The sequence below is a fragment of the Pelodiscus sinensis genome, chromosome 9 (assembly GCF_052426305.1).
Source record: "Pelodiscus sinensis isolate ZL-2025 chromosome 9, ASM5242630v1, whole genome shotgun sequence".
Lineage (NCBI taxonomy): Eukaryota > Metazoa > Chordata > Testudines > Trionychidae > Pelodiscus > Pelodiscus sinensis.
Genome location: NC_143060.1, coordinates 57,926,942 through 57,999,030, shown reverse-complemented (window position 1 = coordinate 57,999,030; position 72,089 = coordinate 57,926,942). Strand labels below are relative to the sequence as shown.

General features: G+C 41.9%; 2 protein-coding genes across 3 annotated transcripts in view; both read right to left on the bottom strand.

Moving 5' to 3' along the window:
- Positions 1-19,770: 19,770 nt before the first annotated feature.
- On the bottom strand, positions 19,771-65,711 carry EDEM3 (ER degradation enhancing alpha-mannosidase like protein 3). 2 transcript variants are annotated; one of them, XM_075936767.2, is made up of 20 exons: positions 65,398-65,710; positions 60,248-60,293; positions 50,653-50,753; positions 49,842-49,881; positions 47,933-48,045; positions 46,336-46,489; positions 45,082-45,216; positions 44,206-44,311; positions 43,516-43,613; positions 42,121-42,246; positions 41,346-41,429; positions 39,943-40,026; positions 38,652-38,776; positions 35,753-35,918; positions 30,684-30,838; positions 29,582-29,735; positions 27,277-27,471; positions 25,495-25,660; positions 24,023-24,208; positions 19,771-20,298 (listed from the first exon to the last, which is right to left on the bottom strand). In XM_075936767.2, the coding sequence occupies exons 1-20, from the start codon at positions 65,553-65,555 to the stop codon at positions 19,916-19,918; spliced, it is 2,775 nt and encodes a 924-aa protein (XP_075792882.1). In that variant the 5' UTR covers positions 65,556-65,710; the 3' UTR covers positions 19,771-19,915. The 2 variants fall into 2 exon arrangements, with proteins under 2 accessions (XP_075792882.1, XP_075792883.1); XM_075936768.2 differs by lacking the exon at positions 19,771-20,298 and adding an exon at positions 20,325-21,210 and having other exon boundaries at positions 65,398-65,711.
- Positions 65,712-70,653: 4,942 nt separating this feature from the next.
- NIBAN1 (niban apoptosis regulator 1) overlaps positions 70,654-72,089 on the bottom strand; it is a 101,678-nt gene continuing 100,242 nt past the window's right edge. The window contains exon 14 of the mRNA XM_006135801.5: positions 70,654-72,089. This exon is cut by the window's right edge and continues 3,444 nt beyond it. The gene's annotated coding sequence lies outside the window, so the exon portion shown is untranslated.

Genomic DNA, 72,089 nt, shown 5'->3' with positions numbered 1-72,089 from the left:
GCTGGGCTAGATTAGCATCAGCTGCCTCTCTGCTGAGAGTTTTGGGCCACTAGCTCTGGGTAACGTGACTCTTGAACCTATCCTCTGCCCTCAAATAGATCCTCTAGGCCAGGGGTGTCCAAACTTTTTTCAAAGAGGGCCAGATTTTATGAAGTGAACATGCGTGAGGGCCGACCATTTTGCCTGACATTCTTTGAACCATTAAAATTAAACGCAAATTAACTATTTTATGCAAAGTTTATTGCAAACGGCATACTTTTCATTTCGTCACGTGGATGACAAATCTAAACAGGTGTTAAATCACTCTGCCTTTCATATCTGAAGGCCAGATGAAAAAAAAATCCAGGAAGCTGAAATGTATGTCAGGAACATTGTAAAGTATATTAGATATTATTGGTAATAAAGGTTGTCTGTCAACTTTTAAGTTCAAAAAAATATGAACAGGAACATAACACCAAGTATACATGTTGTGTCCAAATATATTTATAACTGATTTAGACCAACTGACATTAACTGAGATTTTACAATGTATTCATCTCAATACATATGGATTCGTTGGGGGCCATAAAAGATAGATATTGCCAAATTACCTGTGGGGCCGTATTAAACTGGAACACGGGCCGCAATTGGCCCGCGGGCCGGACTTTGGACATGCCTGCTCTAGGCTACCTTGCTTGGGGTTCCTGCAAATTCTCCTCTTCCCCCAAGGGCACAGAAGAGCCTTGAATGGCTGTTCTGCTAGTGCTCCTCTCTGCAGGTAACTTGTTTAGTGTGAACATCCTTATGTAGCTCCTCTGTGGCAGTGAATGTCACCTCAAACTCTTCTCTCCTTGCTTAGGCTGAGTGTACTTGGTTAACAGCATTCATCCCCAATCACCTCCTCCTCCTCACCCCTCCCTCTCACTTTCCTTTGGGTAACTTTTAAACTCATTTTAATCCACCCTTTCTTTCTGAAAATCATAGATTTGTGTAGGAATCTTCCACAGGTTTCTTAATTTGAGGGCCTCAGAATAATTTTCTTCCTATCTTTGGCATGTTGCTTAATTTCCATTTCTGTCCAGCTGGTAAAACTCTAGGCCGTCAGCCTTTTGAAAAGGCTGTTTGTGTCATAGCAGCTTCACTATCTCCCCCACATTGGCATATTAACTCCATGATGACATTACTTTGAGCTATTCCTGATTGCCACTTTCTTTACATCATCTTTCTAGAACAGCAATCACGCTTTACTTACAGGTTATCCCCATGTGTGTGGTTTGCATTTCTCCCTAAGAATGTAAGAAGAGTCGTATAGGGTCAGACCAAAGCTCCATGTAGCCCAATATCCTGTCTTCCAACTATCAGAGGGGTAGCTGTGTTAGTCTGGATCTGCAAAAGCGACAAGGAGTCCTGTAGCACCTTATAGACTAACAGATGTATTGGACTAACAGATGGCTTTGCCCACGAAAGCTTATGCTCCAATACATCTGTTAGTCTATAAGGTGCTACAGGACTCCTTGTCGCTTTTGTCTTCCTACTGTGGCCAATGCCAGGTGCCCCAGAGGGAACGAACGGAACAGGTAATCATCACGTGATCCTCTTCTGCCACCCATTCCCCGCTTCTGACAAACAGAGGCTAGGGACCCCATTTCTACCCATCCTGGCTAATAGCCATGAATCTATCTAGTTCTTTCTGAACCTTTTTAAAGTCCTGGTCTTCATAACATCCTTTGGCAAGGAGTTCCACAGGTTGTGCATTGTGCGAAGAAATCTCTCTTCTTCCTTGTTTTAAACTTGCTACCTATTAATTTCATTTGGTGACTCCTACTTCTTGTGTTATGAGAACAAGTAAATAACTTTTCTTTATTTACTTTCTCTACACCACTCATGCTCTCGATCATATCCTCCCTTAGCCTTCTCTTTTTTAAGAAGAGAAGTCCCAGTGTCTTCTTAATCTTTCTTCATAAGGCAACCATTCCTAACCTCTAATAATTTTTGTTGCCCTTTTCTGAGCTTTTCTGGGCCCAGAATGTTGGGAGGAAGGGGGGCTCCTAGAGTGGGGCAGTGGACAAGGTACCCGCCTTGGGGGCCATCTCCTCCTTCCCTCAGTCCCTCCTCCCACCACCACCCCTTCCAGTGCCAAGATATTGGGTTGGTGTTTTTTTGGGGTAGGAGGGGTTTGTTTTTGGTTTGGGTTTGGGGTTTGTTTTTGGGTTTTTTTTTAGATGAGGTGACCACATCTGCATGCAGTATTCAAGATATGGGCATACCATGGATTTATATAGGGGCAATAAGTCTCTATCCCATTTTTAATGATTCCTAACATTCTGTTTGCTTTTTTGACTGCTGCTGCACATTTTGTGGATGTTTTCAGAGAACTATTCACAATGACTCCAAGACCTCTCTCTTGAGTGGTAGTAACTAATTTACTCCCCATCATTTTATACTTATAGTCAGGATTATGTTTTCCAATGTGTATTACTTGCATTTATCAATATTAAAATTCATCTGCCATTTTGTTGCCCCGTCACGTAGTTATGTGAGATTCTTTTGATGCTCTTTACAGTCTGCTTTGGTCTTCACTATCTTGAGCAGTTTAGTATCATTGGCAAATTTTGCCACCTTGCTGTTTACCCCTTTCTCTAGCTCATTTATGAATATATTGAATTAGATTGATCCCAATACAGATCTCTGTGGGACACCGCCAGTTATCTCTCTCCATTCTAAAAACTGATAATTTATTCCCACTCCTTGTTTCCTATCTTTTAACCATTTCTCAGTTCATGAGAGGACCTTTCTCTTTATCCCATAACAGCTTACTTTACTTAAGAGCCTTTGGTGAGGGACTTTTTCAAAGGCTTCCTGGAAATCTAAGTACACTATATCCACTGAATCCCCTGGCCACATGCTTGTTGACCTCCTGAAAGAATTCTAGTAGATTAGTGAGGCATGATTTTCCTTTACAGAAACCATGTTCACTTTCCCCCAACAAATTATGTTTGTGTCTGACAATTCTGTTCTTTACTATAGTTTCAACCAATTTGCCCAGTACTGAAGTTAGGCTTATCATAGGTCTGTAATTACCAGGATCAGCTCTAGATTTAACAATGTGGTACTTGCCACAGTTAGTAGTTCTGCAATTTCACATTTGAGTTCTTCCAGAACTCTTGGGTGAATGCCATCTGGTCCTGGCGACTTGTTACTGTTAAGTTTATCAGTTTGTTCCAAAACTTTGTCTAACAACACCTCAATCTGGGACAATTCCTCAGATTAGTCACCTAAAAAGAATGGCTCAGGTTTGGGAATCCCCCCAACATCTTCAGCCGTGAAGAGCAATAACCCTATTGGGTGAGCGCTGCTTTAGCATCTCAGTCATACAGGGGCCCCACTTCCTGCTTCTGACATAATAGCAATTTTTTAAAGTACTTTTTGAGTTTTTGGCTAGCTGTTCTTCAGATTTCTTTTTGGCTTTGTAATTATATTTTTACACTTCATTTGACAGAGTTTATGTTCCTTTCTATTTTCATCATTAGGATTAACTCCTACTCTTTAAATGATGCCTTTTTACTTCTCGCTGCTTCTTTTATTTGGTTGTTAAGCCTTGATGGCCCTTTTTTTGGTTCTCTTACTGCTTTTTGATTTAGGGCATACATTTAAGTTGAACCTCTGTTATGGTGTCTTTGAAAAGTTTTCATGCAGCTTGCAGGGATTTTATTTTGGCACTATAACTTTTAATTTCTGTTTAACTTACCACTTCATTTTTGTGTAGATTCTCTTTCTGAAATTAAATGCCATAATGTTGGGCTGCTGAGGTGTTTTTCCCACCACAGGGATGTTAAATTTAATACTATAGTCACTATTTCCACGCAGTCCAGATACAGTCACCTCTTGGACCAGATCCTACAGTCCACTTAGGACTAAATCAAGAATAGCCTCTCCTCTTGTGGGTTCCAGAACCAGCTGCCTGAAGAAGCAGTCTTTTAAGGTGTCAAAAAACTTTATCTCTGTATCCCGTCCTAAGGTGATGTGTACCCAGTCAATATGAGGATAGTTGAAATCCCCCACCATTATTGAGGTTTTTTTTTTTTTAAATTTTTATAGCCTAACATCCCTTAGCATTTCACAGTCACTATCACTATCCTGGTCAGGTGGTCGGTAATATATCCCTTCTGCTATATTCATATTAGAGCATGGAATTAGTATTCATAAAGATCCTATGGAACAGTTTGGTTCACTTATGATTTTTACTTCATTTGGTTCTACATTTTCTTTCACATATAATGCCACTCCCCCACCAGCATGACTTGCTCTGTCCTTCCAATATATTTTGTACCCTGATAATGCTGTGTCCTATTGATTTTCTTCATTCCACCAAGTTTCTGTGATGCCATTACCTGATGTGATTGATTCTGACTCTTTCATTTGTTTCTCATCTGGTCTTACCATATTTTATCATTTTCCATCTTCTTCTCTTTACTAGGAAGTAAAGAACTTCTATTAATAGATCCTCGCCTAGAAGATGTGTCTGTCCAATCCATATGCTCCTCCTCACCTGTCGGCTTTTCCCCGACCCTTAGTTTAAAAACTGCTCTACAACCTTTTTAATGTTAAGTGCCAGCAATCTGGTTCCATTTTGGTTTAGGTGGAGCCTGTCCTGCCTGTATAGGCTCCCCCGATCCCAAAAGTTTCCCTAGTACCTAATAAATCTAAACATCTCCTTCCTACACCATTGTCTCATCCACTCATTGAGACCTGGTAGTTCTGTTTGTCTACCTGGCCCTGCATGTAGAAGTGGAAGCATTTCAGAGAACTCTACCATTGACATCCTAGATTTCAATCTCTTTGCTAGCAGCCTAAATTTGGCCTCCAGGACTTCTCTCCGATCCTTCCCTATGTCATTGCCATTACTAACTGGGAGGCTTGTGGAATCCTTCCAATCAGTTTTCAATTCCAGGCAAAGAGCTTGCCGCATAAGTATAAAATCCATTTATATAAAGGCCCATTAGCCATCAGGTGTGAAATAACCAATCCTCCTGGTTAGTAATGGGCCACAAAGGAGAAACTACTAGTTCTCCTAGCCAGAGACCCCAGTGATATGCCTGGGCCTTACTCCTCCATTTATTGGCATATCTATGGAGTGGAGTTAAGGAACAGAATTTATTGGGGATGAATCTTCCCGTATTGATTCTTTGAGAAGTTCCTTTGTGGGGAGCCTGGGCCCCAGTGGTAGAGTTAATGATTTCTCACGCAGGTGGATGGAATCAGACCCATGTAACTCTTTCCAATAAGGTGGAGGATGGGTGAGGTGTTGCTGGCTCATAAGAAGTGCAGGAGCAGGGATTGTATTCGTTAGTGTTTCCTTTGTGGGAGCACCGTCCCCAGTAACATGAAGTCTTGTATTGGAGCAGGGTGAGGTAAGGGCAGGATCTCTGCCATAGCAGCCAAAATGTGCTGCTGAGAAGAAAAAAGGGAAGGATTGATTCTCCTCCAGCCCGTGTGAAACCCGTCTGCACAAAGCTTGTTTAACTCAGGCTTTGTGCAGGGGAGAGGATTTGAGCCTTTGTGCCTAGACTTCCTCACAAATTCTCCAGCAGAATCCAGGAGAATGCACCCCTTGTTTCTTTACAGGATGTTTGGTTTGTTAAACCCCATGCAAGACTGAACAGACTCTAGAATTTGGAGCAGATTATTAGCAAAATGCTTTCAGTGCAGCATCAAATATGGGGCTGCGAATTTCACCTAGCGCTGCGCTAGTGGCTGTTCCCTGGCAAGGAAAGCTATCACGTTGCCCGAGGTTTGTCTGCAGTAGTTGCAGGTGTTTCAGCCCATGTTGGAGCAATTAGCTACTGAAAAAAGCAACTGTAAGTCTCTCTGAGCAGCACTGTTTTGTGTCTGGAGTAGAAGAAACTATATTAAGCTGCACTCTTATACCATCCTCCTAGTATTCATATTCTAACATTAACCCACCTCTCCCTTCAGAGAAGAGTGGGTAAATCAGATCATGGGGAATTGGGAGGCCTGCCTCCCATTTCCAACACCACATGTTGCACGATATTTGTCTGTTACTCATCTCTGCCAGTTAAATAGTACGATAAAAGAGATCCCAACAGCCTGATTGTTCTAAAGCTAAAATGTGAAGAAAATGCATATTGAGGTTTCCTAGCCAGGCCTCAGAGGGGGGACCAGGAGGGCCATTTGGCCTGTGCCTCAGGAGACAGAGGCCTCAAATTTTGACATTTTTCTAGCAAGTCATTTCCATTTATTATACACCTTAAAATTATAACAGAGAAGCTAAATATACCTGCAAGACATTGATTTAAATCATTATGGAAACCCGGGCCTTTGCCAATTTTTTGGTCACATCCAAGTTTTCATCTGCATGACTAGAGACAGGAGTAGCTGTTTACAGTCTTTGCATAGTTTATAGGATTTGAAAGTTGTAATTAATTCTTCGAAGGGGTAGCCAAGTTAGTCTATACAGTATAAACGTAAAAAACAACAGATAGTCTGGTAGCACTTTAAAGACTAACAAAACATGTAGACGGTATCATGAGCTTTTGTGGGCACAGCCCACATCTGAAGAAGGTGGCTGTGTCCACAAAAGCTCATGATACCATCTACATGTTTTGTTAGTCTTTAAAGTGCTACCAAACTATTTGTGATTACGGTAACAGAAGTAATTAAAGCAAAATGCAGGACAATGTAGCACTTTAAAGTAACAAGATGGTTTATTAGATGATGAGCTTTCGTGGGTCAGACCCACTTCCTCAGATCAAATAGTAGAAGAAAGTAGTCACAACCATATAACAAAGGATACAATTAAAAAAAATGAACAAATATGAAAAGGACAAATCACATTGCAGAACAGAAGGGGGATGCGGGGGGGTGGGAAGGGGGAGGAAGGAAGGTAAGTGTCTGTGAATTGCTGATATTAAAGGTAGGGAGAGTGGGATGTTTGTGAGTTAATGGTATTACAGGTGATAATTGGGGAAACTGTCTTGGTAATGGGTGAGAAAGTTCAAAGTCTTGTTAAGTCCTTGTTGGCAAGTGTCGAATTTTAACATGAATGACAGTTCAGAGGATTCCCTTTCAAGTGCAGATGTAAAAGGTCTTTGTAGCAGAATGCAGGTGGCTAAGTCATTTAGAGAGTGTCCTTTCTGGTTAAAGTGGCAAGAAACTGTTTTCTCTTTGTGATCTTGTCTGATATCTGTTTTGTGGGCATTAATCCTTTGGCGAAGTGTCTGAGATGTTTGTCCAATGTACATAGCAGACGGACACTTTCGGCACATGATAGCATAGATTATATTTCTGGATGCGCAGGAATGTGTGTTCTTGATCTTATAACTCACTTGGTTAGGTCCAATAATGGTATCAGCAGAATGGATATGTGGACAAAGCTGGCAACGGGGTTTGTTGCAAGGGAAGGTACCAGGGTTGGTATTAGTGTGGTATGTCCTGTGGTGGTTGGTAAGAATCATCTTGAGGTTAGGTGGTTGTCTATAGGAGACTATGGGTCAGACTATGGGTCAGACATCCCCCTTCTGTTCTGCAATGTGATTTGTCCTTTTCATATTTGTTCATTTTTTTTAATTGTATCCTTTGGTATATATGGTTGTGACTACTTTCTTCCACTATTTGATCTGACGAAGTGGGTCTTTGCCCACGAAAGCTTATGCTCCTACACTTCAGTTAGTCTATAAGGTGCCACAGGACTCCTCGTCGCTTTTGCAGATTCAGACTAACACGGCTACCCCTCTGATACTTGAGAAGTAATTAAGTAATTTTGCTTGGTTTGAGGGTGAGTTTAACCACTAAATTAGATGTTTATCTGTGCATAGTTGATTTTTGTATTCCTGTTTTTTCTCGTATACAATAATCATATCAGGCTCAGCTGTAAGCTAGCTCTTTGTCCTGTTCTAGATTCACCTTTAAAGGATCTTTTGTGATAGTAAACTTTTAATTCTATTTGTTTAATAAACTTTATATCGAATCTGGCAATCACCCCATGTTCATGTTCATAATAACGCACCAGTTATTAGAGGAATTTAATAATGGGAACATGTTAGCAGATGAAATTTCAAGACTTTGAAATAAAGCTAGAAGGGATGTAGTAAATAACACCCCCAAACCATTATTATATAATATTCATTGTTAAGCATATACAATTACAATTTTGTATAACCAGTAATCTTTAGCAAATAAATTTGTGTGTTACTGTGTTTTAAAAGAACCTCTTTATAAAAATGAAGTGAGGATTTGAAAGTGGTGCAAGTAAGAGATGGTGAAAGCAACAGAGTGAAGCAGCAGTTCAGAGTTTAAAGCCAATAACATCATTTCTCATAGAAAAGAAACCTCAGCCATTAGACGATGACCATACTGACAGCCACACTTCCAGTTCTGATGATGAAAACTTTGTACCCACAAATGATGATTAAATGCCACTGCCTCAAAATGAGGAGGTCGTTAATCAAGACATGGGAATGCCAACAGTAGTGATAGATGCAGAATCTATGCTCAATTTAGACACTGCAGGCAGAAAATGAGGACCTTGGAGATGCTGTGCAGCAAGAGCAAGAACTTATGACTAGCACAGGACACAGTGTACACACAACAGTGGCATCAGAACCTGATACTGGACTTCTTGATAAGAACAATGTTGCTCAAATGCAGTCGTTTCTCAAAGTTAGTTGTTTTCAGATTCCAAGTAATATACTGAAAGATGCTGAAAATCATGCTTTTTCCACTCATCTGCTGACAAAAACTCTTCCAAAGCTTCATCTGCCTGTTTCCCTTCAAAGCACGAAGGGAAGAGATGGTCAGCACAAATTAATAGTGTTAAGCTCTGTGTGAGCCTTTGCTGTGAGAGTAAGAGATTCAAGCTCACTTAAAGCCTCTCTCATAGACTCCAAATGCTGTGCAACTGGTTTAAGTCAATTCAGAAGTATACATCCAAATTTGAATACATTTTAATATTGTCCATGTGGATGAAGCTGCTAAAAATGACCCAGAAAACTAATCTTGTAATTGAAGCACGCATTACATTGCTTCATTAGAATGTTACATTAGATGTTGAGAGGGATAACACTGAACGACGACTTAAAGATATTCAAAAGATTTGTGATCAGTGGGACACAATCCTTTCTGAATCCAAATCAATAACACAGAGTATTGAGGTTTCATCTGAGGTTTCACAGCCTAACATTTCAATCTGATGCAGAAAGACACGATCAAGTCAATGTTTTGGGGTTACAGGCAGTCCCTGGGTTACATGGATCCGACTTACATCGGATCCCTACTTACAAACAGGGTGAGGCAACCCCACACTAGCTGCTTCTCCCCAGCATACCAGGGAGACGCGAAGCTAGTGCCGCCCCCCCAGCAGACCAGGGAGACGTGTAGCGGCTTTTCTCAGTAGACACCTCAGCTTGAGAATAAAGGACTGAGGGAAGTGAAGTGTGGGAGAATAAAACTGAGCTCTGGAGAAATGTTTGGCTAGAGTTTCCCCTACAATATGTACCAGTTCCGACTTACATACAAATTCAACTTAAGAACAAACCTACAGCCCCTATCTTGTACATAACCCGGGGACTGCCTGTATTTTGTTTTGTTATTGACTCCATCAAATCTGGTCTTACACGTCGATTTGAGTCATTGTGACAAATATGTACCCTTTTTGGATTCCTTTGGGAGTTCAGGGAACTAAGTGATAAAGATCTATATTCAGCAGCTGAACAACTTCAGCAAAGGTATGATGACGAAATTTCAAGAGATTTCTGTGATGAGATCATCTTCCTGAAATGTATAAATTCCACCAACTTTAAATCAGACTGCAAGCCAAAAGAACTGCTTCAAGAAATATTCTATTTTGGCCTGTCAGCTGTATTTCCTAATATCATAGTTGCATTTTGTCAGTCTCTCTTCATCAGTGGCTACAGGTGAATGTACATTCAGCGTGTTAAAACAAGAACTATCATTGTTCTACAATGGGACAAGAGCATTTGAATGGGCTTGCAATGCTTAACATTAACAGTGATGTTGCATATAAATTCTTTTTTTCTTCAATTATAAACGAGTTTGCACATAACAAAGCAAGAAAAGCATTCCTAAAATGAAGAGTTTTGCTTGCAGTGGAAACTCATAATTAAAGTTACATTTTTAATATATATATGCTATTGGTATAATGATTTGTTAACACACAAATGTCTCAAGTTTTCATTTTCATATATTCTTTTGATTTTAGTATGACCCTGTGGTTGAGAAGTTAGATATGGCGGGAGGCTGGAGTTGGGCTGGGGCATCTAAACTCAAAGAGGCCTGGGCCTCTGTCATTCTCTGAGAGGACCTGCTCCTCTAGCATGTCCAAGGGGCTGGCCATACACTAAGTGCTAATGAAGTATGATTTTTGTAGATTTCATTTTATAAGAAATTTTAGTGTTAGTCCTTATTCTTGAGTTCAAATGTATGAAAGTTTAGTGCAAGCTAAAGGGTATATTCCAGATCAAACACAAAAAATTATTCCAAAATAATCTAAACATGTCACTTAAAATGATAAAAGCATAAACAGCTGGAATTCTGTCTGCCAGTCTATTAAGAGGTAAGCAATATGTATGGGACCCATTTCTACTGAAACCAACATGCCTGTAAATAGAGCCACTTAATATATTATGAAATCCTGGTTTCTGTCAATAGAGTACATGAGCTCATACAATCCTGCATTGGGTGAGAGGTCCCACGGAAGTCACTGATGGTTTCAGGGAATTATATGCTCAATAGCAAAAGCAGATTCATGAAAACAAGCCCTGTTCTGTGACTGTTTTCTTTAACTCTCTCCTCACTCTTGTCCGAATGAGATCTGTGCATTTTTGTTATTAATAAATATAGAAGACCTGACTATAACTTTCACTTCCTTTACTCACGGTCAGCACATGGAGCATTGGCAAAGAGGACTCAACTACATCTCGCTTTGGAATCAAACGACTGGCTTGGTTTGTGCAGAACACCTGCCCTCTACTGGCTGAAATGTCACAACTACTCACCTTGCTATTGCTTTCACTGGACTAGAGGGATTTGGGGTCTTGCTGTGGCAATGTGTTTTAGCAAAATTAGCCGGTTGTAGGAAGTTATGCAAAAGAATGACTAATTTAAAAGGTTACTCTTTCTTTAGTCGGTATTAATACTTACACAATGGGCAGTAATGTTATTACTCAGTGCATGTGTATAAAGAACTGCTTGCATCATGCAGTTTAAAAAAAAAAGCTAATGTACAAAAAAAAAATCCCAATCAAAGTCAAACTAAGGTATTCTATCTGATGAGACAGAAAGGACATCTTAGCTCAGTGGCTCTCAAACTCTACTGAGCCCCTTGCAGAAGTCTGGTTTGTCTTGATTTCCACCAAGTTTCATTTCACTTAAAAACCACTTGCTTATACAATAAGTCACAAAAATATGGACGTTCCGGGGCGCACACTGAAAAATTGCTATTTTCTCATTGTTACCATATAGTTACACAATAAATCAATTGGGATATAACTATTGTACTTGCATTTCAGTGTAGAAAACGTTGTCTATACTTACCTGGAAGGTTGAAAAGATATGCACCTCCAGCTGGAGTCGACGTAACTTAATTAGACCTTCAGCGCCGTTTCCACAGTGGGAATTGAGGAGTACTGATGTCAACGGGAGCACCCTCAGTGTTCAAACTCCAGAAGATCAATCACCACAGTGTCAATCTTCCCTGTAGTGAAGATGTGGCCTAAGTGTATAGAGCAGTATAAAGAAGTTCTTGAATGTATGAAATGTTAAGTTTGTACTGATGTTGCTAGTGGGTTTTTTTATGTAGCCTATTGTAAAACTCTGCAAATATCTAGATAAGTTGATGTACCCCCTAGAAGTCTTCTGCAAACCCTGAGGGCTACACACAAGGCTGGTTAGGGCACCCTCTTAGTTCATCTGACTTTCCTACACAACACTTGAGTGTTCTGTCCAATCTAAAATTAAATGTCTCTGGGAATAGGGATTTTTCACTATTTTCCTTGGATTATTGCTACTGGTAGAGGTTGGGCAACTTTTCCCTGATCTTTAAATTTTTCTTGTCTTCATATTCTGCTCCTCCCTATGGTGTCTACACATGTCAGATTCTTGGAGAATCAAGTTTTTCCCTCTGATTTTTTCTCATGAGTTAAATGCTCCCAGTCCCATAACAATGTATATTGCTCTCCTCTGACTTCTTCCTCCAGTCAGTCTGTCTTTCTGGCAACAAGGTGCCCAGAATGGAGTGCAGTATATAGTGTGGTAAGACCCAACCCATTATGTAAGAACTGTTACGTGCCAAAGTTTCATTAACTTTTCATTTGTTTTTTGTAGCACATTGCAAGACCAAAGCTCATTTACTTTATTATGTTCCCCTTTATGTCAGTTGGGCTACTCCTTACTGGGCTGGAAATTTATGCAACCCAGCTGGACACTGCTATTCAAGTCACTCGGCCTGAGCATCCAGCCAACTCAAAGAGCCACCATTTCTGTGGCAATTTACAATTAATTTTTGTTTTGATAAATTTGGGAAGTGTTGTGACAGTAACGCATCCTTACCCTTAAAGTGCTGTTTTCTTCTGACTCGTCCTACGTGAAGATGTTAAAAACTTTAAAAACAGCAAATAATCTAGTAGTACCTTAAAGACTAACAAAACATGTAGATGAAGACATTAGATAGGATTAACCTGCAGACTGATCTCTCAGAGCCCCAAAATGTATTTGGAGTGCCTGCATCATTTCATTTTAAATTGCACTTTTGCCAGTATTGGGAGTTTTTACAGGAATCCTGAAGAGCAGTAACAACAAGTCTGCTTTACATAGGAAGATTGACTGTTCTAGTCAATACAGTCCCTTAAACAGGTGTTTTGCTTCAAATTGGAAGATCAACAGGCTTAGCTGGAACTCCTGTGTGATCTTTGGCTGTGAGAACGATGGGTGTACAAATTCCTTGTGCACTGAATGTTCAAATCCAAAATTCTACAGGAGTTATGGGCGGATTGATTTTTAATTTGAACTCCATCACTTGGACTTAAAAGAAGTGGGGCTGGATCATGTGGAGCTGTACAGGGAATCAAATTAAAGAACTCATTACAACTGAGTAAATGGCTAACTTTGAGTATTGCCTTTACAGTCACATTCCTGAAAATTTGAGTAGCAGTTATCCTTGTCGAAGAGCTAATTAATTAAAGACAAACCACCACAATGAACATCAGATGCTGAGGCTATACCTAAGGAGAAATTGTATGTGAAAGAATGGATAGAATGGAAGAATGCTCTGTAGCAGCTGTGTATTTCAGTACAGGAGACAAGCAGTAGTGATTAGAGCCAGGTAATTTTTTTTCAATTAATAGTACAGTAGCTGGAAAATGCATTTTTTGGGGAAAGGGGCTGTGAAACTGAATTCAGAGACTTTTGGCCAAAAATATTTTTAGATATTCTGAGCTGCTTAGTTTAACCATTTAGCAATGACGTTTCAATTCTTCACTTTTCATTTGAAAATTAGCTATAGTTAAAACAAATGTAAACATTTCAGCAAAAAAGCAAACTGTTTTATGGCTGAAATGATTGTTTTCCCTCTTTTTCATTTCTGAAATGTTCAGAGGCTTTTTTTCTTCCCAAACAGATATTTTGAAAGGGATCTTTTGGTTGGCCCCCAGTCTAGAAAACCAATTATTTGCTCAGTTCTGATTGCTTTGGCTCAGTAGCTTGAGAACTGTGACAACCCTTACATTGTAAAAATTCTTGATGCAAGTGACACATGCCTGTGGGTTTATACCCACCAGCTACACATGAACAAGAGGACTTTTTAATTTAACAAAATATGCTAAGATAATAGTGAAGTGCTCTCTGGAAGTACAAGCTGCTTAGCTTAGGAAAAGTCTACACTTCAAATGCTGCATTGGGGCATCTGTTCTACTATAGCACTTAGGTGAAGATGCTCCTGTGCTGATGGAAGATCTTCTCCCATCAGCATAGTTGGTCCACCTCTATCGAAGGCAGTAACCACATTGACAGGAGATGTCCCCCATTGACCGCACGGAGGCTTAGCTTGGTAGGATTGTCACACCCCTGGGATATAGTTATACTGATATGTCAGTACTGTCGACCTGGGCAGGGACACTGTTAGCAATTCCTGTGGGTTTGCTTGGGAGGTTGAGTCTGTTAGATAAAAACTTCGTGTGGATGGAAGGTCACTTTATCTGTAGGAACATTGTGTAGGAAGGGACCCCCCCACTAATTTAAATATTCCCACTCACCCATGTCATCAAAACAGGAAGGGTGGAAAGCTACCTGAAAAGGGTTTGCTTAAGTTGTGAGTCTATGGCCAGATGGAAGGGCATGTTGGCCTCTGCAAAATGACTGAAAGGGAACCTGCAGCAGGGGACCCAAGCCCAGTGTGTTTGCAGACAGCCCCAGGACAGAATCTTTTCCATTTTGCAGCATGGAAGAAGCATCACAATTTCTTGGTAACTCTTGCACTTACAAACCTGACCTGTTATGACTTCAGTACCCCAAGGCTGTGTCTAGACTGGCCAGTTTTTCCAGAAAATCAGCTGCTTTTCTGGAAAAACTTGCCAGCTGTCTACACTGGCCGCTTGAATTTCCGCAAAAGCAATGACTTCCTACTGTAAGAAATCAGAGCTTTTTGCGGAAATACTATGCTGCTCCCATTCAGGCAATAGTCCCTTTTGCGCAAAATGGCCAGTGTAGATAGCTAAGATTTGTTTTGCGCAAAAAAGCCCCAATGGCGAAAATGGCGATCAGGGCTTTTTGGTGCAAAAGCGCGTCTAGATTGGCCACGGCCGCTTTTCTGCAAAAAGTGCTTTTGCAGAAAAGTGTCCTGCCAATCTAGACGCTCTTTTCCGAAAATGCTTTTAACAGAAAACTTTTCCATTAAAAGCATTTCTGGAAAATCATGCCCGTCAAGACGTAGCCCAACAGTATTTCAGGGATTTCTAGTCTTGTATATGAAGTGTAAGCCCGCTTATTAATAGTAGGACTAGATGCCCTGTTTTTAAAGGGACAGTCCTGTAGTTAAAGCCCTTGTGCAGGTGTCCCTACTTTGCCCATTTTTTAAGTGTTCCTTATTTATCTTCTTCCCCCCTCCATCATTATTAGTGGGTCCTACTACTGGGGCGTTCCTTGCTTGCCATCCACCAGCAGGGAGTTGGGGGGAGGTCTAATGGTTGATGGGGGGGGTGTGAAGCTGGAGGTCAGGCAAAGCCTCAACGTGTGGGTCTGGGTGCCTCCTTTTGGCTAGCAAGCCCCCCCATCCTGTCCCATTTCCATCCAGCACTTGCTGCAGTCTCTGGTGAGTGCAGGCAGGTGGTGGCTGGGTACATGTCATCGCTGCTGCCCATCCATTGGCTCTTTACATGCTCTCCGTGCTGTGTCCCTTCCCCCCCTTGCTCTTCCTTCATCACCCCATTGGCAAGATGAGTCCTGCTCCCAGCACCGTGCAGGGAACCAGTCCTTGCTCAGATCATTCAGCTCACCAAAGTCTGAGTATTCCCCTCCACTCAGACTGTGAAGGGCAGAAGGGACCATGATGATCATCTAGTCTGACCCCCTGCACAACACAGGCCACAGAATCTCACCCACTCACTCCTGGAATAATCCTCTCACCTGCAGGAAGGAAGAAACCTGGGGAAAGCTCAAGACCTTCTGGCCAGAAGGAGCCAAGCCCTGCATGTGCCAAAATCCCCCACAGCACTGACCCAGGGAAGCGTCTCTGACCCTCAGCTATGGAGTGGTGGGAAGGGAAGCTATTTCCAACTTATCTGTGCCCTGACTCTCTAGGACAGCAGCTCCCTGGGCAAGAACTTAGCACCCTCTTCCCCTGCTGAGCCACCTCTCTGGCTAGTTAAGAGGGGAGCCAGTAGCTGAGAAGGTCCCTGCATTCTGATAGAACAACTAGGTTCCTACATGCTTGAGGATTCAGAGTTAAGAAAAAAATGCAGAACTTATTACCGCTATTACAAGCCATTGGCTGCAGGGATGACCCTAGAGCTTACATCCACCCTTGAGTAAAAGACTTCATGTGATGAAGACCCTACCACACACAGGCTAAAGTCCAGCTAGATGTGAGGCTATTAATGCTTTCTGGAGCCTTGCAGGAGACCTGGATTTGAGAGGATGGGTGCTCTGCTCTTGTCTATGCCAACAAAGCACAGGGTCCTTTGCCAAGTACCACAAATAGAGCATCTGCCCGGCCCAACCAAAGCTCTGTATGTGTTCACCATGGATACCACATTAGCCATACCTGGTACGGAATGATAATTCCTCAGGAGTGGGACACAAGTAGTATTTAAATTGGAAGATTTATAGCTCAAATGCAGTGAACAGCTTAGAGGAGATTGACTAGATTCTTTGGCTGCCAGAAGGAAATGGCTCCTATAGCCTTTGGTACTGACACAGATGTGCATAGAGCCCTAATGGTAAGGCTTTCCAGAAAGTCAGGGAGACGATATGGATGATGCAGGCAATTTTCAAAGAAATATTGTTTGATTCTTTATGTGGGTTGACCAGAATATTTACATATTTATTAAATCTTTACAGTCTGCAATTATAATCCAGTACACAGGTATATACAAGGATTATATACATTTTAGCCCAGACTTTTACATCACAGTACACAGTTGCCCTTAGAAATATTGTATACACTTATCAGACAATAAAACCCAACAGTAGTGTACAGCACCTGTTAGATATTTCATAAGTTACATCATAAGAAAATATACAGATGTAAATTGGGCTGGTAAAAAAATCCTATAAAATCTGAACATACAATATTTCATTCACAGAATGTTTTTTCTATGTTCTGACTGAAGCCTTTGCATAAGATGTCCTTTTAACATTTACTATGATCAATACTGTATTTCACTAACACGAAGTCTTCAGCTAAAACCATGGCGGGCAGAGGGGCTTACCTTATTTTAAAACTTCATTACGAAAGAGTAAATATAAATAGAGAATACTCCTCTAACCTCAAATTGGCTACTTTGAATTGTGAGGGAATAAGATCTATTTCTAAATAAGAATCCTAAACTCTTCAGTGTTCTAGTTAACCAAATATCACAATAAGAGCAAGGAAATATAGCTATGATATTGACTTAGTGATGCAAGAGCAATATTCTCTAAACACAATGAGAGTTTTTAAAAATTTGCAAAGTATACCTTATTCCCTGCTACAAAATTATCTTCTGTTCAATCACACATTCTGTTTGCTTTTTAAAATGGTGTTAACAGAAAGTTGTATTTTGAGAGTGATAGAAAAAGATGGAAATCACTTTAGTTTTAACCTCTTTGTGTCTTTCCTAAGTGGGGAAAAAAAACATGAATAAAATTGTCCCCCAATTTATCCTTCTCTTTCCCAAAAGGTCAACTTTACCTGATGCAGTTCCTTAAACTATGGTTCAATGGCTGTCAATCACTTAAAAGTAAAACTTAAAGTATCTCAAAAAAAGGGAACAACATTTATCTGAGGTAGACCACCACTCAAGAAAAGCTTCAAAAATATTATCAAGAGATTCTCTTAAGCCCTGACTTGAAAGGAGGGAATATGTCTGTGACTGTCAGAACTGTTGTGCAGGTATTTACACATAATGTAAGGTTAATCAGTCCATATATTACTGTGACCTTGTATTGACAGGGAGAATTAGAGCGCAAACTTCTACTAATCAAGACAAAGGTTAGAGTTAAAACTAAATCCTGTTCTGCACGAAGGAACTGAAAACTTCAGCTGTTACGATTTAATTTGAGAACCACTTCACCTACAATCATTAAAAATATCTAAATGCAACTCCCTTCCCTAGTCTCTCTGTAGAAATAAATGCAGAACCTGTACAGCTTATTAGAGTAATCTACATGCAGGAGAGTTTGCAAAAAAACCCTCATCAATGGCACAAAGTTCTTTTCAGACTTAGAATTTCTGAATGGCACCACCCAATGGTGCAACTGGCCACTTGCAGTCACGTCACCTTTGGCTCAGAAAAACCCTCACTGAAGTCAACAGATTCTGTGGCCATATTGGGCATGTCACAATTCCACCATCCGGTCACCCAAGTTACAAAGGACACTTAAAAGATTTTGAAAAACACTCCCACCCTTTAAAAAAAAAAAATCAACCCCTCCATCTAAAATGAGAAAAGTGTTTCACTTCAGCACTGTACCAATAGATTAAGCCCAAATCTCCATTGTTACTTGTGCAAAGAAACAAACTACATTTTAAAAGGACACTTATTAAATAGTACCCCACTGCTTCACTCTAAGTTAATTACAAATCTATTCAATTAAATTGTTACTCTCTGTATCATATGATTGACTACCATGCTCTGAAAGGTGCATGTGCATTTTGATACTCATGAGAGCAAGTGTCACTACCAGATTACATGTATACAACATTCGTCTGGGACTTGTAATTGTCCATGAATATACATAAGTACAATACAGTATGGCTGTACTGACTGGCATTTGCATATTCGGCACAGACTCACCAATAAAAATGAAAGGTGCACTTCAGACAGGGATACAGCGTTCTGTCTTTATAAAGACTACATATAAATATATAAACTTTCAGTTTTAGTCTGGTGCATAATATAGGCAGTGTTAAATCAAGTTACTCTTTTAAAAGGAAAATCAGATTAATGAGATACTAAATTGAACCCTAATTAACTAAAACCTATATCTGTATTTCAACTTAAACTAAATTTTTGGCAGTTAGCTTAATTGTGTCCAAAATATAACTGCTCAAACAGATTTGTGGTTTAATTAGAGGATACTTCTGAAAACATGATAAATACTTACCTGTAAAAAAAAAAAAAAAAAAAAAACACCTGAGCCCTGAAGTATATCAATTATTCTTTGACTTCACACCACTAAATTTTGAATTATGGACCCAACAGCTAAAGGTAAACAATTTTACTTCACTACTGATACTGGCCTTCTTGCCCAAAGTGTTACATAGGTAAAAGAGGTGGTGTAAGGCTGACATACGTACTTGTAAAGAAAACAAGTTGTTAAATTTCTCATCTATTGAGCATTATTTTTCGCTGAAAATAGATACTAAGTTCTGTGTTTTGGGGTAATTTTAAGCGTGATGGCTTTAAGCATGGAAAGCCAAAAAGGAAAAATGTATTAATTAAAGGAAATTGGGCAAAATGCATTTAAGTGGCAATCTTCATAATCACTGTGAACATTTAAGTCCTAATCCTCTACTTAGCAAAACCTTCTTAATTTTCCTAAAAGAGCTTCCTGATAGAGCATGTTACCTTTGGTTTATGCAGCCTCTCTAGTTGAAATAAGAACATGAGGAAAAATCCAAGTAATCTTGGTCATTCTTCAGATTAACGAAGTGATGAGCAACACTGCCATATCTTATTAGGATATAAAATGTCAGGACAAATCAAGCTGTTCCTAGTGGGTCTTAAAGACAGTACAGCTGAAAATGTCTCACATCTTCACCTCTCTCTCTCTCTATAAAGGCCTTTATCAGTTGAAACTGCATCTGTAACTAGAATAGTCTTTGATTATGGCCTTCAAGTGCTATAACCAGCCAAAAGTGGTACATTAATCCCATTTACATTCAACTTTCTACCTTTCCAGAGGCCAAGGCAATCTGTTCTCTGGAAGCCTGGAATGCAGAAATCTAAGTCCCTGAATGAAACCTTCTGTGTTACAGCACCATGCAACAGAGCCATACAAACCGTTCAATTGCACATTCCCATTTCGAAACAGGAAAAATTAAAACCATATAAATTATAACACGTGCTGGGTTTCTATTATATTATCCAGGTGAAACCTGGTTGCTCATCACAATACTGAACAATTTCTAATTCTTAGATATTAGGGCCTCACTTTTACCCAACAAATTCACCATTTTGTTGATCCACAAATAAATTATTAGAAGTCATAGTTCATCCTTTTCCATCATTTCAAATGCTTCTATATCTTCATTCCAATCTGCTAATATGGATTCCATAGGCTGGACTTTATTATCCCAATTGGAGTTAGAATCTGTCTCAGTCGGAGATTGGTCCTGAGACTTGATATCTAATTCTGTACTTTCAGTCTCCTGAATATTAGCCTCATGGATTTCTGTGATACAGGACTCCTGGTTTGAAATGGAAACACTGTCACTATTTACATCAAGGTGAGTAACCTCAGAAGTTTCTTCTCCTTCAGGCTCTTGACTGACCAAGTCAAGGTCCTGATTTCTTGAGGTCTCTTCTGATCTCTGCCTGTGTGAATCATTTTCAGATGACTTCTGGTCCATGTTTTCCATTTCCAAATCTTTATTTAAAAAAAAAAAAAAAAGAATTTTGAAAGTACTTTCAAAATACAACTGAAACACACTGGAAAATGAACATCTAATTGTATTTTCAATCTTCTCCTTTTGATCTTGTTCCAGACCTTATGAAAGCACAGATTTTATTAGTGTGATCTTAGTTCCTCTTAGGCACTGTGCATTATAATTAAAGAACAGTATTTGCAAAAGGTGAAAAGTTAATTGATCATTTCTGTGTAAGTTTAGTGAATTCAAGGTAATAGCTGCTGTAGCTGTTAAGTAGGCTTGGCTACTGTGTCAGGGCTGCCATCTCTTAGTCATGAGTGCACACTCTAGTTCATCACCACCCTTAAGTTATGAGACTCGAGTTTAGTACAGCCACAAGGTTTTCATTTGATAAGTGTGAAAAGTCTTGATTTATTCTTTTAAACTGAAATTCAGACATATTACCACATAAAACAAGACCCTGCCTTAGCTCCCCATTGTGGTAATATCAGAAGGTGCTTCCGGTTCAATTACATAAACTTTCAAATCCAAAGAAAACTGACACGGCTAAATAAAGCATACAGTTTTCAAGAATTCTAGGTAGTCAGACTGTATAACTTTGATTATTAATATAAGATACTTACTGCTATCAATAATGTAGTTTGGAATCATTTTACCTTTAAATATTGTTGCTGAAATTCCAATGATAGCACAAGGAGGAGAAAAAGCACATACACACATTAAAATCCATAACATAATAATAATATCCTGTTGTGTTTGGTGAAAGCAAAAGATTGGATTTTTTATAATGCAGTTGCTCCAGAAATAATTTAATAGCCAAGTAGTACTTTGAACAGCTCACCTATTGGTATAAATAGGTGAACATGAAGGAATCCATGTGAGGCATCTGGAAGTGCTGTAACTTTATATATCTGATGAGGGAAAATGAATGTGCTAATCTTTATTTATGTAAAGTCACTGGTGCTGGCAACTTTAATCTCACTAAGAACCACTTCTGGCTAGCCTTTACAGGGGAAAAAAAATCAGGTCTATATTTACAGATACGAAGAAACTCATTTGGAACTGAGAAGCATATGCAAGGCTTGATATTAAAGCAGAGTATGAAAACCCTCTTCAAGGAAAGGGGTTTAGGAGACCACAATATTAAAACAACTTTCAAGTACTGCTAGTCACATGTATTATTTAGCTTTCAAAAGATGTTAAACTACAATCATCATGCTAACTTTTTCCATTAGGGACATTGTGTAAAGAGTTTCAAGTTAAATAATTTGGACATGTACTGGAAGACTAACAGACTGTTACAGTTTGAATGAAACTATTGTTAGTGTTCAAACAAACTAGAAGGCCAGGCTAGGGATGTGAAAGGTTAACCAGTAAGCATCACCCTTATAGGGTAATGCTTACCACTTCTGGTTAGCCTAGGGCAGTGGTCTCCAAACTTTTTACACCCAAGATCACTTTTTAAATGACAGACCAAGCCAAGATCTACCGCCCCTCCCCTTCCATGAAGCCCCGCCCTCTCTATTTTCCTCCTCTCCATCACTTGCTATCCCCAATCCTTATACTGCTGCTTATTATTTTTTTTTTATTCTTCTGTAGGAAGAGGTTTTTCCAACATTTGGCCTGTCTACACTGGACCAAATGTCAGAAAAAAAAACACTTCTTTTTCCACCCTTGTGGAAAGAGGAATATAGGGGTGACCAAAAGAGCCTGTTTGCTCTTCCACTTAAAAAGCAGAAGAACAAACGCAACCCTGGATGTAGAAGAGTTTTTCTGGGATCTCTCCAGAATCCTGAAAAACTCCTGGGCTGTGTCTATATTGGCACCCCTTTCCGGAAAAGGGATGCTAATGAGACACTTCGGAATTGCAAATTCCGCGGGGGATTTAAATATCCCCCGCGGCATTTGCATGAACACGGCTGCCGCTTTTTTCCGGCTTGGGGTTTTGCCAGAGAAAAGCGCCAGTTTAGACGGGATCTTGTGGAAAATAAGCCCTTTATTAAGTAGGAATAAGGGATCTTCCGGAAAAGGGCTTATTTTCCGCAAGATCCCGTCTAGACTGGCGCTTTTCTCCGGCAAAACCCTGAGCCGGAAAAAAGCGGCAGCCATGTTCATGCAAATGCCGCGGGGGATATTTAAATCCCCCACGGAATTTGCAATTCCGAAGTGTCTCATTAGCATCCCTTTTCCGGAAAGGGGTGCCAATGTAGACACAGCCCTGCAGTCTAGCTGGACCCTTGCTGTGTTGAGACAGGATGTGTAGGCTCTGGGGTGGGAATGAGGGATTTGGGTGTGGGAAGGGGTGAGAGGTGCAAGCTCTGGGAGGAAATCTGGATGCAGGAGGAGGTGGAGAAGGGGACACTGGCTCGGGGAGGGGGCTCCAGGCTGGGCAGTGTTGGGATACTAAGCAAGCCACAGGCTTGCGGATGTGAGGGTGCAGGAATTTGGGTTGGGGTATGTGAGGGGCTGAGGGCATGAGGTTCCGGTGTTTGATAGATCTAGGGTCTGGGGAAAGGGGAGTGCAGGAGTGGTTGTGGCCAGATGGGCACTTGGGGGGACAGGGTGCCAGGATAGGTTTCTGCAGCAGGGGACAGGTGCTGGGGGGAAAGGTTTCTGCAGAGGGGAGCAGGGGGACAGGTTTCTGTAGTAGGAGACAGGGTGTCAGAAGGAACTGGTTTCAGCGGGGGGGCAAGGTGCTGGGGGACAAGTTTCTGCAGGGGGGGGCAGGTTTCTGCAGCGAGGTCGGGGGGGGGGCAAGGGAGAGGGAACAGGAGGCCAGGGGACAAGTTTGGGGCAGAGGAGAGGGAACAAGGTTGGGGGCAGGGAGTTTCCTACACCAGCCACGGAGGGAAGCCTCTGACGCGCGCTCCCTCCGGACTGGAGCGAAGAAAAGCGGCTGCCCAGCCAGCTGGCCATGGTGCTCAGCCAGGGTGCCACCAAGCTCCACATGGGCAGGCGCAGAGGGGAAGCCGCCCAATCAGCTGGAGCGCGGTTCAGCTTCCTCTGGGCTAAACGCCACAGCCAGCTGGCCAGGGAGCTTCTCCTCTGCGCCAGCCCACGTGGAGCTTGGTGCACCCTGGCTGAGCGCCATGGCCAGCTGGCCGGACAGCCGCTTCTCTTTTCTCCAGCCCAGCTGCCCTGCGCTCAGCCCAGGGAGGATGCGCCTAGCTCCAGCTGTGAAAGCCACAGTCAGCTGGCTGGGATGTTTCAGCCCTCCCGACCTCCCAGCTCCCACCATTCCTCGCAGCTACTCACCTGTGTTGTTGCTTGGTGAGTAGCTGCTCCTCAAATGAGGAAATCCAATGTAAATGTACTGCGCAGGCACGCAGTTCAGAGAGGGCTCAAGAGCTACTCTTAGAGCCCCTGAGATCTACTGGTAGATCGCGATCTACTGGTTGGTGACCATGGGCCTAAGGTGACTGGAACAGCTACTCCAGCTCTGCAGAAGGGCCTGCCACAGCATCCAAGGCAGCCTCTGCCTGCAGGGAACCCAGGTGCCCCACAGGCAGGGACTGCCCTGGCCACCCACACCTCCTTTGATCTGTTAACTGGTTAAACATAATTAAATGGGATCTTACATCCCTAGTTCAGACAGCGGAATTTTCTCCTCAATCTCAATTCACTTATTTTTTTTCCAGCTAGCAAAGAAGAACCACTGATTCATATTTCATGTCACATCAACAGGTAAGTAATAATCTAAGACATGTATGGCTTTGCCCGTACCTCTGTCTTTTGCTTTATCTGAGAGAAGCACTTCTACAGCCTCGTATTCCTGGATTGCATCAAGTATAATATTTCCTTCTTTGTTGAACAGGAAGAGCATGGGGATTTTGATATCATCTGTATTCTTTCCATCACCCGCCATTTGGAATAGAGGAGCAGTGTCGCTACTGCTTCCCTCATTGTCATCTAAGCAACAGAAAGTCAGAGTAAGCAAGATATATTCAGATCAAACTGATGCACTCACGTCACAGGTTAAAGGTAGCGTGAATAGCTAGTGTGGGAATTTCAGAGAACGTGCTATAGTTTAATTAGAATTCCCACCATTTTCTAACCTTATTTCCTAGTGGACAGAAGCAAGATAGTTGAAAGGCGGAATGTATTTCAGTTCTATTTGCTTGCATGAGAGATGGGTGGCAGGGAATATTCTTTGGCAGCTCTCAAACAGTTTTAATTTTGTATTTTCAATTTACCTCAAAGTTCAACAGCTGGTGGGTGCCTGCCTGTCTGTGGAAAGTCAAGAATGATGCTGGATTTAGAAGGAAAAAGCTGTTTCACAAGCACATGTGTTCCTGGATGTAAAAGGTCTCAATGTACATCACTTCAGAACTGCTATACTGAAATGATAGTTAACTTTTAATAAGGAATGTAAATAGTATTTCTAGAGAAAAAAAAATGTACCAACTAGCTGGAAAAAAACCAAGAACTAAAGAAGATAGGATGAACAACCTTCAGCTGCAAACAAGAGTTAATTATAACTTCTAATTCCTCACTGAATTTCTTCACTAGTAGGTTTCTGACTGGCTCCATTTGTGTGTGCACGTACGATATGAAATATACCGTATTTTCCAGCGTATAAGGTGACTGGGTGTACAAGACGACCCCCTAATTTTCCAGTTAAAACATAGGTTTTGGCCTATACTCGCCGTATAAGACTACCCTCCCTTCCGAGGCAACACCATTTAATAACATCAGATTTGATTTAAATAATTTTAATTAAAATGGTTTTGACTTACCAGTACTTAAAATCCTTCAAAATCCTCATCATGTTCATACAAAGCCTGCTTGGATTGGCAAAGGTGGTAATAGCCCGCCTCTCTGACTCAGCCAATCTGAGCAGGCTTTGTATGCATTAATAGATGACACCGCTTGCTGTGATTGGCTCAGCGCGGTACATACAGTATCAGCACAAGGACGTTCTGTATGTAGCCGAAGCTACAGTATGTTTATACCCGGCGTATAAGACGACCCCCGATTTTTGGGGGATGTTTTTTAGTATAAAAAGTCGTCTTATACGCCAGAAAATACGGTACCCATTTCATTTGTTCCAACAGGATTTTTGTACCTTGTACTAACTGCTCACAAGAACATAACAGATGCCTCCCAGACTTGAAAATATGTTTATATATAATCTAAACAATCTTGGTGAAACACAAGTTACATTTGTACAAAACAATAAGGAGAGTTTTATTTACCAATAACAATGCCTCCTATTGCTCCAGCTTTTTGGATGTTTCTCGCCTTTTCAGCAAACATGCACTGGCCTCTCTGCATCAAAGCAATTTTCTCCTTCAGTGCTTCAGGATTAGTGATCTCCGAGCATCCATTGTAAGGTTTACTGGTTGCAACAAATCCTCTTGTCTGTTTGAGAGATGTAATTGATTTAAAGTTTAAGCGACTAAATATTTCCTGCCTTTTAATTTTTTCCAATCATCCCAAAAAGACATCTATATTTTCCCAGTATACTAAAGGACTGTTGTCTTAGAGTCTTTAGACCACTTTTTGAGAATCTGTCACGGAAGTCAATTTTTAAATTAATTTATTTGCACTGATTTAGTATCCCATGTGTGACAGGATGCCCCTGTCCTGCACCGAAGCCCCCGGTGGGCAAGCCCTGTTTGGGGCACAAGGTGCGGGGCACCAGTGGTATGCTAGGTGCTCCCGCGCAGCAGGTGAGCCCGGGGTCCGGAGCAAGCAATAGCGTGGACATTATGGAGAGGGCGGGACTCCCCCTCCCCCCCCGACCTCAGAACGGCCTGGGAGCGCTGGAAGCAGTGGGGCGTTTAAAAATGCCGCCGCCGTGGGGGGGGGGGGGGAGGGGGCTGAGGCGAAATTGACATGGCTCCAGGGAGCCGAATCCCCCAACTGGCAACCGCTCTGGGGACACCCTGAAGACCTGGGGTGAGGTTAGCCTCTAGGTTCCAGGCCAGAGGGGTTAGGGGGAAGGGCGAGGGCGTCCGAGCCCCCACCTCATCCAGCAGACAGGCACAGGTAAAAGGGGGAGAGGAAGCAGCCCAGGGCACAACCATAAGAGGTTAGTGGGCTGGCGCGTTTTGGCTGTACGCCGTCAGCCAGACCGGATCACGGAAGATCTGAGTCCTTAGGGCCATGGGCCCAGGCCTCCGAGTGAGGTTGGGCCCAGGCCCCCCTCTCCCTCTGTCCCGGAGAGCAACGAACTCTTTCTGCTCGCACTTGGAACGTGGCAAACATCGTGCACAGAACACAAATCGCTCCAGCGTGAGGTGTGGGAAACATTAGCGACCAGGAGCGAGACGGCCTCAAGGGGGGAGAGCGCAAGGCCCCTACCCCGGACTCGGTCACACCATACTACAAACCTAAGAGGTTCCAGAGATTAAATCCATGCTCTTATAAAAAGCCTTTTAAGTATATTCCACAAAATACAGAATAGTCATGGTTAAGATTATAAACCATATGAGTACACAGATATACTTTAACTATAAAACAAAGTTCTAAGGATACCCGTTGAGCTGGAATTTACCCGTTGAAGTTAATAGGAGTTTTGACATTGACATCAAATGCAATAAGTAATTTCTCTCCATTTTCTCTTTATCCAGAAAGCCCATCAGAAATCCAAAGGAAGCGTCTAAGGAGAATCTACCCTCTGTTAAACTTTTAAAATATCGTAAATTCACAAATGTGTGGCAGATATGCTGAATCCTAGCAGCTTAAACTCTCTTCCCTTACACTGGCCCCTCCCCCAAGAATTATATCCACTAATAGCATTCAGAAAATAACTAGAACGCCTGTGTGTGAAGGCTATAGTATCTGAGTCAGAAGAAAAAGCCACACAATCTAATATTCCAGCTATTTTAAATGCCTATTATAAACCTACAAAAATAGTAGCTGACTACTGAAATAAAATGCAATACTATAAAATTAAGACTAATGCACGAAAGGCTGCACAAAAATAAAATTCAAGAGCAAATCATGTGACAAGCCTTAGACTATATACATACCCCTATGTTGTGTTTGGACAGGTCCATTCCAAATTGCGCTGGCCCAGCTGTCAATACTACTCTGCCAAAGAACGGGTGGGAAACAATTTGAACAGCACGCGGTGGCAGCTGCTGCTCCTTTTGTTGTTGACTAGATAGTTCAATCATTTCCTGCATGAATCGCAAACCATCTTCAGCATCAAGTGAACTTGCTGCCTAAGGAGTAAAGACATTAGGGGTAGTAGCTTAAATATTTTGCAGAACCAAAGTTTTACTGCTGCTGGTGAATTCCTGAAAGGTCACTGTGGTAGCCAACCTTCTAAGAAAGAGATGGCTGAACAAAATGGGAACTAACTTGATCCTCATTGCCCGGCATGAGAAATGCCAAAGTTAGGCAGTGCAGACTTATTAAAAATAAAAAAATTCTGAACATAATTTTTCCTTATCAGAAATATAATTGTTTACAATAAGATAATGGAAAAAAGTTTTGACTTCATCTACTCATTATTTTTAGTTTAAATTTTAGACAACTTGACAACATAAGTGAAAAACTGGTGTCTGGACTAGTGTAAAATATATGAATTATTTTGCTGATCTGGAATGTGTGGTAAATTCATACTTTTAAAGCATTCTTCAAATAAAATACTGTTTGTAGAGAGAAACTGATTATGCTTTATCAGATAAGTAGAAAAATATTAAAGGAAACTCCGAATTATTTCTGTGTCAAATAGTCACACTAGAAACAAAACCAATTAGCAATTTCTGGAAGACACAGAAGCCATATATTAAGGTTGTCATACTGCTAAGAGTGTATTTGCAAAGACTATCTGACAATTATAATACTTCTGTATTTCTACTGCACCTTTTATGTGCCCTTTAATATTTTTCACTTTACGATAGTGGGTAATTATTCGATAGCATTCAAGTTTTTCTTGAACTCTGAAAATAAGGTTGTGCTCTAAACCATGGCCTTGTGGAATTTTGATAAGGCCAAGGTATAAATGCTAATTCTGTGGTACAGCGAGTGCCAAATAGAGGTTGAACTTCTCTCGTCTGGATACACTCTTGGTCTGGTATGATTTACTTAGCCAAATGTCCACTTATCACGGGTGTGGCCAACTTTCTCATGGTCCCATAAAGTTTGTTTACAGCCACCAGCCCTGGTTCTGTGCTGTTATTTAGCTCTGATTTACCCCTACATCTCTTTCAACATCCCAATAAGCAGTGGAAGTGCTGGTAATGTTGCTAGACATTGCTGACCTCCTGTGGTCCAGCCAGTAAATTCTCTGGCTTGGCACCAGTCAGGTCCTCAGAGTGCTCAACTAGAGAGATTCAACCTGTATTTCAAATGTATTTGAGATAATCCACTTGAAAATGAAGCGTTGGCTTACTATGTTACATTACATGCACTGACATCTCTAGAGACACACTTTAATTTCATGTCTATTTAATGCCAATTTATAGATGGCATTTACATCATACATGCAAATGTGCCAACAGTATATTAGAGTGATCTAGGTCTAAGATAAGTTTCTCGGCTTTTATGAATCAGAGGGGTAGCCGTGTTAGTCTGAATCTGCAAAAGTGGCGAGGAGTCCTGTGGCACCTTATAGACTAACTGAAGTGTTGGGGCATAAGCTTTCGTGGGCAAAGACCCACTTCATCAGATGCATGTATTGGAAATTTGATAACACTGCTGATCACACTGAACAACTGCACCTCTGATCATGCTTCTCTGATTCTTCAGGTGCCAAAACTGGCAGTTTAAAAAAAAAAAACCAACAAAAATCTCAAAACCACAGACATACAAAACCAACCCAGCTCCCTCCTCCCCCCCCCCCCCAAAAAACAACAAAAAACCCTTCTACAATGCAGTTATGAGTTTTTAAATGTATAACTTAAGTTCACTAAGTTTATGGACAGCAACACACTGCATGTGATACCCAATTAAACAAATGTAAGGATTACTGATTATGTTATTCATTTCCATATTTAGGTTTCAATAACAATTCACATTTTGATTTCTAAGGGTGTTAGACTGGTTTTAACAAGTGATGATTATGGCACTTAATTACAAGACAAAGTTGAAAAAACAAAGCAAAAACTTAAGCCCCCTGTTTAAAAATATCAGAGGAAGCAACAAAGCGAAGATAAAAATGACTTTTAAAAGCTTCAGCATTCCCTTTCTAAGCAACCCAAACTGTGGGAGTAGACTACAGTAAAGCCACAGGATGCAGTCTGCCCCTATTGCAGTTATTGGGAATTTTTTTCATTTCAGTGGGCCAGGATACATCCAAGGATTCTATAAAATATATATGGGACTTACTTGAATTGCATGCTGCACTAATTGTACTCTTCCATCTTTGAGATGAATCAAACTGACTCCCATCTTCTTCAGTATCTCCAAATGCTCAGGGTTACTGGCCATAAAATCCCTGGCTCTTAGTGGTGGTTTAGGTCCATTCCCAAAACTCTCCTCTCTGCCAAAGACAGTAAGGACCAAAGTTTCAAACTAGTACATAAGTTAAATTATCTAACAGATTTACATGTGAGAGTTATCAAAAGCCAGAGATATATAATATACACAAAGCCATCAGAACCCACTCCTATCTTCAAATATAGGAAAATTACACTGGCGTATCTCAACTGAAAATTAAAGTTCTAGCAAACAAAGCTGATAGTAAAGTTTTACCCTAGTAAAGTTTTACCCTAAAATTGTAATTTTTGTAAAACACTATGAACTTCCCAAACAGTTTTACAGTGCAAGGATGATCACAGGTGTGTGTAACATTACTTAAAACTGTTATCAGTATCCTGGCTAAAGTGTGAGCCAGCACTATTCAGCATCTTTTCGAAATGTTCAGCATTTTCATTTATTACCAATATAAGTTTAAATAAAAACAGAAGAACCAGTTTTCCCGTAACTATTTCTTGGCCCACTTAATTTTCACTTGTGTAAATATTGCAGTAATCTCAAAGGCAGATTTTTTAAAAAAATTTACAGAACCTAAAGTATATACAAGATTATCTACAGTGGAATTCATGAAAAAGCAAAGGAAAAGTGGTTATTCGGGTGACTATAGAAATGAAACAATTTTCCTATTAATGATTTCAAAACCTCTTTGCTCAGTTTACAAGTTATTTTTTTTAATAGCCAGTCTCCAATCCCAATTTAGGAGCTGTGACTCGTGCTGGACTCCTTCTACTTTTATATAATTAACAGCTAGAATTTAGCTGACCACTGGTAGGAAATACAGCTAGCTTTCCTGCCTATGCAGAGGCAAAAGGAATACCTTCTTGTGAACAAAGTAACCATATCTCTCTGATAGATGCAAAGGGGAGGGGAAGGCTTGTTTTTCTAACAAATTGAACCACCACCAATTTTCTGGTCATTCCTAGCAACAGAAGATATAAAACATCCATCTTACACTCTGGCAATGCCCCTAGGACAGCTCTTATCCACCACATTTTTCAAAGGTTCACGGATACTCTGAGCATATGTAGGATCATTCGGGAAGAGAATCTGGGTGTTTGGACATGTCCATTCAAAGTTACTGTCATCCAGCTCCATGTATTCCGTTGTCTATAACATAGAAAACATATTACCTATTAAGAAACTCAATTACTCAAAATTTCTTATCAAAGGAAAATATCATCCAACAACAGATGGCATAATCTGAAGTTACTTGTATACATACAATAGTTGAAGGCAGGAAGATATGTTCAACTGCAATTACTAGTGAGGAGCAGTAAGACTTTGAGTTGCCTGCTTTTTTGCTAACTTGTTGGCACGTGTATAAAATTTTAAGTGTTATTTTTTGAAGCCTTTAACATTTAAAGTGTCCCCTAGTCTCCATCTTTATATTATTTTCCTTTCTGAACAGCTCTTACTTTCTGTCTTCCTAACATTCCCAGTTAGTACAAAATAAAACAAATAATGCTGGTCTTGAGTCTATTTTGCTGCAATTAGACAATGATATGAACAGCAGCAAATGCACCAAGGCTGTGTATCAGAGGGCTCAAATGCAGTCCTGTCTTGGTTTCTATTTGGAAGGTTATCTTTGTATTCACAATGTCCAGAAACAGAAGTGCCAATTAAACAAAACTAGTTACAGAAATTGAAGGATTATGCCCTCTATTGGTAAGTGATGCTTTCAAGCTGAAGCAAATCAAATACTGGCACTCTATGTAACTTCTTGCTCTCTCAGAAAAGGAAACACAGTGTCTTTTGCTGTAAGTATTCTCTTCCCCACAATCTATATGTTACAATCAAGGAAATTTACAGGTGGAAATATCAACTACTTTCAAACCAGACTAACTGTAAAGCAAATGACATTGGTTTTTCTTTGAAAGGAAGAGCTTAGTTATTAACATTTGCAAATAGCACTATTTTACTGTAGCATAAGAACTGCATGGGTTTAGACAATATATCTGTTCCTGGCTCTGCAAATGACTTTGAGTGATCCCAGGCAAATCATTTAACTTCATTACAGTTTCCCCATCTGTGAAATGAGTATAATTCTTATCCACTTACAAAACACCTGCAAGAAAAAAGTCATTTAATGTTATTTAACAACAATAATTCTCTAAGACCCACTATTTAAAGGACAATAAAAAGGCTCCAGAAAAAATGTTTAAGTTGCCAAGGCATAACAAAGTTATTTTACTGGAAGAAATTGCTACATACAGGTTGTACCTCCCCTAACTGGGACTCTGTGGTCTGGCAACATCCATGGTCCGGCAGGACCACGGATGTTCCTGGACCAGGAAGCCCAAGTATGGGGAGGGAAGCCAAGCCATGAGGCAGGGGTGGAGGCAACAGGCAGCATGAACCATGTTGGGAGAGATCTCCCTGGGTCCAGCAAATCCCCTCTATGAGGGACATCCCATCCGTACAAAGTAACTGAGTAATTATTGTTAGAAGTATGACCAACATAAAATAAATAGAGTCAAGCCACCTAAAGTCTGCAATGTTACAAACTAAGGCCCAGGAAAACTGCTCCCCCACTATCTTCTATCAAACTAAATAATGAAACATCAGCAGGTCACCTTGCTAATAATGCAGTAGGCCGGGCGAAGATATTTCAAGTGGCTGCCATGGTATCTTAGAATAAATGTAAGCAATGCAGCCTATTAAGATGCGTTTCTCCTTCTCATCTATTGCAATCAAGCATTTTAAAACGATCAGTGTTTTCATTCCAATAACTATGTTTATTTTACAAATTCTTCCAATTCCTGAAATCTATTTCAAATGGGATCTTTCCCTTCCCTTTACCTTATTCAGATATTGGTAACTTGGACAGATGTTTCAATGAAACTCGACTTCATCAATATTTAGTAGATTAAACACGGCTTATATTTAGTTTACTTTCACATCTCAGCCCTGATTTCCCTCTGAGTTTTTACTGATTTTAGGAAACCCTGCTTCATACCCCAACAGGTATACACAGCTACCATCAAGGAAATATTCTGCCTTCTATACAGGACAAGTTATACTCCCTATGCAGAATTTCAAAGATTTTCTACAGATATTAGTACAACTTCTTTTTACAAGTTCTGTCCCTTTTAATCCATGCTTATCTTTTATTGTTACTAATGTTGCTTTTCTCAAAGGTTTTGGGGGCAGCCAAACTCCTGGGAAAAGGAGAGCAGAGCGATGAAAGCGCAGACAGCTATGAGGGAACATGGCCAATTTTTGTTAATTAAGGCTTACATGCAATGAGTTAATGAATTTTAAAAAGCAGCATTTCTCAACCTGAGGTCTGTGGACCCCTGAGAGTCCACAGGGGAACCTGAGGTCCCTGCTGATCAACTCCTCTCCCTCCCTGGGGCTAAAACAGACTCCCCACCTGCCCTGGTTGTGTGCCGCTCCCAGGTACCATGCAGCCCTAGGTGCATGGGCATCCAGGAAAGCTTTGCATGCTGACCTCACTCAAGAACCACCTCAGCAGCTCCCAATGGCCAGGAACTATAACCAATGGGGCCTGCGAGCACAAGGGAAGAATGTGGAGGCACCCTGGCTGCCCACACACTTAGGAGCTGCAGGGACATGCTGCAGTAAAGCCCATCCCCATCCCAATCCCATGCCCCAGTCCAGTGTCCCCATCTGCACTCCAACTCCCTCTCAGAGCCTGTACCCCCCCCCAACATCATGCCTCAGCCTGGAGTCCCCTCCTTGCACCAAAATCCCTCATCCCTGGCCCCACACCAGAGCCCATACCTCTAGCAGAAGCCCTCATGCCCCTGCACCTGAACACCCTGCCTCAGCCTAAAGCCCCTCATCTCCAACCCTACCCAGAAGCCTTTACCCCCAGCTACAGCCCTCACCCTACCCCTGATAAAAATGAGTGAGCATGAGGGAGAGGAAGTAAGAGGGAGGAGGGACAGAGCAAGCAGGGGCAGGGTGGGACAGGGGAACCCAACATTTAAGTCAAAATGGGGGGTCTTTGGGTTGCTAAAGCTTGAAAACTGCTGCTATATGGCTCACTACAAATTATTTTACAAGTCTAATCTCAAAGTCATTGGTCTTCAGGTTCCTAGGGCAGTATTTCCTTCATTTTCAATGTTGGATTCACTCAGTATAGCTGTGAAGCTTTGCTTTAATAGATTACGTTCTCCAGGAAGAAAGCCCTCAGCCAGAAATAGTCTGTGACCTCAGTTTTCCATAACTGATCTGAGGCACTCCAGTTTCAATGGCACCAAGTCTCAAAACCTGATCATGTCACACAGGCTTGCAGGGCTTAAAGTTGCAATGTAGTGGTTCGGGCTCTAGGCAGCCAGAGGTCTTTTATTAGACTGTAAACATACCCTGAGTGTCTTAAAGCTTGTCTACACAGCACAGATGCACAGTGTTGTGGGTGTGATTTCTAAAGCACATCAATGCGTTACACAGTAACTAACTGATCTGCTGTCATGAACTCAAAGTTCCATATTACACCTTAGCATAATGCTTGTTGAAAGCACTACATTAATGCGCACTTGGGAGCCTTTAGTTTGGGCCACAACTCGCAACACCCTGTTGTGCTATAGAATGCTCAGCCATAAAGTGCACATTGCTAGGAGAAAACACTAAGTAAAGGATATGAAGAACTTATCCAAGAGTGACCACACTAAGTCAAAATAATGGCAATTTAACAAGAGGGCTATCCATAGGTGACAGCTAAGAAAGTGAGAGAATTATTTATCTATTTAGCCTGGCAGCTACTGCTGCTGGAAAGACCCATGTCTGAAGATGAAAGAAAAGCACTGTTTAAACTCTATCACGACCACTTCCAGCAGAGTCTGAGTATGCGATTTCAACAGGTTCCCATTTGGCCTGGGGAGCAGGACCCTGGGGCTACGTCTACACTGCACAGTTATATTGGAATAAGCTATTCCAGAATAGTTATTCCAAAATAGTATTTTGAAATAGCACGTCTACATTACAGGGAAGCCTCAAAATTAGTCCGAGGCAGGCTTCCTAATGCAGATGTGATCTCTTGATTTAGAGCCCCAAGAGGAATAACTTAGAATGGCCCTGGTGAGGGGCTATTTCAAAATAGCAGAAGTGGAGTACCTACACAGCCCCTATTCCAAAATATCAGAAGGGGCATTAGTCTTCATAGAATGAGGTTTACAGAAGTTGGAATCAGCCGTCATTTATTTCGAAATTATTTCAAAATAACGGAATTGCTGTGTAGCTGCTCGCATACTTATTTTGGAATAACAGCCGTTATTCCGAAATAACTTTGCTGAGTAGACACACCCTAAGAGCCTGAGCCTCAACTTCTGGTATTTGCCATAGTTCAACTGATTTCAACCCTTTACACCAGCTGAGGACCTGGCCCTACATCTGAAAAGCTCACTTGGGATTCCTAGATCAGCAGGCTGACTCAGCATTTTATTTTTCCCCTAAAATTAAAAAAAAAAAAAAAAAAAAATCACACCTTTTCTTGTTTGGTATAGCTCTAATATATTTCCTGTTTTAACTATAGGGTAAATTTAATTTACCAAGTCATTTTTTGTATTCAGAACACTAACTGAAGACCAGGGTTTTATTGGTTGGTTTATTACCAGCAAGTGTGTTCTGTGACCTTTCTGCCAAGTTCCTGGACTGGAGCAATGTTTTATGGTTGAGTTATAAACACAGGTTGGATCTCCCTGATCCTGCACCCTTGGGACCTGACTGGTCCTAGACGAGGGAGTTTGCTGGGCCAGGGGAGGTGAGGGTTCTCCCGGGGGCACTGGCTTCCTGATCCCCAGCGGCTGTCTGTGGTCCTACTGGAGGTTGCCGGACAAGAGAGGTTCAACCTGTACCTAAAAACAGGCTTGATCATGGGAAAAAATGATAGTACTCATGGGTGCCACTAATTACTGTAATGAGGAAACAGTTTGTATGTAATAAACATCTGTCAAAAATCTTATATTGCTTAAACTTACCATTTACTCTGATTTTTTCCAATTAAAACCACATTAAATGCTATTAAAAATAGATTCAAATTTTAAAGAGTCAACTCACTGTATTTTTTTTAGATACTGTTTGGTTTGTAGTGGAGAGCCACAAAGGTAATAGATGAGCCTCTGTAGTAAAGATATAATCTTCTATATCAAAAATTATATCTTCCTTATCAGCAAAGAGCAGGTAAAGGTATTTAAACATCTCAGCCAGGAAGAAAGAATCCATTCTATGTGGTGAGAGAGAAAAAGAAAAGATGGCTTTAGAACACTGATACTTCTCAAAGTGGCAGTAAAAACAATCACAGGATATTCAGTTTCCAAATAGTTAATGATACTTAGCATTCCAGATTTCTCATAGTAGGAAAGAAAATCAAACAGGGTCTAATCCTGTTTGCCAATGCCTTCCCCACAGCTGCAGATCCTGTCCTGCATGGCTGGGCTTAGCTCGCCTCTCCAGGCACTGTGACCTGGTGCACACGGTTGCTGTGCTGCTCAGGTTTAGCTTGGCTGCTCTTCTGTCATGAGGAGAAAGGATGGAAGCAGGGCAGCAAAGCTATATTTGACTGAGCAGAATAGAAGCACAAGGTTGTCCTAAGCTTGGGCCGAACATAGGCTGGAGAGTGCAGGGGGAGGTACTGTTCAGCCCTGACTACTCCCTGCAGCCTCTTTCCTCATCAAAAAGCATCCAGACTGCATTCTTCCTTCCCAATGATGCCCCCAAGATGGTTGTGCCCATGAGTGCTCCACCTTAGATGCTTCAGCGCTGCTGAGTCTGAGACCGGAGATTTGTGACAACAGTGCCCCTGGCCAGCCACGTACGCAAGAAGCCCGTGTGTGTTCTGAGTAGACTGCTGCACATGCGCAACCAGCCCCCTCTCCTCAGTTTTTTTCTCTGACCCGGATGTGCTGTATTCCGAAGCAGAGGGGAGGTGGAGCACCCACAAGGACAGCCATCTTGAAGAACTCCAGTTATTATACAGGTGAGTAACCTTCCCTTCCTCTTTGAGGAGTGTCCCCATGGGTGTTCTACCTTAGGTGATTACGAAGTGGTAGTCGGAGGAAGAGAGCTTGGAATGCTGAGCCTGTGAGTTAGAGATAATTGTGTGGCCAAATGTGGTCTCTGGCTCAGCGAATGTCTGTAGTGCATAATGTTGCGTGAAGGTATGAGTTGACACCCATGCGACGGTCCTGTTCTGTTGGGACACCCTGTAGGAATGCCACTGTGGCTGCCATTGCTGAGTGAGATTGCACAGTTGGTGGGGGCGCTCTGAGCTATGGTATAAGCTAGTTTAATGCAACCAGACACCCATTTTGAGAGTCTTTGTTTTGATATAGGCAACCCCAGTGAACACTTTAGATGAGACAAACCCAGGGGCAGCCCTAGACTAGCTGCCAGCAACTGGCACCCTAGGCAAACCATGCAATCGGCACCCCCACCTCCAAACCCCTCAATGATATTGCACCACCATTTGGCGCCCCATTTAACTTGGCACCCTAGGCAACTGCCTAGTTCGCCTATATGGATGGGCCGCCACTGCAAACAGCCCTTTTGGAAAACTGGCTTTGACCACTGTAGTAGAATGCCAGTGCTCTGTGGACATCCAGGGTATGGAGAGCTGCTTCTTTATTGTCCTTGTGCGGTTTAGGGAAGAAAACAGTAAGTATATGGGCTCATTGCAGTGAAACGCAGTAAGTAGGAATTTGGTATGAGTCCTAAGTGTGACCTTATCCTTGTGAAATATTGTGTATGGTGGATCCACCATTAAGGCTGCTATTCACTAACACATCTTGCAGAGGTGACTGCCACAAGGAAAGCTACTTTCATTGATAGATGTAAAAGTGAACAGGTGGCAAGAGGCTCAAAGGGTTTACCCCCATGAGCACCTTCAGTATAAGGTACAAATCCCTTGCTGGGATTGGTTCCTTGTCTGGGGGAAACATGTTGGATAGAACCCACATAAAGCGTTTGACCAATGGTGTGTGAAAATTGTGTGTCCTTGTACAGGAGCATATAGAGCGGAAATGGAAACAAGGTGCACCCTGAGGGTACTCATGAAGAGACCTACATTATGTAGTTCTAATAAGTATTGTAGAATGTGAGATACTCCCATGTGGAGTGGTTCATGGTTGTGAGCTATACATCAGGCTGTGAACGTTTTCCATTTTTGATCATATGTCTTTCTTGTTGCTGGTCGACTGGAATTTATAAGGATGAGTTGTACTGCTTCTGGAAAGGTCCTTTAGCAAACATCCACGCCCAGAGGTGTAACTTGTGGATGGCAAATTTGACTGTTTCGTTGTGTCAGCAAAGATGTAACTGGTGGGAATTGATGTGGTGGCTGAACGCTCATCTGTAACGGGTGAGGTGGCTGGCTGCGCATGCGCAGTAGCCTTCTCGGAACACACACCGACTTCTTGCATGCGTGGCTGGCCAGGGGCACTGTTGTCACAAATCTCCGGTCTTGGGCTCAGCGGCGCTAAAGCACCTATGGTGGAGCACCAATAGGGACACTCCCTGAAGAAGAATTATATTTACAAAGGGAAACAACAGTTCCAAAAGTTCAATGGAAAAGTAGCGTTGTAATAGCAACAGCAACAATAACAAACATCTTGAGAATTCGAGCATCAAAGTTTTTCAAATAAAATATACTTCAAATTTAATCTTTTTATACATCAAGTTTTATTAAAAATATATAACGAATATATCAGAATAGGCTGTCTTCACTAACACAAAAGGGTTATAATTTAAGGCTATAAGTATAAAAGTGTTTAAGGCAGTTAAACTACTGATTCCATTAACATCAGATCAAATGTGCATAATCTGAGGGTTGGTTTATTTAAATGAACACAAAATGCACTACCAGTATTTATCCAAAATTCAGTTAATCTGAAAATGCATAAGAAGAAGTTCAGGCTCCTTGTACATTTTATAATAAACTTAAAAATCACTACATGCTTACCTGTCCTCATGGCTTCCCGTACGAACATCCTTCATCGCAGCAAATCCACAAGGCACTCTAGCATATTTGTTTAAATTTTCAATTAGTGTTTTTCCTACTTCTAGGTAATAAGGGTCCCCAGTAGCCTATTTTTAGGAAAGATACACAGTATTAGATGTATTCGTTTTTGGTATGTTGCCTTTTTTCACTTCCATTAAATTTAATTTGTCATTGTGTGACAGGGTGTATATCCCACACTAGGCCGGAAGGGATTATCACCACACTATGGGCAGAAGTCGTCCTGCCCCGCACAGACAAAGTGGGCATGCTTAAGGAAGCAACACAGCTCAGACTGGGCTGGATGATGGAGAGGAAGGGAGGTCCAGCAGAGAATCAGCCACAGTCCTCATTGGTGGAGGCGGAAGACCCTGTAGATCGAAATAAGCCTCCACAGCCGACCGAGCACCAAGGAGCGGCCAGAGCTGAGGAACCTGGGGACTCCGAGGCTGCAGGGACTGTCACACTACCACGTAAGATACGTGAGTGGTTATCCCCCACCCAGGTGAGCTCAGCCTATTTCAGTGGGATTCCTCACTGAGCCAGTGGACCTATCTGCCACAGCTCTGGGGTGGACCCCTTCAACTTATGTTGCTCCCAAGCTAGCAAAGCTCTTGGTACTGGTGACTGCTATAGGGTTGCATGGCCTAAAGGGCCGTTACACAGACTCTGACCATTAGGCATGCAGCCTTACCATAGGGGTTTGTGAGGTTTGATATTTAACCCCAGTGTCCCCATATCCTCTACTCCCCTCCCCTTAGAGGTGGGGATGTGCATATATATGTTGTTTTGAAAGAGAAGAGCCATATTCAGAAAATTATTTTCTAATACAATGCATTACCATTTACACTGTATGGACAATGTATACTATGCTAGAACAATCAAAAGGAAAACAGGAGATATGCCCAGATTTTTAAAGGTATCTGAAAACAAAACTTAAGCCTTGTAGTGCTGAGTGCAGCAATGCCTAAATACCTTTAAAACTCTGGGCCTCAGACACCCAAATGTCACTGACTCGGAAGGGATTTGGCCCCTTTGTATTTTGAAAACTCTTGCCTTATAAAGCAAAACTCCAAAGACATTTTCTAATAACAAGAGTTGCCTACATCTCGCTTGCATGCTGTATTATTTAACTCTTGACCCCAGTGGATAAGATGGGATCCAGTTCTACTTTCAGCTTTAGCATGCAGTTCCAATAAAATCCAAACCTTAGTATCAAGTGTCTAAAAGACAGAGATGAAGAAAGTGCTCTTACTTTATATAAGAAATAGGTGCTTTCTGCAAATTCTGGTCTTAAAGGATGCTGAGCCCAATGAACCCTGAAATCTGTTGTGAAAGCCTTAGGAACAAAGAATAGCAATAAATAAATGTAGGCATAAAATGTACAGATTGTTTTGATATCTAAACTAATAATTCACCAAAACAAAGAAGGGTGAAAGTCCTGATCAACAAGCTCTTCTGGTTTCTCTCTCATTTTCATTTCTCATTATAAAAAGCCCCTATCCAAAATTGTTCTAGGATTCCTGTCAGACGATTTCTTAAAAAATCCCAACAAAAACAAAAAAAAACCCAAAAAACACCCCACCACAACTTAACAGAGAATAATGTTCTGGGGACAATAGCCTGATTCTGATCTTATGTACATCAATATTATTCAGACAGTGAAATTACTGCAAACTAAAGCCAGAGTTTAAAATTAATCCCTTTGTGCCCATGTGATTTATTGGGCTCTATTCTGGATACTTCTAGGTGGGATGAAGTCAGACATTCAAACTTGTTCACTCATCAAGTGTAGTAAAGGTAGAGATCTAGTATATTAAGGTTTGTTTGTATCAAAAACAAAACATAACTGACTTGTTATCTCTGAATGCTAGGACAGGCAAGCAGCCACCTATGGCATGAATATGTACATCAGTGGTCCCCAACCTTTTGGGGCTGCCGTGCACCTGGGGCTGGCGCTGCCCATGTGCTGCGTGCCCGGGGTAGGGCCGGCCCTGATCACTCGGCGGGCACCATGGGCCGCGTTGGGGACCACTGATGTATATCATAAAAGTACTAGGAAAAACAAGAGAGCCTCTGTCCACTGAAGAGCAAGGATCAAATTTTCAAGTGTTTTGCAAATGTTCCAGTATAGCTTGTATACAGGCAAACAGGTTATGTGTGCAATTTACCTATTTTCAGGCTCAACAAAATACCCATATGGATATTTTTTAAAAAGGCTAGACAAATATGGCCCTGAATGGGTTACTTCTCCAATGGATTTAGCCAAGAAATGTAAGGAAATGAAAAGTCAGTCTGATTTACTAACATAAAGCCATTATATCACCAAGATAATGTCATATCAACATTATATAAACTTTGCAAACTAGTATGTTGCGATTTAAGCTCAGTTTAAAAAAAAAAAATTATCATCACTTCTGTGTTACAGTAATTGTTTCCCTGCTATTAGTAGTTACAATATCTCAGGGAAAAATGTTTCATATCCAAAACGACTCTTCTGTTTGGAAGGGGGGAGGGTTGCGTTGCAAGTTGTCAAAAGAATGCTAAAACCAGTTTTTTTTTTAAAAAAAGTGTGTGTTATGTTTAGTACTTTTTCCAAATTAATGTCTGGAATTACTTGAACTGAGATTAGTCTGTTTACATAACCTTCTGCCTTACCTCAGGAAGAAAGTTATGCTTTTTTATCACTTGATATAACATCTCATGAGTTTCAATAGCAGGTCTAATGTCACCTTTCAATACCTACAAATCAAGAACGACAAATACACAAGTCAGGCATGTACCTGTACAAGACTACACTTGAATGGGTACATTTCCAGCATTCACAATACAGTAAATCATAACCCTCTGTTTCAGTGTATGATCTGCTGACTTTACGGGGGTTTTTTGGGGGGGGGGGGGGTGGGCTTAGTATGGGATAGGAAACGGATGAGTGACCGCAACCCCTAAGAGACAACTATTTCATAGAAAGCATAACTGACTTATGGGAAAGATTGCAGGATCATACATGGCCAGGTTTGTGACAGATGTTACAAAATGCATCTGTAGCCCAAGACTTGAAGGGACTTGTTCCATTTCGTTCATATTTTGATATTGGTTTTGAAACAGAGTCTCAATCAGATATATAAAACTCCTCAGGAACCCAGAATGGCTCATATGATTGCAAAGGCAACGGAAGGAGAGCCAGGTGAATACTGAAAGGGTAGGAAAGATCAGTCAGTTTCCCCTTCTTAACAGTCAGCATAGACCTGGAAATAATGATTTAATAGAACCAGCAGAGAAAACAAAGGCAAACAAATTCTTCCACATCATGTAATATTTAAAAAAATATAGAGTTTAAATTACAATTATGTAATTTTTATATATTTTTATGAACAAGTATTCATAAGTCCATTTAATGTGATCTGAGAACTGGAGATTTTAGAAATCTTACCTGCAAGCCTGGGAAGAATGCAAGCAACGAGTCCATCCAGGTCCGAGCATTTAGCATTGGTTTGTGAATATGAACATCAAGCAGTAGAGGTGGTTGACTAATGTACCTCATTATGGCATCATAGTGCTAACAAAAACAAATATCATGAGCTCACTTTTCTTTCAAAAGAGACATGAAAACCCAGTAGTTTGCTGTATTTTATTTCAGTAAGGTAATGGTCCCTGAAAAAAGCACCCTTGCAATTCATGATATTGATATTTAAAATACACAGATCCTAGTTATGGCAATCAGAATGCAAAAGCCTGAATAATTATTGCATAATTATATACACATACACATTCACAAATATATTCAGCAATCATTACTATGAATATGCAAGTTTTTTCCTCTGCTTGGCTACTGTACCTCATTTGCTTTGACTAGCTCCTGTGCCATGATTTTTAAGCTACCTGACAGCAATAAAAATGGCTTTAGTTTCTCACTTACTTTGGCTGAAGCAGAGAACTACAAAATGCATTTATAAAGAAAAGAAAGCACTGAATGGGGCTAAATGCTGTAAAGATTTGAAAAAATACTTTGGTTAGTTTGACTGCTTACCTGCTCCTAACCTCTCTTCTTCCCTAGATAGCTGTCTTACTTGTGTTTATATTTAAAACTGTAAGGCCTGCAATGCAAAGTCCTCAGCCTTCAGATGAGGAGTTTAGGAGATAATACTTTATCATGGGCTGAACAAATAGAAAGCCCAATTAAATTGTTATAATGGCAGCTATACATATTACCATTATCAATTTTTACGGTTGACAGGCTCTTAACTCTGTGTGGTTCTGACTTCTATATTGCCTGCAAGAATTCAGAAAATCCATTTCATTTGTATTATTTTAATGAAAAAATGTCACGATTTTCAAAACATTTATCAGTTTCTACCTCTAAAAGACCTTTGAAACAGGCCACGTATATTTTTGCAGGTTATAGTTATATAATCACTGGGCTGGCTTAGTGTCTGTGTACTTCTGGCTGTGCCATGCTACATGAAACACCATCTGTTGCTCTGAGAATTTTTAGCTTACTTTGTGATTAGAAAGGCCTTTCATTGATAAGAGTTTTCTGTAAAGCAGTGTAGAAGTAGCACCCGTTAGCTCCAAAGTGAGTCTCAATGGAGCCTTCCTTAATTATGACTATACTAGTATGGGATGCAAACAAAGAGATTATATTATGTGGGTATACTAGTCAGCCCAAGTTTGGCTACAAAACATAACAGGAAGAATTAGCACTGTGGGCACTGCAAGAGTTTGAGAAAGTTATAAGTTTCCTGCTATGCACTTTGCAGGCTAATAGATAACACTAAGTGATTATTAAATAGGGAAAATACTTGAGCAAAAAGTTAAATGAACTTACTGTGTTAAATCTTTCCAGGAAACTGTCATCTCCAAGCAAGACATAGGCTTTTAATAAATATTCATAATATGAGTCTATTCCTGCTCCAACTCCACTATCTAGAAATAGCACAAAAATACAGAAGTACTGTATTTTTTACTTTAAATAGTTACATGGATAAAAATTTTCAATGGCTCATTTACAATTCGATGACATTGGCTATTATTTGAATAAAGAAAAGAGGGGATATTCAAGACAAACAAGGATGCAACAAGTGGCATGTGGATTAATGAAAAACTGCATTGAGTGGTGTGCAGTATTTTCCTACTTGTTTAAAAATAGGTTCTAGTATATTTGAACATTAAACTATGCTCAGGGATGCTGTTAAGTCAAGTGTTTGATTCCATTGTAGAAAAATATTTTTATTGGCCTTAAAAACACAACTGACTCTTATTTAAACTTTTAAAGAATTGGAATCCAGTATAATGCTGAGAAATCTCTCAGCGCCAAGGAAATTGGGGATTTCTTTCCTTGAAACAAAAACTGATTTCAAGGCAACATATTGTTATAGAGAAAAACATAGGCCTCATTATATTTGGTTCCTTCAGATCCAAAAGTCCACAAATCTACTTGCCTCCCTAACAGTATTTTAAAATAATTTAGCCTCCAATGAGCTGTATGTGATCATGGGTGTTAGTCAAAATCACGTACCTTTGCGGACCCAGTCTCCAGTATGTATATTAATGGTGACTCCCACTAAATTGCTGTTGCGTTGTCTTTTTTCCCAAAGAAAATCGAGAGCCTTCCGTGCATATTCCTGCAACAACCAACCAAGCAAAAATTTTAACTGAAGTGTAATTAGAGGGCATTTGAACTAAGGGGGATATGAAAGAGATCTTTAAAATCATCACTGGTGTGGAAAAATGGAATAAACAAGAGTTATACTCCTTCCCACAGCACAAGCACTAAAGGCACCAAATGAAATCAATAGTATGGATGTAAAATCCTGTTTAATCAGTTATCTGATTAAACATTGTGTTTAATCGGTTAACCACCTAAACAGGGCTTGGGGGCTGGGCTGGAGTGCGCTCCCCCTCCCCCCCGCCCGCTGTGGAACCCAGTAGAGGCGAGGCTTACCAATTAACCATATCCCTAATTAATGGAGTTAACTTTCACAACAGAAGTGCGCTTTAAATGCCACATGCCTAAAGTCTCTTCAACAGTAGTTTAACGAAATAATAGCAACTTTATCCAAGCACCTTGGAGAGAGTCTATTAATCTCACTCATTATATTAAGTTTGCTTAGTTTCTATCGATACTACTATTTGTATTATAAATTACCTTCTAGAACTTTCTGAATATAGTACTTGATTAGATATGCCATATTAATGTGCCATATTAATTTAAGTGTTTCTGGAAATGTACTTCATCCTTGTGCACAGTAAAGCTAAAAGATGCAAAATCCAAATACAACTAATTTGAAACAAGTTCATTCTTCTTCCATGAATTTATATTAGCAATACAAAAATGTAAAAGCACGCAATTCAAAATCTAACCCCAATAAATAAAAGACCATAGAAAGCAAACCTCAAATATTGATGTTCCTGTGAATCGGCTTAGAGCAGCAAATTCAAGTATCAAGGTACCTGCACAAGCTGTACAGGTATCAGTCTCTGTTCCTGTTCGAGCTTCTGGACTTCTTAAACCAAATTTTAAATTCACCTAAAAGAAAGTAGAGTTTGTATCTTTTACTAGCTGCAAATATATACACAAATCGACAATGGGAGAGATTAAAAATTAGGAACTGTATTCTCAGTTCTTTATTTGTTCTAATTAAAAACCAAAACATTAATCTTGTCTCACCTGATATCACAACCATTCTTTTAACTTTACTGGTGCAAAAAGGTATGTTGGATAAAATTTTCAAAAGTGCTTAAGTCACTTAGAAATAGAGCTGAATGGGAAGCTGTTTTGCAGCCCACATAAAAAGTTCAAGATTTCAAAAAATGTTCTCATTCTGCATCAGATCAAATGGATATCTTCCAAAAAGATTTATGAAAAGTGAGAGAGAATTTAATATATTCAACAGCCACTCAGTGTAATATGGAAGACTCAAGCTCAAGTCCCTGCTCTGACTCATAATTAACCAATGAGTTAAGAGTATGCCATAAAAAATGCCGAATATAAAGAAAAATGTCAAATTAAACCCCTCAACATAATATTTGTAGTCTGGAGACTTTTTTTAAAATAGGCAACTATGAAAGTTAGGTGAATTTTGAGTTAAACCCAAAAGTACATACTGAACACTCCCAATTAACTAAGCTGTAGAGGATACATCAGTAAAGTTTTAAGTAACATTTCAATAAAATATTAAACATATGAAAAGAGGTGCAGGATACTAATTGCCAATGGTTTCATGAGTTTTGCTATCTCTAATGATCATGTTATTTCTCCAAGTTTGCTCTATCAAGCTTAGATAGCCCAAAGCAAAATTTAAGAAATAAGCTAGCACTGATCACAAAATATTAATTCATTTTTGTTATTCAATGTATGGAAAAGACAAGTATCAATCATGTTTATACCTGCAAGTGTCATTAATACAAAAAGACTTATAAAAAAAAAAAGTGTAAATTAGTTCTGTGCCAAATGCCTCTCCAGCCTAGTAAGCAAGGACAACCTGTATTTATTTCACAACTGAGTTATTTTCTGATCCTAGATACAAATAAATTAATGCATAATCTGTCAAAAATAAGGTTCTCGCCTTCTTTATGAAGTAGCTTCCTGAAATATTAACAAAGTTTTGCCTATAGTTTGAGGTGATCTGGATTATAAAACACTTACTCTTGGATAAGGGAGACCACTAGTAGTGTTAAAAGCAGGTAGAAGTTTGTAGCCCAGTTGTTTTGCCATGTGCAGAAGTTCACCACTGTACCACTGCATGTATTCACCTTTCTCTTTCAGCATAATTGCCACAGAGTGCCCACCTAATAGACCTCTAAACACAAGAAAATATGACCACGTGTATTTCACATCATTAAGTCACAGCAATGCAATAATTTATATTATTTGTGACAAGCACTATATAAACAATTGTGGTGAGTATTTCAGAAGTGCTAAGAACACACAATTCTAATTTGAGTCATTGGAAGCTGTGGTGTACCTTTGGCAGAAAAAAAAAAGTCAAGCATTTAATGGGTAGGGTGATTTTTTTTAACTTGTAGATTACAGACATAAAAAGAGTGTTGATAAAATTAACAATAAATTCTTCCTTACACCATTTCACTAGGGTAGCCAGGTATCCGGTAAAACCACCTCCTATCCGGTAAAACAATTCAGAAAATACCAGACACCTAAAATGACCAGTATTTTCTGATTTTTTCCTGGGCAGGAGGCAAAAATACCAGGTGCTTACCTGGTTCTGCAGGGGAGCAGTCTGGCCAGAAGCAGGAAGACAAGATGGCGGACAGCTGCCAGCAGCTTGTTAGGGCCACAAAGCCTCAAAAGCATTTCTTAAAGGGGCCATGCTGGGGTTTTTTTGGCTTAACTCTCGGGGTCTATTTTCTTTTCCCTCCTCAACAACTTTGGGCTCCCTCTTTCCCCTCCCCCCCAAACAATTTTTTCCCTTTTTTGGGGGGGGGGGTTAGCATTTTTGGTTAAACCATCTGGCAACCCTACATTTTACAGAACATACTGAAGAAGTAGATTATTGAAGAAAACTAGATGACTAACCCTGCACGTGGATAAGGCAGAAGTCACTATCTTATAGGTTATCGTGAGCCTAATGAAATGATGTGTACATAAGCCCCAAGTAATCAAATCTTGATTGTCAATTAATTTTATGTGAAAACCTTTTGGAAATGTAGTTAAGTCATTTGAATTCAGAGGGGCATATTGTTTAGTATCTATAAACAAGGTTGAGGGAACCTGTGAGCAACAAAATGATTCTTTTAAACAAACAGATGCATTGTCTGTGTTCTTAATTCAAGAATGATTATCACATTTCAGAATTATCCCTTAGCCACAGACTTAATATGTTTTGCACTATTTATTACGCAAAAACATAAATAACTAAAACCCACGTGATTGCATAAATTGTACTTTATGAACTAGAGAAATCTGATATAGTGTATATCAAATGTTTGACAACATAATCTTAGCTTTGAGGCTATATTTATGCAAGGAAAATAAGTTTTGAGACACAGGTTGTCGGCCACTATTGAAAAAAAGCTCTTCTGCTGGTATGGACAACTTCATCTGATGGCTATCAGCAGTTCCTTCCTAAACATTCAAAAGCTTTGCTATAACAGAAGTTAAATCTGGTGATCCAATAGAACCACCATTCTCAGTATCAGCTGAAGTAGAAATGAAAGCTATGTTTGACAGGACAAAAATTTGAGATCACATCTTAAGTGGAAAATGAAGAAAGCTAGTTACTTACCCAAGGACTCTTATGTTAGTTTCAAATACTGATACAACTATGTCATTATCTAAATTAACATCTTTTATCACATTTTTTACAGCATCTTCAAACTCTTTGGTTTTATTTAACACCTAGAAAAAAAAATGAACAACTTAAGTTATGTTAGGTTCTGATACTGTGAAAGTGATCAACTTCAAAAAGTGCTAGTAGAGTCATCCAAGTATGATATAAAGTTCAACAAGTTTAAAACAGGACATAAAGATGGCTCAAATTGCTTTCCTGCTTGACCATATTGTAGTCTGATATATTATGTGAATAGCTGTCAATGTTTTTTGCTAGTGACGTATCTGAATGACAAAGAAGTCTTTAACAGAAAATAGTTCATTGAAAATATGTCTGATGGTTACTCACTTTTATTACTTTCTTTCACAACACTGCATTGTAAGTCAGTGTTTTCCTATGAAAGATGGCAGTACCACCATTCTTATTTTCTACCACCTGCATTCTACACTGTGTGAAATCTGGAACTGAACTCCACAGTTCAAATTCATCCCTGCTATTATAGCTGAAAATAAGATAAGTGATTTATGGCCAAATGCACATAAGAATAAGAATGTTCCTAATATTCCCAACCACTTGATTTCTCTGGTCAATCACAGACAAACATCTCCTAGGACTTAAGTCGCAGCAAACGAAATCCTAAATGTTGCCTAAGAAAATAAGAACAGCCATACTGTATCTGACTAGTCAGATCCCAACAGTGTCAGGCCAGGGAGGTCCAACCTGTACTGCGATTGGCAGAATTTACACAGAATGAATGTTCTGTGCAGAATTTCTTTTTTCCCTGCAGTATTGGAATTACAGAGCTGCAGGTGGCCGCTGGTCCTGGTAGAGTCCAGTTCCCCAGCTTGTGACTGGACACTGCTGAATGGAGAGGCAGGTCTCTGAACCGTGGGGTGGCTCTCTCATGGCTGGCCTCTGGTGGTGTGGGTGTCAGGGCTGGGCTGTGTCCCTAAAGCTAAGCTGTGGGAGAGGGGTGTGGAGGTCTAGGCCGGGAGGTGCCCTGCATCTTGTTTTTGGGTGGGAGGTCATGTGGATGCTTGGGTTAGAGGTCTCTGAGGGGGAGAAGCACCTTCTGTCTGAGCTTGGCGGGCACCTAGGTGAGAGGTAGAGAAACATAAGAGTAAACAGGTAATCTTTTTTGTTGTCTGTATTGTTGCTGGCATAGTTACTAGATATTTTGAAAGGAATTACCAAAATAACTGAAACTGGCATGATTATATATTTTATTTGACAAAATAACACTAAACAGAATTTTGCAGAACTTTAAAATATTGTGAACAGAATTTTTAATTTTTTGATGCAGTCAACAGATTAACATGAGCCTGGCCTACCCACATCACTCAGGGGTGCGAAATACCTACCCCACATCCACAAACAATGAGTTAAGTGGACTGTATCATTTTTGTAAAGAGCACCTGGCATGGACATGGAGTACCTATAGAAGATAGACTGATAGAAGAACATTTCCCATCAATCTGCACAGGGAGAGTCTGCACTGAAGCAGTGCAGCTGTGCCGCTGCAGCATTTTAAGTATGGATAAGCCCTTACAATTACATTAATAGGGGAAGAAAATGTAGATTATTTTTTTAAAGTTATAACATGTAATAAGAACAAAATAGGAATTCATTTCATTTGGATGAACTACAAGGCTAAGGAACTGATTTAGTATGTTTTTTAAAACAATCTATTCCAAGGGTTCCATTGTTTTCAGGCCTTTACAACAGAATATAGACGATTTTTGATGGAATAAGACTTTACTGGGTTTCCTTACCTAACTTCACATTTCTTTCAAAAGAACAGAATTCTAGATAAATATAGTTACAGTATTCATAGATGCAACATTGCAAAACAGATCAAACGTACCACAAGAGTGTCCAAGGTATCAATCAGTGTCAGTGAAAACCTATGAAATAAAATTTAAACCAGATGTATAATTAAAATTCTGTATATGTTTTTGGTAGAGATTATATTATTTTTAACCCAAAAATCTTAGCAATAATGAGATGCAATCAGATTGCCTGTTGATTAAAAAAATGCTAGCTTTTAATTATGAAGAAGTGTAAATGCTCACAACAATTAAATCCATTATTTTTTGAAGAGACATTTGCGACTCGACTGACCAGAATGGGAGCAACGTAATAGTTTACACTTATGATGATAGGAGTTGTTTTCACTCCCCCCCCCCCTCCCCGCAGCAACCTTTGAAAACTTTGACATTTAAAATGTTGTGTATTAAACTAGCATAGTGGCCAACAGTCCATTGCTCTGAAGAGCTTATCATGAACCCATATACACCTTTTTCACCCAATGAATTCACAGGTGGCCTTAGATGTGCACTGATGCATCAGCAATTTCTCTTTAAAAATGTGCTATGTAAAATTATTCTAAACTGTTATACCATTTGATGAGGACTGGTCAATTTTTTTTTCTTGACAAAGGCATAACTAACCCATCAGTTAACCTCATTGCAGGAGAGGGAAAAGCGGTTATAGAAATTACTATACACTGTTTTGTTCCCACCCACATTCTCATTTACAGTTTTACACAATTCTGCATTTTTGTTCAACTAGAAACTCAAACAAGCTTTTTGAGTGTGCATCAAGTAAAGTATTAGTAGCAAAATGTGTTAATATTTGCATGTTCATATGAGATGATCACTGCTTCAAATACTAACTTTCCCAAGGCATCATCTACATCCCCACGACTTGGTTCCTGACCCCGAACCCGTCCACGGCAAGTTAAAGGCATGAGCTCATCAGCTGGGTAGGCATGTTCCTGTAAGAACAAAACCAAAAGATAAAGGAGAGTACAATTCAGTTTAATTAAATCATTGCAACCTGTTGCAAGGGAGCAGAATTGTAGTAAACTTATGAAAATCTAGGTATCTTCTATCAGGATAAATTCAAAATAACACAGCAGCAGCTTCCTCTTCATGGTTAGTGGCTGACAACTGTTAGACCACATAAATATGCCTGCCTGCTAGTACTTTAGTGCAATGCCCCTATCCCCTGTCCCAGAGTAACAAGCGTTTGAGTACTTAATGGCATCTCTGAAATAAATGCTCAACTCAAACACTTGAGGTACATCCTGTGTTTCCTGCAACACAAAGCACAGGAGATTTCATTTCTGAGGTGGATAAGATCTATGCTTTGAATGGAATAGTCTCTCCTCTCCCTCCCTCCCCCCATTAAAGAGAAGATCTACCATCCAACATTAATGGGGGGGCAGGGGGAGAAGAGTGAAAATGAGCCTCATTTTATAGAACAGGGACAAGGAAGATTAAAGGTTAAGGATAACATTTTTTTAAAGTACTTACATTACTTAGGAACCTAAATTTCACTGAAAAAAATCGAAGGGATAGAGACTAAGACACTTCTAAAAACTGGACCTAGATTCTTTGAAAATTTTACCCTATGTAATTTGTTCAAAGTCACAGAATCCGTGAAAATGAGAAAAGAACTAAGTCAGAACACAAAACAAAAAATACAACCAAATGACTAAGCATGCAACACAAAGGAAAACAATTGACTATATAGACAAGAGGAAAGACTGAGACCATGACAAGTTTGGAGTAGTTTTTGAAAATGATAGCCATTTTCCAGATATAAGGGAGGGAAAGAGGGTTTACTTTCCTATGTTCTAGCAAAACAGCTTTACTCTAACACTACTTTGTTGATATTTCTGATTGATAGAAGAGTACAATGTCAATATAGCTCAAGTCAGGTATATTGAATCAAATAGACATACGCTGAAGACAATGAAAATTTTATAAATGATTTCAATGTGAGCAGAAACAAGCCATAAGGCCCTAACTCAGAATTTTGGTAACTGCCAAACTAAAAAGGTACTGAAGTTGGAGAGTCAAAACTGACCTAAGAGTGATACACAAAAATATTTTGCTACTCTCTGGTAAGATTTGATTTTTAAGTTTATTTTTAAAATAGAATTTTGAAAAGCAATTTGCTCCTGGCTTTTTTAAGAAGCACATAAAGTGCTAGATTTTTTCTAAGTACAGTTTGATTCTCTCTAGTCTGGCACACTTGGAGCCTAACTGGTGCTGAACCAGAGAATTTGCTGAACCACAGGAAGTCAATATTGTCTAGCAGCATTACCAAAACTTCCACTATTAACTGGGCTCTTAAAAGACCTTTGGGGGAAATCAGAGCTAAATAATAGCACAGAACACTAAAAGCCACAACAGGTGACTAAAACTTTATGGAACCTTGGGAAACTTAGCCACACCCATGGTAAGTGGACATCCGGCTAACAACATCATGACAGACCACAGATGTTGCTCAACCAGAGCATGTGGGACTTGAGAGGTTTGACCTGTAATCAATATAGGAAAGAATAGGCAAATAAATTATGTACTAGGGCTTGCAAAATTCTATGAATTCACGATGCCATTCTAAAATAAAATAAAGTGCCTTTTCCATAGCAAATTAAATTGTCAGCAGTTTTATTTTTAAACCACTACCAGCATGACACACACAAGGAAATAAAAACATAAATAACTGTTATTTAAGAACAGTGACCTAGGGTTTTTGGAATTTATGAGAATCATCAATGTAATAAGGAAAATACAACTTTACACAGATTAAAAAAATACTTAAAACGAATGTTGTGTAAGGTGTTGATGTCCCAGAAGATGTATAGAATGAGGGAACAATTAGTGATGGAATAGATCTACCTCAGTTCTACTGGGAAACTGTTTGCTCTATTATAGTATCTAAATCTAGTAATAGAGTAGAAATCTAATGAGTAGTATGATGGATGCAAAACTGCAGCAACTGAATATATGCAGTGGAACACACAGTATTAGGGAAGTAAAATCCTGTTTAAATGGGTAAACACACTGCAGACACTGTTTAACTGGGTGCGGGTGAGGGGCCAGGCTAGAGCAGACCCACCGCAGGCCATTTCCTGCCAGTCCCTATCCTAGGCTGGGCTGCGTGCAGAGGGCTATTCCCGGGTACCAGTTAACCATCAGCCAGTAAGCATTACCTGTTAAGGGAGATGTTTACTGGGTAAACATTTAACCAACTAAATATGTGCTGTGACAGATTAGTGAGACTGTTTATCCACACACAGGAGGAATGGGAAAAAGTATGTGTTGTTCTTCAACTGATGTCCTATTGTTCTTTGAAAACTGTGATCCTATCACCATCTTCTAGTCTTCCTGAGTTCAGCTCCAAGAACCAGGGTATACTCTCATTTTGAATACAATATGTTGTAGAATTATCCTGAAAAACTAAAACTGTGAAGTAGATGCAAATTCAAAATTAAGAGATCACTAGCTGAAATTATGGAGAGAGCCAATCAAGTAATTTTGAAAAAGCTACTTTCAAAGACAGGCAGAAAAAGGAACATTACTCACAAAAACAAAACAAAAAAATGTTTCTGAAAAATGAGGGAATACAGATTAGTCATCTAGATCTACTGAAAGACGGGTTAAGGGTATGGGGCAAAATGCTGTCTTAAGTTATACTCCCTTTGATTCAACTGAGATCAGTGAGGTAAAGAAGAGATATATAAAGCAAAATTTGGCACACAAACTACATGTATGTCTTTAATTTATAAGAATGTGTCTTGATAGCGCAAACAGTCCTGTTTGTCAATATCAGGACAGCAAGTTAAGAACAGCCTTGTTACATTCTACTTATGAAAAATGCAAAATACTGCCAGTGCTGTATGACTAAGATTACTGACCCAAGGGACAAACAACTGGCTTTTCACATGTCCTTCTACAAGAGTATGAGGAAATGCTGCTAGTTATTATACTTGTTGGTAAGGGAATAAAACACTTTCTGCCTTCCCAACTGGCATATGAAAAAGTATAGAAGATATCCTCTTGCACACAAACATGAAATTTGAGCCTAATCCACTCAACATCAAGCCAAAAATGTTAATAGAAATAGAAAATAAAAAACTGTCAGCTCCCTGTCTCAAAAAATGCTGAAAAAAAAAATCAACCCAACCCCCACTTAATTTTCTTGCTATCAGAATCAAAGTTGAAATCTTTTCTTCAAGTTAAACAAACACTAAATGTGACTTGTTTGTTTAATGCTCTAGAATACGTGGCAAGTTAAATATTCTTTTGACATTCATAATTCCAGGATATGTGAAGTCACACTTCCTCTTAACCCAAACCTTAGTCACAACTGTAGAGGTCTCTCATCTTCAAATTTACAGTGATGCAAAGTAAAGCACAAATATCTGACTGAAGGGTTGTGTCCTATGTTAGGCAACATAGGTTATATTATAAAAAGCAATAAAGAGAGCAAAGAAGAGTGAAAGCCAGACATTTTTATGTAGTCAGATTACAATTAAATTGAAATTTCCTCTATCCAAAGACACTTGTTAGTCACACTGTTATGCAATGTAGAAAAGAGTCAATTTCAACAAAAACAACTACTTGACTTAAAAAAAACAGACAGACAATTCTGTATCACTTCATAGTCCGCATAGTTCAACTTTTTTATAAAACAGTCCTCACAATAACTTCTCTTCTGTGCTTTAATATTTTTGTTACTTATAAATGACAAAGACTCTCAGGTGCATACATTCTCTATTTACACATCTAGTTAACTTTTAACCTTTATGGAAGTTAAAAGATTACATCATAATACTGAGACATACAGGCAAGGTTCTCTCAAGGGATACTGGCTTCCCATGTGTGAGCAGGTGCAACTTATGAAATAAAGATCTGTGCTGTTACAAATGCTGCCCAGCAGACAAAATACAGTGATGAAAACAAAATGTTTTTGTTAAAAGTGTATTCTTTACTAGATTAATGTATTGTAAGAATAATGTGTAGAAAGGGCCTGATCTACCTTATCACTTTTGTCAGTATAGCATATCGTTTACTGGTTTGGAAAAAACCTTAAATCTTCTTAGATTTTCAAATGTGTATTTAGCAGGATCACCTGTCCCCCTAAAATGTTTCTCATTACAGTGTACTTTTAATATTGTATTCTTATCAATGACTTATTTTAAATACAGATATTCTACTGTTGAAATAGCTTGGTCCTATTCCAGAGTAAAAATTAATAAATAGGATATAACAAGATTGCCTAAACAGAGCAGTCTCATGTCCAACATGTAAAGACAACTGAAAGAGACCTAAAACTATTTTGACAACATTAAATTACAACTCATACACATTGTGTAAAGAGTCACAATTGTGGATCCCATAATTATATTACAACTACCTATTTAGCACCAGGGTATGCAGTATGGGCCTGATGCTACAGTTCTGTTTAACTGAAATGGAACTTTTGTGAGCAGAGGCTGCATGATCTACAATAAATGTATCTATCACAAGGCAAATATGAGGTTACATAATTGATTACACTTTGTGGGCCTAATGTTTAAAGTTATCTGCAGGACTATATATACATTTTTTTATATAATATTCACCAGCACTAACACAATATTATTTATGTTCACTAGAATTTTATAACACTTTAAGTGTTCTTGGTCTGTAGGTTTTTTCCAATTTTTTGTTCAGAGGTCTCACACCACCAAATAAGTCAAGTGAACACTGTTCCTGATATGGTGGGAAATCTATAAGAGGAGACTTCAAGCAGGTTTATGTAGTAAGGTTCGATCCTGCAATCAGAAACTTCCAGCTTCACCTGTAAAGAGACCCATTAGCTTTTAGCTTCCAAGGCCATCCATAAGAATCCAACTGAAAAAAAAAAATCAGACCTTAAGGCTGTATTGCAATCTCTGCTTCCCTCTAAAATGTTTGTATCCCATAACTTAACAATTACCTTCATAAATACTTAAATTCTAAGGGTATGTCTACACATCAAAGTTAATTTGAAATAACAGCCATTATTTCGAATTAACTTTCCTAGCGTCTCTACAGGCAAACCGCTATTTCGAAATAAAATCGAAATAGCAGGGCACTTATTTCGAATTTGGTAAACCTCATTCTACAAGGAATAATGCCAAATTCGAAATAGCTAATTTGGAATAAGTGCTGTGTAGACGTTTATTCCAAAAGAGGGGGCCTCCAGCCCTTCCCAGTTTCCCCTGGTGGCCACTCTGGGCCAAACCAGGAAAACTCTACTCCTCTCCCCCAGGCCTAGAGCCCTTAAAGGGGTAGACTCTGGCCACACTGTATGCCAGAGCCAGGCCTGCCAGCAGTCGCTACCCCTCACCTAGTGGCCAGAGAATGAGCAGGGCAGCCAGTTCCAGCCAGCTGTCCCCCGCCCAGTCCCCCAGCTCCCAGGAACCAGCCAGGAGCCGGAGTCAGCAGGTGCCTTCCTGGACTAGTGTGGAGATCATGGACCTCATTGAGGGTGGGGGGGGAAGGAAAGGCCTCCAACGTCCATGATCTCCGCACTACATGGAGGAACGCCGCCGTCTACCGACGCACAGCTGGCACCCTGGCCAACAAAGGCCACATGTGCACAAAAGAACAGGTGCGCATGAACATTAAGGAGCTGCGGCAGGTGTACGCCAGGGCCACTCAGGGCAGCTCCTCCGCAGGAGAAGATACCTGCCCGCAGGACCCTGACCAGGGCACAGAGGAGGAGCCACCACAGAGGGTGTCACATCAGCCGTACCCCCAAGTTGTCCCAGCAGTGGAGTCACTAGGGTCATTCGGGGAAGCCACATCATGTAAGTGCCATCACTTCTGCGCCGCCCCTCCCCCCCCGGAAGGGGAAAGAGACATGGGACTGCACGTGTGTGCCTTGCTTACCACGGATCACGCAGCAACCTCTGCATGTGTGAGCATGTGCTGTGCCACCCCTGGGCAGGTGGCTCCAGCTGCGTGCCACACAGGGGCTGTGGCCTGATCACACACATGTGTGTCTAAGAGACATGACATGCTCCTGACCCCGGGGCGGAACACCCTCCCTTCACAAGCCCCCTCTACACAGAGGTAAGGGACATCTCCCGCCAACCTCGGCCACACTATACACAGCACAGGGGCATGGGTGCGGTCCTGGGGCAGCTCCCACTCCCGGGGATAGCCGGACATTCCAACCACGGCCTCTGTGTAAGGACAACGGCTCTGACAGTGCAGGGCACAGCCATCCTCGCCTCGCAGAGGGGGGCTGGGCTTCACCCATTGTGTCCCCAGGGAGAACTGACCACTTCTCTTCTTTCTCCACAGCCGCACCAGCTGCATGTGCGGGGTGCACCCCGCCCGAGACATTCTCCCGCACTTGAGGGCTCAGCAGGTCCACCGCAACACTGCAGGGGTACCAAGACCAGCATCTGGGGGCCCTGCAAGCCCTGCACCGCCCCATGGAGCAGTGAGAGCAGGACGAACAGGAGTTCCAGCAGGAGCTGCTTGCCCAGGATCGTGCCATCTGTGCCTATCTGCAGACCCTGGTGCAGAGTGTGCTGCCTCGTGCCGCTCCAGCACCTGCTCCCACTCCTCCTTCTCCCCCTCCTGCCTCTCCCTCCTCAATCTGCACATCCTCCTCCCCATTCCCCCAGGGACGCCAAAGCCCCTGCAACCAGAGTGCTAGGAGACAGTTGGCTGGCCCAGCAAGATCCCCCACCCCTGAGCTTCCCCCTTCCAGCTCCCTCCTTCCAGTTTCCCCCTCCCCTCTCCCACCCTGTCTCCTCCCCTCCCCCACCTCCTTTCCCCAGTCTCCCCAGAGTTTCATACGCCACCACCCCTCGTTTTGTTAAATAAACAGTTTATATTTTTGAAAATACGTGTATTTTATTTGACATCAGGAAGGGAGGCTAGGGAAGAGTAAGTGGAAGGACGTGAGGGAGGAATGAGGCGCAAGCCTCCAATGGGGCAAACCAGAGAGGCTCTTAGTGCTCCTCGAGGTGGAATCACTCCCGCAGGGCCTCCTGGATACTGACAGCCCCCCCATGGGCATCCTGGATGGCAGCTTACAGAAAGTGCAGCCAGGCTTGCAGTCCAAGAGAAGCACCAGAGTGCCCAGGGGCAGCTCTGACTCCATGCTGCAGACATAGGCATGCGCACGGGGTGTGCCCAGGCACACCCTAATGTCTTGGGCCAGCTACAAGGGGGATTTGTGATGGGGACAGCACAGCCCCTCATTTTAAATTCCCCACAGCCATCTACAGGGCACTGTAGGGCAGAGAGAGTGCATGCGCAGCATCCTCAAACGCCGCATAACAGGTGAGAGGGGAGACACCTGGGCATGGCGTGATGTCACGTCTGGGACCTTAAAACCGCGCTGCCCAGCTCCAGAGGCAGCTGGGGCCCAACTACACACACCGGCCAGAGCCATTTTTGCAGCCCAGGCCCCTGCCCCATTCCAGCAGCAGCACAGCCCACCCCCCCGGGGACGCCCCAGGCTATGGCCTGGCCGGCCTGTAGTTTGGGCCGACTCTCACTCCAGCCCCGCAAGCTGGAAGGCAGAAGCCAAAGGTAAGGTAAGGGAGGGGAAGGGGGAAAAAATAAGGGAGGGGAAGGGGAGGAAAATAAGAGGAAGGAGTGGAAGAGGGAGGGGGGAGCAGGTCAGGAGAAGAAAGGGGAAGGCACCAAGGGACAGGGTAGAGGAGACAAATGCCACGGGGCCAAGTGGAGACAATGAGGAAAAGGGTAGGAGGGGAGGTATCAGTGGGAGGGGGGACAGGGTGATGCTGGGAGAGGAGAGTGTATGGGTATTGGGGGTTAGAAGGGAGAGAGGAGGTTCTGGGAGAAGGCTTGAAAAGAAGAGATGGGCATGAGAAAGGCAGGGATGGAGCAAGTCATGTGAGGGCACAGGGGCATGAGGGGTCTGGGGGCAGAGGGTGGTGAGGGGGAAGGCATCAGGGAAAAAGAGGGCAAAGGGGGCACGGACAGTGAGGGAAGGGGGAGGCACCAGAGGGTGCAGGGCTAAGGGAAGGTGCAGGTGCCAGGGGATTCTGGGGGTAAAGCAGAAGGGCAGAGACCTGCAGAGGAGGGACCAGCACCAGAGGAGAGCGGCAGGGCAGGTGTGTAGAGGGAGGTGTTAGGAGAGAGGATGAGGAGGGGTAACTCACATGATCAGAGTGCAGCTACTGGAGGAGTGGGCACAGGGGGGAGAGAAGGGCTGGGGGAGGGAGGCAGGTCTCAGGAAGGCTGAGGGCAGTGAGGAGGGCAGGAGTCAGGACAGCAGAGGAGGGTGAGGGGTTGGGGGGCAGCAGGCACCAGGGGAGCTGATGGAGCAAGCAGAGGAGACATGGCAGCAGAGGGAAAAGGTAGAGGTTTGAGATATGTATTATTAACTTGGGTGCCACATCCAAACAAGCTACATTAACTCAGTACTGGTGCACAACACAAAATTAATTCTGCTCATGGGAGGAAACTCTTAAAGGGAACACTTCCCCCAGCCTCTCCGCCCCCGAGTTAATGTCACTCACGCTGGTTTAATGCAATTGCAGGATAGCTGCGTGAGGGGGGGGGTTGGTGGGGCCAAATTAATCCCTAAAGGTAGGAGGATGGTGGGAAAAGTCCGGGGGGAAAGGGGAGGGTTTTACATTACATCTTTTACTTCTGGTCATGTGTCCATCTTGCCCTGAGAATGTTACCTCCAGAGGTGTGGCCAATGAGGCTTACCTAAAAAATTCTTTGGGTGCACACCCTAATGAAATGTGCTGCGCACGCCTATGGCTGCAGAGTGATGTGGTGTCCCAAGTGAGGGCAACCAGAGCACACCAAGAGAAAATTCTTTGCTGTCTCTCATCGATGTAAACAAGCAAGCAGGGAAACCTGAGAACTGGCTGTCTGGGGGGGGAGGGCAGCTTTAAGCACAGACCTCAGATAGCCTCAGGCAGCAGCCCCAGACAGCGCTGGAACTGGTTCCGGCCAGCCTTAAATGCGATTCAGAGTCCACTCAGTGTGAACGTGCTATTTTGAAATGCATTTTGTGTGTAGACACGTTATTTCAAAATGAGTTATTTCAAATTAACTATTTCAAAATAAGGTATTTTGAAATAAGCTATTTTGAATTAACTATTTCAAAATAAGATATTTTGAAATAACACTGTAGTGTAGACATACCCTTAGAGGCTACTGCATTTCAGATCTAGAGAGGGAAATATCAAGCACAGGTTAAATAATCGGTCAGAATTCCTAGCTACCTGTGATCAGATATAACTACCTCCACATTCATGTTTCTCATTTGCAATGAGACATTTCAAGAAAAAATTATATTAGCTGCACATACAAACTTCAACTTTCCCCAAGAGTTTCAGCATATTTTCTTTTAATCTTTCAGGTTGATAACAAAATTACGGACAAATGCAACACAAATGTTAATTAATGTGGAAGCATAATTGAAGAAAAAGATTTTACTTACCATGTAATTGCTATAAGCATGATCAAACATTTCCAACACTTGATTCCTAAGAAAAGGAACACGAAAAAATTGCTGAATTATCAATTTAATATTTCCTCTTCTACTTGTCAAACTTTAACACAATATAAGTATTATATAGTTTAATTTCTGGAGATTAATAACCGATGCCCTTCAGTTCATCTGTGGAACTTTGCCCAAGTAAAGCTAATGAAGTAGAACAACCAATGGCAAGATATTTTATGGTCTGTTTAGACCTCATGAAAGAGCGGAATGTAACATTATCTAAAGCTAATCCGAAAGTAGCAGGTGGTGCGCAAACTAATTCTGAACAGGCCAGTCCCATGATACCAGTGCTACTCCAGTCCTGGGCCTTCTTCTGAATAAAATGTGTTGTGTCCCTAAATTTATTGCGCAAGGATTTGTTCCTGGGAGCACTCCATTTGCAAAGAGAAAAGACCTTCCAATCATAAACACAATTTTCCAGTGCAATATAGTTTTGTTTTGTTTTTTAAAATCACAAGTATTATACTCAACAGATGAAACAGGTTACTAGATACTCTACATTTTCTTCATGGGCAAATTCTCCCAATTCAGTGAGTTTTCCTCACTGCAAAAAGGAAAACTCCCTCTGAAGTTAATGTGAAATTAAGCATTTTACATTCCAAGATGCCAAGGACAAAGTCCTATTTTCCCCCTGCAGTAGTTGGTGTTATCCACTTATTACTGCCATTTGTCTGCACTTAAAAGTTTAAACCACAGCTGCAGCAGCACTTTAAACTTAAAGTATGGCCATGGCACATGCACTAGGAGAGAGCCCATCCAGTGCAATATATAAACCACTTCCATGAGGGAAGTAGCTAACATCTGAGTCACACTAGCACTTTACAGCACTAACTTGCTGTGCTGGGCGGTGGGAGAGTGTTTTTTTTAACCCCCCCCACCCTCCAAGCCAGAAACTTACCCCTTCCCTCAGTAAAGTGCCAATGTACAGCTAGCCTAAGAGCCCAGGAGTTTATATCCCTAACTTTGCTAAATGCTAAAAAATGTTCATAATGAAGACAATGAATTTCTAGCTTATTTACAATAACCACAAACATTAACAACCCTTTTTGTCCTATGACTATAGGGATGTAAACAGGCCACTTCACCTTGAATGGTCTCTTAGATTAGAATAGTGCTAACTGCTTGATCTTGTATTTAGCTGTGACACCTTGAGTTTCTTTCCTAGACCTGAAGAAGAGCTCTGTGTAGTTGGAAATATGGGTGTAATAGCGTAGTCAATTAATCAATTAACTGATAAGCAAAAGCTTTTTGGTTAATGTGATAGACTACACGCATTTCCCCCCTGCCTGCCTTGACGGTAAATTTTTTGTAACAGGTTGGTCAGTAGCTCAGCTCAGTCCTGGATTGCACCAGGTCCAGGACCTACTCCTGCAGCAGCTCTGCATTTAAAGTGTATTAGGAGCCAGACAGGCAGGCAGCCCAGCTCAGTCCCTGCTCATGCCATGTCTGGGAGTTCAGAACCCACCCTGGAACAAGGGCTGCTGCCACCCCACACTGCTGCCTCTGTATCAGAGGCAGCAGCGTGGGGTGACAGGCAGTGGGTCCATGAGGGGAGTTGTTTTTTAAACTGGCTCCCCTTGCGGACCAGCTCTTGCCTGACATCCCACGTTGCTGCCCCTGATACAGAGACAGCAGCACGGAGTGGCAGGGGACTCCTCGGAAGTGGGGCCAGAGCACAGTGGCTGCCGACCCCAGCCCCAGGGACTATAGAATACTCAAGTAACCAATAAACAATTAACCAATATTTAAAATCCCTAGATGGAAACAGTTGTCTTTTCATCAACAGAAGCTAGTTCAATAAAAGTTATTAACTCACTCACTTTGTCTATCTGAAAGCCAGTAAAGAGGCACACTCCTCACTCTGTGAATCCCCACAACACAGTTCTGTGTTCCTTCTGTGATAATTGGTATCATCAACACCCAAATCTATTTTACATGTCAGTGGAATCAAAAGCTACCTCTGTATCATATTTTCCCTCAATTAAAATTTTGCTAAGGAAAGAAAAAGTGGTTTTAATATTATGTACAGGCAGTCCCCGAGTTACGCGGATCCGACTTACGTCGGATCCGCAGTTACAAACGGGGCCGTTCCTCTCCCTGGTCTGCTGGAGACCAGGGAGAGGAAGCAAAGTGGCGGAACACGTGGGCAGCGGACAGGGCTGTCCGCTGCCCACGCGCTCCGAGGTTTGGCTCTGCTTTGCCCCCCTCCCCGTCCCCCTGGTCTGCAGACCGGGGGGGGGGGGGGCAAAGCAGAGCCAAGCCGCGGAGCGCCCGGCCAGCTGACAGCCCAGACGCGTCTGGGCTGTCAGCTGATCGCGCGCTCCGCGGCTTGGCTCTGCTTCGCTCTGCTTTGCCCCCCCCCCCCGGTCTGCAGACCAGGGGGACGGGAGGGGGGGGCAAAGCAGAGCCAAGCAGAGCCAAGCCGCGGAGCGCGCGGTCAGCTGACAGCTGTCAGCTGGCCGCGTCCTCCGCGGCTTGGCTCTGCTTTGCCCCCCCCTTCCCCCTGGTCTGCAGACCAGGGGAACGGGGGGGAGGGGGGCGCAAAGCAGAGCAAAGCCGCGGAGCACGTGGGCAGCGGACAGCCCAGACGCGTCTGGGCTGTCCGCTGCCCGCGTGTTCCGCCGCTTTGCTCCCCGTCCCCCTGGTCTGCAGACCAGGGGGACGGGGAACAAAGCAGAGCAAAGCCACGGAGCCCGAGCTGTCTGGGCTGTCCCGCTGCCCCCGTGCTCCATGGCTTTGCTCCGGACACCTGTGGTACAGCAGCTGGGGCGCTGCCAGTTGGTCCCGTAGCGCCGCTCTGGCCGCTACTGGACCAACCAGGCAGCATCCCAGCTGTTCTGCCCCAGGCGTCCTGATTCAGCCACTGCTGGTCAGATTCAGCAGCGGCTGAATCAGGACGCCTGGGGCAGAGCAGCTTGGCTGCTGCTGGGTTGGTCCAGTAGCGCCGAGGAGCGGCCGTGCTACTGGACCAACCCAGCAGCACCCCAGCTGCTCTGCCCCAGGTGTCCCCAAGTCAGCCGCTGCTGAAACTGACCAGTGGCTGACTACAGGAAGCCCCTGCCCCGGGCTTCCTGGAATCAGCCGCTGATCAGTTTCAGCAGCAGCTGACTTGGGGATGCCTGGGGTTCTTAAGTTGAATCTGTATGTAAGTCAGAACTGGCGTCCAGATTCAGCCGCTGTTGAAACTGATCAGTTTCAGCAGCGGCTGAATCTGGACGCCAGTTCCGACTTACATACAGATTCAACTTAAGAACAAACTTACAGTCCCTATCTTGTACGTAACCCGGGGACTGCTTGTATATGTTTGTAATGTCTAAATACAGTTCTGCCTGTACTGACAGATCCTACCTCACCAATTCATCAGATGGCACGCAGAATATAACAAGTTAAACAATGTCCCTAAAAACGTAAACAGGCCAGGAAAAGGAGTCTAAACCACTTGGGTAGCCATGTTAGCAACATATAACTGCAAGTATTGCTTTGAGAACTTTCTATGAAAGATCCAATAAGGACACATCATAATTAAATAAAGTCTCTTATCTAATGTTCAAGTAACTCCATAATGGAACCTCTAATGAAGTTTCACAACACCTTTGTGAAATATTACTTTCTTCCTTTTACAGAAGATTACAGTAGGCATGAAAGAGGTACTGAAATTATCAAGGTGACAACGTGGCAATCGTGATCAGAATGCAGAAATGCCTTTAAAAAAATCCTACTCTATGCACTGTAATACATACCTCATCACTGACCTACTCATTATCCTCTACCTATAAAAAGAGTTTTAAGAATAATTAGCAAATCTATTATGTATTTGAGAGAGTTAGTCTGAGTGCGCATTTGTTTGTCTGTTCAAGAACTCTCCTAAGCGATAAGAGCAAGAACCACCAAATTTGGTATTCAGCTGCTTCTTGTCATAATTTAAACTTAGCTGTTCCAGGAAAATGGGATGTGCCTAGAATGGGATTGTTTCTGATAAAAGGGAAAGGGAAGACTCTGCTACATAATGACCACATGGAGGCAACAGGGGATATGGGATGAAGAGCAGATAGTTATACTGTACAGTGACCATAAGGGGGCATCAGGGGCCAGAGATGGGTACAGTAGTTTTCTGTATTCCTCACTATGCCTGGGGAGAGCAAGGGGCAGATGAACCCGGTCCTGCCCCAACCAGGAGACATGCACTCCTTCCCTCCCAGGCCCATAGGAGCTGCAGCAGCTATGGAGAGGACTGGGGTAGTCCTCTGTTCCTGGAGCAGCCTGAACTCTGAAGTCCTCCTCCCCAACCCCATCCCGGAGCAACGATTTAAATGAAGAAAAATGAATTGAGTGAAGGACCCCAAGCAATGCTGGCTACATCTTCTAGTTAGATATAAATGCAACTTGGGATCCCTAAGCAATTTGTTTTATTGCTCACAGTGACTGAGCAGGGATGCATCTCAACTTTTATCAGTATGAAAGATCTTATCATTACTCTAAACCTTGACTTGTTCCAGAAACACTGCCATCATTAGACCAATACCTGAAGACCTATTGGGCATGGCTTTGACCTTTGACTGTTACCCACAGCTACGTACAATCCCTGACACTGCAATCTACATGACCACACAGTGTCAAATGCCGGCGGGACATGACGACCTGACAGTGAGGCAGATGTGACTGGGGCTGTCATACCAAAAAGACAGGTGTCCAAGGTCATCAAAGCGCGTCTCCGAGGAGCGAGCCACCGCGCTCAGATTTAGCCAAGCCTGGGAACGTCACGTAGGTCGGTGGCTAATGGTGCTGGCGACCAGCGCGATGCGGACGAGAGCCGTGCATGGGCGGAGGGGGGCTCGGCCACACCCCGGTAGGAGCGGGGGGCAGCCAGGCGGCCCCATAGGGCTGCGCTCCCCGTCCCCACCCGGGGAGAGGTGGCGGCCGCGAAGTCCGCGCCCCTTGCACGGGGCCAGAGGCTGAGCTCCGGCAGAGCGAGCTGACAGCCGGGGGCAGTGGCAAGGCAGCCCCAGACCCGGGCGTGCCATAGCCCGCTCCCGCCCGCCCCAAGGGTGAGCGCGCACCACCCGCCCCGCCCGGGCCTCCCCGCTTACCCGAGCCGGCGCTTCTCCTCCCTGCTCATGGCTCCCGCGCCCGGGGCGGCTGCCAGCATCGACGAGGCGGAGAGAAGGCCCAAGGCCAGCAGCTTCCATCCCCCGCAGCGGGCTGCGGGGTCCCCGCTCCTCCCGGCCCCACCCGCAGCCCCGCTCATGGCAGCAGCTGCCCGCCGCCTCGCTAGGCCCGGCTCAGCCTCAGCCCCATCCTCGCCGCCCGCCCCTCTCGCTGGCGGCGCCTGCTGCGGCTGCCGCTCTCCCCGCCGCCGCCGACGCGAAAACGGAAGGGAACTGCCCTCCGCTTTCCTGTGGCGTAGCCAAGGAAACAGTCTCCTCCCGCGGCTTCCGGGTTCAACACATCACGTGGCGCCGCGGTGGACCAATCGGAGCAAAAGGGGCTGGGTTCGGCTTGTGCCACGTGATTCCGGTATAAGACTTGAGTGGAGTGAGACGTGGACAAAAGGAGGGGTCAGCGCATGTCGAGGCAGATGGCGTGCCGAGGACTACAAGTTCCATCATGCAACGCTCCAGCTCGGACCGGCTGCTAAGATCTAGGGGGAGCACGGCCTTCTGGGAGCTGTAGTCTGAATTGGTCTGAGCCGGCTGGCTGCTCGGGGAGCCTTGCGCACTGGAACCTGTAGTTTTTGAGTTGTCCTGACCGAGCGTTCTGTAAAGGGCCCTACTTCTAGGCAGTCAGGGTGGCTGCAGTGCTACCCTCCAGTGCAGGAGTGGGGGGAGCTGTTCTGCTGGGCTCTGACCCCCATTGCTCCTGCTGCCTGTCACAAGGTCCTCAGCCCGCACAGGAGCCCAGACTGCCTAAGGGAAAGAGTTCCCAGCGGTCACAACTTGGCAGCAGTCCGGGGCTACATGGTTTCGCTGAAAGCTCCAGGTGCTGAACTCAGACGAGTTTGTGAGAAAAGCAGCTTTAATGCAAACAAAACGTTTGCAGCATTCACCACAACGCCTCACATTAGCATCTGCATGTAGCTCCTCAAGCCCATAAATTAAAAGGCACATACATACCTCACGCCCAATTCCCCTCCGTGCCCCTAACAAAGAAATTCATGATTTCTGAGCCCTGACTTTTTTTAACCTTAAGCCTGATGCATGAATACAACAGTGAAGAAGGTCTTATACGGTTTTGCTGAATTTTCTTGAAATCTTGATGAACTCTGTGTCCAGCATTAACACTGAGACCTTGTGGAAATCACTGCTCCCTTGACTCAGTTGAGCCAACTTTCAAAGCGTGAAATAGATGCTAAGCATTATAATCTACATACTGAGGTCTGCCAATGGGAAAGAGAAAAGAACAATTACCCCAGGCCCTTTAAATCGCCACCAGAGCCTCACACTTCACACTCCAGGCAGCACCGAATGGCTGGTAGGTGGAGGAGAAGCAGGCTAGCTCCATCTCCACCCCTTCTGCTGAGGCCCTGACCTTTCTGAGAATGCAGTGCAGTGTTAGGACAAATGCTCAGGCATTTCATGAGCATTATATATATATACATATTTACTAGAAATTTTGCTTGTGGGTAGGATCAATTTTGCTCTGTGGGGCCTGGCAATTCTGTTGGCCTCCCTGTAAATCTCAATAGTCACATTGTGGCTATTGTAAGTTGATCACCATTAAGGAATGAAAATAAGAGAAAACTACATGAAAAAGGATATTTTATTTTAAGGGATGTTTTAGGGAAACTCTATTTCCCTTAGCACAGCATATATTTTTTCTCACGAGTGTATATTTCTACTGCACTGAAGTATACATAAACTTCAATGTAATGTTTAAAATGGCATTTATGATCAATTTCAATACATTTCAATACACTTTCAATCAATCCATAATACCCTTTTACATATAATTGATACTAATTTAATTTGAAGCTCAGCCTTAACCAAAAAATACGTAGCAGTTTCTGCAATCTGTCCAAGCCTGTTTACATAAGGAAAATATTGTTTCCACTGTTGTATTTTAAGGTAAGACTGGACATATAAATTCCATCAGTTTTAAGAAATTGGGAGGAAGATGAGCTGGATACCACGTTTCAAAGCTCCACCTCTTCCATTACATAAAGTACTCACTATACCTTCCTTGCAATAAAGAATACTGGTGCTCATATATGACAAGCTTTTTCTCTTTACTTAGCCATTAATGAATCATACCTTTCCCCAAATTTTCTAAATTCTTCCTAGCATTTCCTTACTTAGGTTACAAATGCATATACAAATAGTTTTTAAAAATGCAAAAACAGAGGCCTGATTGGGAAAACTTCTGAATATTTCTCTCTATATATTTACAAAAGGGACAACAGAGTGACATGATCACATTACTCTGTGTCCCAAAGCCCCTTCCTCCCTCTGGGGAAAGAGCATGCGGGTCACATTTTGGATGTGCAATTCAGTGCAGTGTTAGGACACCACAAAGGAGAACCTTTTGTTTAAAGGACTAGGTTCCTTCACGTTGATTTCTAAGCTGAATACACGCTTCAATCACTAGTTAAGTGCTGCTCTACAAAGCCTTCCCTTACTCATGTGACATATCTATGAAATAGAGATGGTCCTTATGAAATAAGGGAGGTAAGACATTCAGACTTTTGTGACTACAGGGATAAAACCCAGATACTCTCACTACTGAAGCACATGCCACTGCAGATGAAGGCAGATGATGTAAGAAGGCGCTAAAGGTAAACGCATCTCTCCTCTCTAAAGCTTGGTTAAGCAGTGCGCCCTCCATTATCTTGGTTGGTGTCAAGAACTGTTTCAGTCTACATTAACCACTCACTGGCTGATGAGGAATCTCTTTTTGGTGTGATCAGGATAGGGCCTAATAACATCAACTTTAAGCTCTTTTTTTGTATCCAGTAGAGGGATATAGCCCATAAATACTAGCCAGTAATCTACAGCACTATTATAATTGTAATGTTACGTCAATTAGACGCACTATAGTGTTGGTGGCCCATAACTGCCTCTTTTCTTTTGATTGACATTCGATTTTGACAAGGATATTTTTCACCTTGCAGCCTATTTTAAAATAAAGCTAGATATCTCTTTTGAAGAGGAGGAAGGTTATGAAACAGAACAGCAACACACTACAATGCAGAGAACCTGCCCCAGAGGACAATATCTAAAAATTGGCAGCTTTATACCCCCTGGCAAATTACACTACAGCCCTCTAAGTCTGAAGTATGGCGGAATTATTCAAGCTATTCTCATTGCTCTGGCATTTGGTGATGATTATATATACAATAACTAGAAATTTTGCACTATGGGTGAGATCAATTCTACCTTACCAGGGGAATAGAAGGTGGCCATAGATGGAAGTTGAGTGCATATGTGGCATTGAATATTAAATTTGTTGAGCCTGAGGTAAGTATGGCTGCTTTGTGAAAGTTACCTTGAAGAAAACTTAAGAGTCAAAGAAGAGTTTAGTTTTTCCTTCACATGCTAGATGTGCCAGTCAGGGGAGACAGAGAAAAGCATCTGGTCAGCTCATTTTGAAACAGTGCAGAAATTACATCTCTAAAATAAAAATGAGAGTTCCTAAGAAGGCAATGTGTGCAATTATTACACTTGCTTAGAATGGAAAGTACCTTATAAAACATTTAAACATACTCCAGTTAAATCAGTTCTGACTATATTGCACATCCTGTATTGTAGTGGCATACATGAGTGGGAGATTATCTTCTTTAGGAACTCTTCTGCTTTTGCTGCCTTTAAAAAAATGTCCTTCCTGTACAAATGTTGGAGTATAGGGCAGAAACTGGCCTCTTCCATTCCTTTCTGTCATTTACCACTGCTTCCATTTTGCTCTATGGGGTTGAGATTGACTTTTCTGGCCTCCTAATTAGATTTCTCATGGGTGTTTCCTCACAGGAGTTGGTTTCCACTTTATAAGTACCTGTGGGAGTCTATGTGATGGCATCAGGAGTACTAGTTGCTACTTATTCTCTACCCAAATCCCCAGTCTCTCCATGTCAGTGACATCCCAGCTTATTAGTTTTATTACTGTAGCACCTTGAAGCTCTAGTTCAGCGGTTTTCAAACTTTTTTTCTCATGACCCAATTGAAGGAAATTCTTGATGCCCGCTACCCAACATAATTTGACTAGAGTGTGGGCTCAAAGGTGGGGCAGAGGATGGAAGCTTTGGGGCAAAGGAGGGGGCTCCAGCTTGGGGGCAGGGCTGGGACAGGAGGTGCTAATCTTGAGCAAGCTCCCACCCAAGAGTGCAGTGGGGGTGCTAAGGCAGCTTCCTGCCTCTCTTGCCACCGCAGACCATGCTGCACCTCAGAAGCAGACAGCATCAGTTTCCCAGCCACTGGGAGTGCAGAGCCATTGCTCAGGGCAGGGGCAGTGTATGGAACTCTGTGCACTCTCCCTCCCATACACACCTAGGAGCCAGGCCTGCTGCCAGCTGCTTCTGGGGCACAGTACAGTCTGCGCCACCTTGCCACTCCCACTGATCACCTGATCACCCTGCAGCAAGGAGACCCAGTGCCTGACATTCCACAACCCAGTATTGGGTCACGACCCGTCGTTTGAAAACCACTGCCCTAGTTGCAGGTCAAAACCCCACTGAAATAGGCATTGTACAAACACAGAACTATGGAAACACTTATAAATGTCACCTGATTTGTGACTTTAAATGGAAAAGTCTTGTTACTTCAAATATCCTGAATAGCAAAAAACAAGGGAAAGGAACTGAAAGTATGACTTAGAGTCTGAATTGTTTCTAATTACAATTTTTTTAATTAAAAAATGGTACAAAAAATATTTTTCTATGAGACGGTAGCTTTTTGCTTTTACCAATGGATTTTAAAATAATCATTTGAATGGCTGTAAAGAGCCTGGAGAAGGAAGGTCATCTCCCAGCGTTGATATTTGTTCCAGCTTTTCTGTTCTAATTTAAACACTAAAACCACAGTGCTATAATGGACATTTTTTCTCTTTCATCCCCTCCAGAGTTAAAGTACATGGACTCACATCCAGGGCTTATGAAAAGTGAAAATGAATTTAGAATCTCAGCTCTTAGGAAACTTATTTAAGCCTAACAGACAATACCTCTTCTAGAGGTAGCATCGCATTTATCGCCACCATGCAGGAGAATCAGAGTTCAGGTCTACAGCTCGCAATGACCTGAGATGGTTTTCTAGTGACTCATCTGATAAAAATATGAACCAGCAGGAATGAGATCTGAAGTAAAGTGCATCTGATATGTCTCACACATGTATCAAATTCACTTTCAAAACCCACCTCTGAGATCAAGCAATGAAAGGGATGACCATATTTTATTTATTTATAAGCATTTTTATCAAGTTACAAAGTTATAAGCAAGTTATGTGTTTCTTGTTTTGTCTACTCAAGCTGGTAGCCAATTGAAATATAATAATAAAATAATAATAATAATAACAACAATAACAACAACAACAGCACTCAATACGTAAATAGCTCTTTTCCTCTTCAAAGCACTTTAGAACTCTTAAACAATTAATTCTTACATCCCCAAATCATGAGGTAAAGGAATAAGTCTTATCATCAGTACTTTGAGGAAATTCAATCTGGATAATATTGCTGGAAAATTACAAAAATAGTTATAATTCATCAATGAATGATTTCTGTTGATCAAAGATCCAAAGCAATCTTGCAATGAAGGAATTACAAGAGAATTGATGCTTGACACCATGTTCATTCAACTCAGAATAAAACAAAAACATGTAACCTTCCAAGACTCTATAGAGGTGGGGGTATGCACTTGTTTATCCTTAATCTTAGTACAAAGGAAACAAAGAAAAATGTAAATAAAAACACAAAACACACACCTACTGATATGAATAACTTGAATTCAAAACTGTAGAATAAAAGATACTAAGATTAATCTTCTCAATCTTGCCCATTCTACTTACAAAAACCCCACACTACACATTTAGGCAATGTCTACACTGCAGCGCTATTTTGGAATACCAGAGGTGGATATATGAAATAGCTATTCCTCATCTTTTGAGCGTGCCCATTATTTCAAAATATAACAGGCTAGCAACTCTGATGTCCCTGTAACCTCATTCCACAAGGAGTAAGGGACGTTTTAGAATAGTGATTTATTTTGAAATAAGTGCTGTGTAGACAACACCAAATTTCAAAGTAAGCTATTTCAAAATTGACTCAAAATAAGCTACACTAGAGCTGTGTCTACACTGGGCCACTTATTCCGGAAAAGCAGCCGCTTTTCCGGAATAACTTGCCAGCTGTCTACACTGGCCGCTTGCTTTTCCGGAAAAGCAATGACGATCTACTGTAAAATTGTCAGTGTTTTTCCGGAAAAACTATGCTGCTCCCGTTCGGGCAAAAGTCCTTTTCCAGAAAAACTGTTCCGGAAAAGGGCCAGTGTAGACAGCACAGTAGTCTTTTCCGCAAAAAAGCCCCGATCGCGAAAATGACGATCGGGGCTTTTTTCCAGAAAAGCACGTCTACATTGGCCACGGATGCTTTTCCGGAAAAAGTGCTTTTCTGGAAAAGCATCCTGCCAATGTAGACGTGCTTTTTCCAGAAATACTTATAACGGAAAACTGTTCCGTTTTAAGCATTTCCGGAAAAGGGTGCCAGTGTGTGTAGCTCAAATTGCAAAGCTTATTTCGAGCTCCAGGAACAGTGTAGATGCACCCTTATAGTCAACCCTCAAATTATTAAATATGCACAGAGA

Coding starts and splice junctions, on each gene's coding strand:
- EDEM3 (XM_075936767.2), bottom strand. CDS start 65,555: ATGAGCGGGGCTGCGGGTGGGGCCGGGAGGAGCGGGGACCCCGCAGCC. Junction 41,430..42,120: donor CATTCTTCCCAGGCTTGCAG/GTAAGATTTCTA, acceptor CTTGATTTGTAG/GTATTGAAAGGTGACATTAG. Junction 35,919..38,651: donor ACGGGAAGCCATGAGGACAG/GTAAGCATGTAG, acceptor CTCACCACATAG/AATGGATTCTTTCTTCCTGG.